This window comes from Coloeus monedula (genome assembly GCF_965178545.1).
Source record: "Coloeus monedula genome assembly, chromosome: 4".
NCBI lineage: Eukaryota > Metazoa > Chordata > Aves > Passeriformes > Corvidae > Coloeus > Coloeus monedula.
Window position 1 is genome coordinate 1,310,849 of NC_138784.1, and position 71,630 is coordinate 1,382,478.

Here is a 71,630-nt window from a genome sequence, read left to right on the forward strand (position 1 = left end):
CGGCCCGGCGCGTCGGGCCCGGCTCGGGATCCCGGGGCTGCCCGGGCGCCGGCACAGCCCCGGCTCCCCGCGGAGAGCCGGCCGGAGCAGGAGCGGCAGCGCCGGGCTCGGCCCCAGCGCCCGTCCCGGAGCGGCTCCTGCCGGTGCCGATCCCAGCCCCGATCCCGCCGGGGGAGAGGCGGCACCGCCCGGGACCCGCAGCGGCCGCCGGCACGACCCGGAGCCCCGGTCCCGGGAGCGGCCCCGGTGCGGCCCCGGTGCGCGGGGCGGGCCCGGCCCGGGAGAGAGGGGCGGGGCCCCGAGCGATGGAGCCGCCCCCGGGCCGGGCAGGGCGGGCCCCGGAGCCGGGCGGGGCCGGGGCTCTGGGGCGGGGCCGAGCGGGGCCGAGCGGGGCCGGGCCCGGCTCAGGTGCGCGGGGCGGGGTCCGCACAGGTGCGCGGGGTCCCAGGGCGGCTGCGCAGGGCGGGGCCGAGGTGATTTAAGCCCCCGAAATCGCCCCCGCCGCCATTTGCTCCCTCAGAGCTCGGGGAGGCTGCGGCCGGGCCGGGCTCCCCCGGCGTGGCCCGGGAGAGGCCCCCGCTCCCCCTCTTTCTTCCCCCTGTTTCTCCTGCCCTTATCCTCCTCCTTCTTCCCCCGCTTATCACCTCTTTCCTACCCCCCCCCAGTTTCTTTCTCTCTCCCCCACACCCTCCCTGTCTCTCCCAGCCCCCTGCCTGCCCTCTCCCCAGCGCCCCCCCACCCTCTCTCCCTGCTCCCCTGTGCATCCCCGACCCCCCCCGCCTCCTTTCTCCCCCACCCCTCCTTTCTCCCCTCTCCGTACCCCGCTCCCCAACCCGACTCCCCTCTCTTCCCCCTCCTCTGACCATCATCCCTCCCCCTCACCCGACCTTTCCCTTCCCCCCTCGTTCTCCCCAACCCACCCCGACTCCTCTCCCTACCCCATCTCATCCCTCCCCGTTCCCTCTTTCCCCCGCAGCCGCGGGGCACAGGGCGCCGGAGAATAAAGCCCAGAGGGCCGGAGCCCGGCGCCCCTGCCCTCGCTGGAGCCTCGCACAGGGGACCCGCTCGGCGGGTCCCCCGTGCAGTACAAAAACAGCGCCGGGGCTCCGGCTTTCCACACATCACACTGGGGATCCCCTCCTCAGGAGGGGTTCCCGGGGGGGGTGGTGGGTTTTGGGGAGGGGGGTGGGTTGGGGTTGGGGTGGGCCCCCTCCTTAGGAGGGGGTCCCGGGGGGGGTGGGTGGGATGGGCCCCCTCCGGAGGAGGGGGTCCCGGGAGGGGGTCTGGGTGGGCCCCCTCCGGAGGAGGGGGTCCGGGGGAGGGGGGTGGGGCGGAGGGGGGACTTTCCCCCCCTCCAGTCCCCGCCCCCTCTCCCGGACCCCCTCCTCCGGACGGGGCTCACCCCGGCCCCCTCCCGGGACCCCCTCCTCCGGACCGGGGCCCCGGGGGGAGGGAGGGGTGGGGTGGGGGGGGTCCGGGCGGGAGGGGCTGTTGGTTTGGCCTGTGGTCTCTATGTCTGTTCATGCCACAGAGTGACGTGACCCCCCTCTGCTTCCCCCCCCACCCCCCTCCCCGAGGCCCCGGTCCGGAGGAGGGGGTCCCGGGGAGGGGGCTGGGGTGAGCCCCGTCCGGAGGAGGGGGTCCGGGAGAGGGGGCGGGGACTGGAGGGGGGGAAAGTCCCCCCTCCGCCCCACCCCCCTCCCCCCGACCCCCTCCTCCGGAGGGGGCCCACCCTGACCCCCTCCCAGGACCCCCTCCTCCGGAGGGGGCCCACCCCAACCCACCACCCTCCCTGAAACCCACCCACCCCCCCGGGAACCCCTCCTGAGGAGGGGGCCCACCCCAACCCACCACCCTCCCCGAAACCCACCACCCCCCCCGGGAACCCCTCCTGAGGAGGGGATCCCCAGTGTGATGTGTGGAAAGCCGGAGCCCCGGCGCTGTTTTTGTACTGCACGGGGGACCCGCCGAGCGGGCCCGGCCCGTGTGGGGCTCCAGCGAGGGCAGGGGCGCCGGGCTCCGGCCCTCTGGGCTTTATTCTCCGGCGCCCCGAGCCCCGCGGCTGCGGGGGAAAGACGGGACAGAGGATGGGAATAAGGGAGCAGAGGGGGTCAAAGAAGGAGCGCAGGTGGGGGGTTCGGGGTGTGCAGGGAGAGGTGGGATGGGGGGACAAGAAAGGAGGCGGGGGGAAGACGAGGACGGAGCACAAGTGGGGGGTCAAGGTGCAGAGGGGAAACGAGGGAAGAGGAACAGGGGGAGGTGGAGGGGGAAGGAAAGGTGGGAGACGGAGGGGGAGGATTGAGGGCAGGTGGGGGGAACTGGGAGGGGAAGGGGAGCAGGGTGAGGGGGCAGGGAGGACCCGGGATGGGGGCGAAGGAACGGTGGAGAAGGGGAGAGAGGGTGGAGGGGTAGGGCAGGGTTGGGGTGTGTAGGGGGACAGGGAGGGGGGATGGGGGGGACCGGGCCGGGGGGGGAGGGAGGGGAGGGCTAGGGGGGAGAGGGGGGGGGGGTGGGGGGGGGGGTGTAGGGGGTAGGGGAGGGGAGGCAGAGGGGGGAGAACGGAGAAGGGTTAGAAGAAGACAAACTAACACAAATATAAAGGAAAAGAACTACAGAGACATAGAAATATGGAAATACAGAGATCTAGAGCCCGGTCCGGCCACAACCGTTCCCACCGAGCGCCGAGGGAGCAAATGGCGGCGGCGCCGATTCCCGAGGCTTAAATCCCCTCGGCCCCGCCCCGCGCAGCCGCTCTGGGGCCCCGCGCACCTGTGCGGACCCCGCCCTTCACACCTGTGCCGGGCCCGCCCCGCCCCGCCCGCGCCCGTAAATGCCGGCGGATCCGCGCCCGCTCCGCTTTGTGCGGTGGATGCTCATCCTGCTCCTCCCGGGCTGTGGCGGGACCGTCGTTCGGAGCGCTGTGCGGAGCCCGGCACCGGGGGCTGCTCCCGGCGCTGCGCCGAGCCCGAGGCGCTGAGGTGGGAACGGGACCCGGGCCCTGGGATTCGGGGCTGGGTCCTGTCGGTGTCTGCTGGGGGTCCCGGGCCGAGCCGCTTGTCTCTCGGCGGGCGGGGTGCGGCTGGCGGGCTCGGAGAACTGAGGTGGGATGGGGGATGGCATTAGGCATCGGGATCGCCGCGGCTGGCAAGTGCCGCTCCGGGATTGGCGCTGGCGCCGAGCCCGGCGCTGCCGCTCCGGCTGCGGCCAGCGCGGGGCTGGGCTCCCGCCGGAGCTCCGGCTACGCTCCTGCTGCGGCCGCGGGGAGCCGGGGCCGTGCCGGTGCCGGGCCCGCCGGGAGGGCGGCGCTTCCCCGCAGCAGGCGCTGGATCGCGCCTGGAAGCGGCCGGGCCGCGGGGACCGCCCGTGCCCGCCCCGGCACCCCCCGAGGCCGCCGCTCCCTCAGCGCCGCCCGCCCTGTGGGGCGCCCCCTGGCGCAACCGGAGCGCCGGCGCTCCCGGCCCGGCCCCGCCCGCAGCCCCCGCGGGGACGCGGAGCTCCCCCAGCCCCGGCACTGCCGAGGCCGCCGCTCCCCCTGCGCACGGCAGCGCCCGCCTCCCCCTGCCCCGGGCCGCTCCCCCGGGGGCCTCCCGCCCGCCGCGCCCCCGCCCAACCAGCGCGCCTGCAGCGGGACGAGCCGCTCCCCCGGCCCGGCCGCTGGCGCCGAGGCCGCTGCTGCCGCTCCTGCTCTGACTGCGCCCGCTGCGGGACCGGGGCCTCGCCGGGGCTCGCTGCTGCTTGAGCCGCTCATCCCACAACTGCCGTTTGAGACCTGATGCTCTCCTTCCTCCCCCCCGCTTTCTCTGCGGCTTGCACGCTCCACTGCAAAAACCTCTGGCTTTAAAAGGCCAGGGAAAAATGTTTCTTCTTTATTTCCAGAGCACAGGAGATCCTGAGTGGCAATGGCTACACAAGGACCACCAAGTCGAACCCTTATGTGAATGGCTCCTCTGGCCACTGAACCCACACCTGGGCACTCTCAGCACCCTGCTCCAGCCAAGCCAATCTCAGCTCCTGGCAATGTCCTCCCTGGGATAGGAATGCCAAGTGCCAGCAAGGTCATTCCTATGCAAATACAGCTCCTTCTTTTATGCTAATGCTGCTTGCCACACCAGCCCCTGTAATTGCCATAGGGCAGAGCTCCATGGCCAGCACCTGATCATGCAACAACACAGGTGAGCAGTTGTGTGACAGCACTGAACTCTTCCCATAACCCTGATTTCCTGCCCTTTCCAGGATTTACCCAACAGCTGTAAAGGTGCTTGTTCCATGGCCCTTTCCAGGGAGAAATGAGCAAGGCAAGTCCTGAGGGTTCGCTTGCTCCACAGCCAAAGCTCTTCTGGAGAGGGTCAGGGCTGCTCCTGCCTGCAGAGGGGCCTTTCCCACAGGTGAGTGTTCACAGCCCAAAATCCCAGGGGCTGCTGAGGCCGGGCCAGCTTTTGTGGCCCAGAGCTGCACAGAGCTCTCAGCAACTCCTGCTCACTGCCAGGAGTGTTCCTTGGTGCTCCTTCTGTGTGTCCCAGCTGGCAGGGAATGGGGGGAAGGAGAAGGCCAGGAGGCCCAGGAAGGGAAGCAGCAGCTCTTGTGCTTTGGATTTGCAGAGAGGAGCTGTGCCTGCAGTGTCCTGCCCGTGGCACGCAGTGTGCCAAACACACATCCCCGGAACGGGCACTGGGCTGCCCGGGCAGCGCTGGGATGGACATGGATAAAGGGCTGCCCGCGGCCCCTCGGCCAGGGGCTGCTCTGAACAGGCACCCAGAGATGCTTCAGTCCCGACAGACCCCACTGACACCCCAAAAATGCCCCAAGGAACAGCTGGCACTGGGCAATGTCAGAATGGGCTGTTTGCAGAGGGGCTCAGACAGCAATTCCCAGTGCTGACCTCCCACACACCTGCCAGCTATGTCCCAGCCACCCAAAATGCCTTCCCTTCCAGCCTGAGGCCATCATCCCTCAGCAGTGTTAAAGCCAAGGCAAGCTTCGCCCACAGCAATGAAATGCCAAGCAATGCCCTCAGAGATGCCTTCAAATGAAAGGTCAGAGTCAGAGAAATCTCTTTGGATTGAGTTGGGAGTTTTTGGGGAGCCAGCTGGAACTGCACAACTGATGGAAAGCTTTCCCAGGTGGCTCCCACTGCAGGTGCCCTGAAGGCAGGGATGTGCATCCCTTTCCTGAGGGAAAAGAACTTGCAGAGGCCACTCCTGAGGCTCTGGAATGAAATCAGCTCCTGCAGGGAGAGAAGTCCTCCCGTGGGCACAGGGGCTGCCTCAGCAGGGGCTGGGAGCGTGTCCAGCCAGCGCCTGTTCCTGCTTTCAAATATCACCTGGAGCCCCAGCTCGGGGGGTGCAGGCAGCTGAATTCCAGGGAACTCTGTCAGGTGCCCCCAGGGACATTGGGGGGGGGGGCTGGGGGATGAGGGTTACAAACAGCAAATTCTATGGAACATGAAGCTGTCCTTGCCCTGACCCTGCTGAGCTTCCCTGGAAGCTCTGCTGGGTCCTGCCACAGCTGGTGTTAAATAGGCAGCTCTGCATGGGAATATCCATGCTCCAGGAGGTGCTGGGAGGCTATGCCAGTGGCAATTCAGCAGGGAATTCAGGGCTTTGGGTAGAATTCATCTGAACTAGCAAAGCCAACCCCCAAATCTGCCCACCACCCAGGGAACAATCTTTGTGCTGCCCTGGCAGCCAAAGCCCCTGGGCTGGGAAATGTCAGCAGGCAAATGGATGGAATGATCTAAATGCCAGCATCCCCCAAAGGGACAATGCCATCACCTCCCTTTGCTCCCCAAGTGTCCACTGTGTTCCCCACAGGTGCCCTGGGGATGCCAGGGAGGTGCCTTTGCCCACAGTGCCTTTCTCCTGCCCCTCTCCAGCCTGAGGCCTCTTCTCCCTTCCCTGCCAGCTGATGCCAAGGAAGGAAGACACAGTGAGTGCTGAGTTGACCTCCAAATAGTCCTTCCCTCACCTTGAGATGACCTGAGATTTTACCCCCAAAATGTCCCCTTCTGCCTCCTTCTGAGTTCCTCATTTTTTACAAGGAAGCATTCTTTCTCTGCTCTGGAGATTACCACAAGATTTGCCCCCAAAACTTTCCCCACCTGTCCACTACCTCTTTCCTCATTCCCACCTCAATCTTTTCATTCTTTGCCCTACAGATGCTTTCAATTTTTACCCCTCTGAACTTCCCTACCTGTCCATAAGTGATTACCTCAGTTTACCCCATCAAGTGCATGCTCTCTGCTACAGATCACCTCAGATTTTACCTCCAACATTTTCTGTACATCTCCACCATTGAGTACTTTATTTTTACCTCCAAATACTCATCTTCTACCATGGAGATTCCCTCAAGTTTTACCTGCCAGATTTACCCACCTGTCCACAGCAATTCCCTCAGTTTACCTCAGGATGCTCCTGCTCTCTCCTAGAGATGACCTCACATTTTACCCCCTCAGTTTTCCCTACCTGCCCAGTTCTGATCACCTCCTTTTTACCTCAAAACATGAGTTCTTTCTTCTACTGATGAACTCGGATTTTATTACCAAAATGTCTATTTTGTCCCCTGTGCACTGACTAGATTTTAAAACCCAAACCACGCAGGTTATGTCTGTCTTACCCCCAAAATGTTCATTCTGTCCCCTACAAATTAGGTCAGATTTTTTTCTCAAAACCACTTATGGTTCCTACATAATTACCTCAGGGTTTGCCCCCCACATTCTACCTCATCTTGACTACTGATCACCTCATTGCTTCCTTAATATGTTCATTCTTTGCCCTACAGATCTTCCCAAGTTTTACACCCCAAATTTCCTTGCCTAGCCCCAGTGATTGCCTCAGTTCATGTCAGTGGTCACACTCTCCCTAGAGATTACCTCAAGTTTAACCCCCAAAATTTTCCTTAACTGTCCACAACTTATTACCTCATTTTTACCAAAAAAGATTCATTCTCAACCTTTAGATCATTTCAAGTTTGACCCCCCAAAATTCCCCTACCTGTCCACTACTGATTCCCTCATTCTTCCTTCAATATTTATTTCCTTTCTACCATGTAGCTTCTATCAAGATTTACCCCCAAAGTTTTCCATCTGTCTACTACTGCTTACCTCATTTTTACCTCAAAATGTTCTTTCTACAGCTTATTTAATATTATTTTTACACAAGTTTCCCTATCTGCCCACAACTGATTCCCTCATGTTACCTCAGTGTGTTCATGCTCTCCCCTAGAGATTAGCTCAGATTTAGCCCCCAAATTTTCCCCACATGCTCAGTATTCATCACCTCCTTTTTCCCTCCAAGCGTTCATTCTCTGCTCTTGAGACTTTGTCAAGTTTGGCCTCCAAAATTTTCCTTCTTTGTCTATTACTGAGTACCTCATTTTTGCTCCAAAATATTCATTCTGTCCCCTACAGATTACATCAAGTTTTACCCCCCAGTTTTTCCTTCCTGTACAATATTAACTCTTTTCTGCCCCAAAAATGTGCATTCTTTCCCCTAAACATCACCTCAGCTTTTCCCTCAAAAATGCCACCTTGCTCTGCTTGACATCCCCTCCCATTTTCCTACACAAACAATTCTTGTGTCCCCTCTCAGTCACCCCAGGTTTTCAGCTGAAAATGTCTCCTCTGTCCCCTCAAAGTCATCCCAGGTTTTCCCAGTGAGGAGCTGCAAGGAATTCAGGCAGGGCCAATGACACCAGGGAACAGCTGTAAATTCAGAGGCAGAGAGAGAAGATCTACCAGGAAAGGGGAAAGGTTCAGAAAACATTTCTGCAATTAATTAATAATTATTTCCAGTTCCCCACTGAGAAGAACACAACCTCACAGCTGTTAAGGCCTGACAGTTCCCTGCAGGGAGAGCTCAGCCCATGTGCCCAGAGGCAATCCCAGCATCTGCAAGAAAGAAAGAAGCAGTAAAAGGTGATTGCTTCTCTTTCACAGTTATTTCAAGTGCTCACACCCAAACCCACCTTTGCTCTTGATTCTGGCCGGGTGCATGGTGAGCAGTGGGCACAGGTCATGTCATCCATGCTGGTGTGAGTGATGCTTTCTGGGGGAAAGCAGCTGATCTCCAAAGTTCCCTTCCTGCCCCGTGCCTGATCTGCACAGGAGAAAACCTCTTCCAGGAAGGGATTGTGCTCCCTCTAATGCCATTTGCCCAGTCTGTTCCATGGGGATATTGCCAGCCTGGGGCAGCAGAGGCACACGCAGCTCTCAGCACTCTCTGCTCCAAGCACAGCTCTGGGCTCCTTTGCACACTGCCTCTGCCATGGGGGTTTTCTCCAGGAGAAGCCAAGGAATTGCTCCTGGAAGGGTGCAGATTAAGTTATCCCAAAGGGAAGCAAAGAGTAAGTACTCCAGGAAGAGCCCTTGGGATCTGCTGGGCTGAGGTGGGAAGGGGACATTCATTCCCTGCAGGGCCAATACACAACAACCTCCAAGCCAAAGCACAGACTGGCAGGTGGGGTCTGACAGCAGCACTCTGACAAACCTCCTTGTCATTCTTCCCTGCAGTGACTTTTGCAAGCAAACTCTGAAGCTGACAAGCCCAGAAGCTCCATCCAGCCACTCTGGAAGGAAAGGATACTCCCAGGGATGAGGCACATTCCCAGCAAACTCTCCCAACACAGCCTGGAGGCAGCGCTGGAGCTCGGGTGTGGGGCTGGGAAGGGCTGCCAGGAGCACGCAGCCCCCAGGTGGGGTGGCAGCGGCAGCAGCAAATTCCCACAGGCTGATGGCACAGCAGAGAGACAAAGGCCAGCAGTGCCCACAGGAGGTGCAGGGTTAATTCTGCTCCCTGCCCTGCCCCATCCCTGCAGGAAATCTCCAAGGGGGAGAGAAACTCTCAGGGTGCCCAAAATGCAGCATCTGTCACCCTGATCCAGCTTCAACTCAGCATGGGGGGCCAAACTCCCCCCACAGGTAAACACTGAGCTGAGCTGGTCAGTCTCAAACACAGCCCCAGTTCTCACCTCCAGCCTGCTCCTGGGGCTGCTGCCACATTCCTGACAAGGAGCCCCTTTGGACAGGGCTCTCTCTGTGTCTCAGGTGCTGGGCACTGCAGGGACCAGGGCAGCCCCCTCTGGGGACAATTGGGGATTCATCCCACACCATGGGCAGGACCAGGGGCCCTCCAGTACAGGCTGGTGGGGCCAGAGCCCCTTGGGTTTGGCTGCTCAAACACCAAAGCTTTTGGCAAAGATGGGACAAGTTAAGTGGGTTTTCCTGGCCTGAGAGAGAGAAGAAATTGTTGAAATTAAGCATGGCAATTAAGTCCACTGTGGAAGTCAAAGGCTCCTGGCTTTCCCACTCCTGTTCTGATTGCTCACTAGAGGGTTTTATCCATAAAACAATGAGAGGTGGCACCAAATAAAAGAGCTCTTTTTCAACATTTTTCCCCTACTTACTTTCATACCTAAAAAGGATGTCCATTTTTTCTTAGTGCATTCTTTGCCTAATTTTAACAGAACTGTTTTCCTTCCAGGCCCCACTTGTGGGTTCTTCACTCCTTTGCCATTGGACTTTGGACAAAGGAAGAGAAGCATCTGCTCCAAACGGGTGTCATCCTATGGGGAACACCCCCTGTACCAGCCCCAGCCTGGGCCAAGCACGCTGCCTCACTCTCCCCATTCTGGATGCTGGCTCCAATCCAGTCTGAGTTTTCCCCTGTTTTCCATGTCTAAGGACAGGAACTTGTCCTGGTCAGGGTGTAAGGCCTTAAACTGCACCTTGATCTGGGGGGCTGGGACTGGGATTCCAGCAGGGAATTCATTGTTTTACAAATAAAAGTTATTCCAGGGAGCTGCTGCTTCACCACACAGTGTCAGCAAAAGAGAGAGAACACCAAAGGTGTATCCAAAACCAAGGATGGAATGATTCCTCCTGCTTTGAGTGGGATCAGGGCTTATGCTGCCCTGGAATGACAAAGAACTTCTCCCTCAGCCCCCTAGAGAGCCCTCAAAAAGCCAAAGTGCAGCAGGGAAGGAAGGAAAGGCACCTGCTGGGGACAGCACAGCTCCAGCTGCTCATGGGGACTGGGACTGAGTCTGGAGCCAAAAGCCCCTTCCCAGGCTGGAGGGGCTTGCCTAAAGCACCACCTCTGGGAAGCAAAGGGCTATGGAAGAAATGGAGTGGGAATTTACAATAATAATCATAATGGATCGGGAAAGAGCAACAACAGAAGCAACAATCATTCCAAGGGAGCAGGAGGGATGCTGAGCTTTAAACAAGGTTTGAGTGAGGCAGCAGCTCCTGGCAGTTCTAACCCACAGCTCCAGCTCTGCGATTCCAGGAGCACTGCAAGCTCCTCCTGCCCAGTCCCTGGCTTTGCCTCCTGCCAGTACTCGGCACCTCGGGCACGGGTGGCTGCGAGTGCTCCAGTGCTGCTGCCCCGAGGGAGCGGGAAAATGGCCACTAAACCCCTTCCCACTGGGCTGGCTCCGAGCTCTGCCTGGGGAAAACATTTGGCACCCCTGGCATTTCAATGCAATCAGTTTCCATCACTTTGAAGATGCACTGAATAAACCCAGGGCACATAAGTAAACCTCTCCCCATAAGGAGAGCCCCAGGGAATACACAATTCTTCCTATGCCTGGCCAAAGAAACCAGGAGCCAGGTTTTGGGGAAGAGACTCCAGACTCTTATCTCCTTCCCTGGCTGTAAACCACTTGCAGAGGCTTTGGAGTTCATACAAGCTTGTCAGGATTTGGCTACTTCATTTAAATTCTATTCAGATACTGGAATGGAAGTGTCCTAAAGGCACCTCACTCAGACTTTAAGCCCTCTACCACCAAAGAATTTAGATGCTCTTTTCTTAGGAACACCCCACCTCTGCTTCTTTAGGTGTCTCCATGTGGGACATCAATTAAATGCGGACAAATTTTAGAATGCAGCTTCCAAGTCAAGTTACCTGCTAGGAAATTACTCCAGCTCTCTGGCACCTTGGGCTGTTTTAAACACAGCCTGGCCCTTCATGGCTGAGGCTCTGAGCTACACAACTTGTGAGCTGGCAAGTAACAGCAGCTGAGGTCTCATCCCAGCTGTACACAAAAACAGGGAGTGGGGGCTGCACTTGGATACATGCAGGCAGGGTTGGGCCCCTTCTGAAAGCTTCAATCCCTGTTTTTCAGAGACTCAATCAGGGATAATGACATTTTCACAAAGCTCTCTTAAGGCACGTGAAAACCCGAGCAAGAAAATGGAATCAAAGCCTTTGTTCCACTGGCCTCACGCCCCAAATTCCAACGGGACAGACAAGTCCCTCTCCTCGCAAGGCAACGTCTCCTACCTGGATCTGTGCCTTCCCCAGCCTTTGGTGGCCGTTGTCTCCATCCTCCCACACCTCCTCATCTTCCTCCTCAGCAGGCCTGGCTTCCTCATCCTGCAGAGCAAGCACAGGGACACTCAGCAGCCTGCTCATCCCAAACCTGGGCAGCAGGGATGGACTGCTGGGACCCCCTGGACAGTCACCCCTCTGCTGGGCACCATCCCTGCTCTGCAGTCCATTCCCGTTCCTGGCCTGGCATCTCCTTTGAACGGGATGTTAAACCACAACCACTTGCTCTGCTGGGTTTTGGGACATCAGAGACTCCTCCAAGGCAGTGGACAAAGCTCCTGTTCCCACAGCCTCTGCCTCCCAAAGCCCTGCTAGGGCCAGGCAGAGCAAGGGAAACCCCTCAGTTCCTGCTGGAAATTTCCTCTTGTGCCCGTAAACCCAGGGAAATCGTGGCTGCCCCATCCCTGGAAGTGTTCAAGGCCAGGCTGGCCGCAGCTTGGAGCACCCTGGGGATGGAATGAGGTGATCCTTAAGGTCCCTTCCCACCCAAATTATTCCGCCATTCCAGGATGATTCTGTGATCTCTCCCTGCATTTATTTTGCATCGTTTCCTCTCTAATCTGAATTCCCAAATCGAAATGATTTTTTAAAGAAATCATTTAAAATTATCCCAGGAATAAAAAGGGGTGCATCAAACATACAAGAATCATTCCTACCTCCATCAAATCATTGTTAATTGGAAGCCTATTTCCTCATCTCTGTCCTTAGTTTTCCTTTCCTAGGAAACCTTATGATCCCACAGTTTCTCCAAGAGATTTACTGGGATTGCAGAAAGGTTTGCTTTGTCAGGGAGGCAAGGGGGTTTACAACACTTGTTCCTCTGCATCTTTATCCTTTCACCAGCTTTCCCCTGGAACGGTGCTGCAAGAGAAGTTCAGAATTACTAGAATTGGATCAGGTTCACCTTTTTTCCTCATTCTTTTCCAACGACTTCCAAATTCTTGGAATTATCCTCAAATGAGGCCTAGCAAGCTACTGTGAAAATATCAATCAGAGGAACATCTTGACAAGAGAAAACCACATCCAGCAGCAGCCAAAACAATGCCACTGCTATTCTTACCTGGTCTCCAGGTGCTCCAGCCAGAGCTCCCAACACCCACTGCCATTCCATGGGGGTGAGGAGGCCGTTTTGGACGTGTTCTTTGCCACGGGATGGGATAACAGAGCCCAGAGGGTCTTTGTGTCCCTTCCAAGCCACCCCATGATTCCATGATACCATCAGCACCTATACCAATTCCATTCTGGAAAGCCCAATTCCATTCCTCCCATCAACTCAGAATTTCTCCCTTCCTCTCTCTGCTCCACATCAGGCATGTGTTGCCACAGGCATGGGATGCCTCAGCATTGCCTGGGAATGCCACTCAAGGCTGCCCTGGTGGCCTCAGTGCTCCAAAATGCCCAGCTGGCTCCCGTTCCAGTCAGGAATGTCCCAAACAGCAGCGTGGGGTGTGCCCTCTGCCATCCCACCATTGGGGCAGCTCCCATAGAATGTGACCGACTTACTGGGTTTGGAATTCCTGGCTTAAAAGTCAGGTGGTGGAATATCCTCTCCTGGGAATATCCAGAAGACCAGAAGGCTCCCTGGAAGCCACAGGTCAGGGACAGAGTCAGATGAACGATCCTGAACTGGTTTTCAGGGGATGCATCCCCAGCCTGTGGCTGCAAAAACTCCAGAGCTGTTCCTTCCCCTTGGGACAGCCAGGGAAAACGTCCCCAGCATGGATTTCTGACAGGAAAAACCTCACTGCTCCAGGCTACTTGGCTCCTCCCAAATCCAGGCCAGCACTCCAACAGGCTCTAAGGACAAAACAACAGCAAAGACCATCTCAGGGCACACGCCACGAGCTGGGCGTCACATTCCTCACTGGAACTGGGCTGTTCCCACATCCCTGGGACAGTCGGGAGCATCCCCCGTTCCTCACTCTTCCATTCAGGACAAAGAGACAACAGAGCTGTCAAACAGCCAGTGTGTAACCCCAACAATCCAGGGAAAACCACCTTGCTCTGGGGAGAAACATCATGCCCAGTTATGGAAAAAGCCAAAGAGCAGTACTGGAAACACTCCTGGGCATGGAGGCTCCCAGCTCCGGAAATGCAGCTCACAGGCTTCTTCCCATGGGAACCCCAATCTTGCCCGGGACTGGGCTCAGGGAGAAAGTCCTGCCCATTCCACCACTCTGGCACAGACACCCCAGGAAGGTGTCCCTGACCATGGCAAGGGGCTGAACAGGATGGTCTGTAAAGTTCTTGCCAGCACAGACCATTCCAGGAGTTTAAGGTGGATTTGAGCAGCTCCTGGGGACATGAACACCACCCACACCTCCCACCTGGCTCAGCCCAGAGTCCATCCAGCACTCACAGAGAGCTGCTGGGAGCTGAAATTCTCCCTGCTCCCCCTGCCTGGGAAACCCTGCCTCCAGCTCCTGGGAAAGAGGAGCTGCATCCTGCTGGGTGCCCCTGGCTCTGGGCAGCTGCCGCCTTCAGGCGGGGGGATGGCTCGGGCAGCTCCGGTGACTGTTCCACCTCGATGATTTTGTGTTTTCCTGCATTTCCCTGGGCTGGAGGGGAGCAGGGGGTGCGGTGGGAGTGCGGGAAGGCAGCGGCGGGGAGGGCAAGGAGTGGGGCCGGGCACCGCACGGCGCAGGGGGGCTTCTGCTGGCACTGGAGGGGCGCGACCGTACGGAGGCGTCCCCGCCGCTGCCGGCCACTGCCCACGGGGCTCCTGCCCGCCCCCGGCGCCACTGACCCCACACCCCGTGTCCCCACACTGGGAACCACCACGGAAAATCATGCTGGAACCTCTAATCCTGAGCCCGAGCCTTGACCTTTTATCCCCTGACCTTTGACCCCTTGACCCATTCCTTGACAACCCGACCTTTGATCCCTTACCTTTGACCATCCAGCAAGTGGCCAAGATGCCCGCGGGCGGCTACGCCAGCGAGTAGGTGAAATGGAGACCGTGGCGATCGTGCCAGACCCGAAGGCGAGCTCCTCGGGCAAAAAGATCCACGATGATGTCGAGACTCAAAGGCCGATGACAGAGATGGGTGGGAACTGCCCTGCCCAGCAAAGGCTCGGGTGATGCTGAGGAGAAACCCTCTCCTTTTACTTCCAAGGGGCCCTCCCACAACAGCCCTCTCCTCTAAGCTAACTTCCAATTGCCTCCTGGAACTCCAAAGGCCTTTCCCTTCTCCCAACCACCGCTCCCAACACTTAGCTTTCTGAAGACAAACGGACAAAATCCATCCTTGGCAGAAAAAATGCATCAGCACCTCAGATGTCAACACGTTCCCCACGGTCCACTTTGGCAGCTGTGAAAGATGGAGAACAAGGAGAAAATTCAGCCTCTGACAACACACGCCAAAAGAGACCCCTTCCGCAAGGCCCCCTCCCTCGAAACTGCCGAGGCTCAGCGCTTACCTGCTCTCTCCAAACTTCAGCTCCACACCTGCTCACGGTACCTAAGACAACAAAACAGAAAACGTCACTGTTGCCCTCCAGAAGAGCATCCCCGGGCTACTCCACACCACTGCCCCGGCTCACCTCAAATCCTGATCTGACTCTGGAGGTGGCCAGGACAAACCTGCACAATGAAAAGGGACACGCTCAGCACGCTGCCATAGACCGCTGGCCTATCAGCCACCCCACCTAAATGCCAACTCACCTGCTCGCCTCTGGCCCTTGGCACGCCCAGGGCAGCAGCAGCACCTGCAGAGAAGCAAAGCAAAAACACACAAAACATGCTGAGAGACTGTGAAACCACAGCCTCCCTGCTCCGACTGAAGTACACCACACCTATACCTTAGGCTTGCACCCTCCAGCATCCAGGGCCAGGACATCCTGCAAGTGGACCACCTAAAACACACAAACAACAACGGATGCTTAGAGCTGCTCCAAAAATTGAGACCGAGGCCGTAACAACTCATTCTGTCCACCGGTCACTGCTCACCTCGCTCCATCGCCCCTGACTGCCAATATCCGGCATTACTTCCAAAAAAGAAAAAAGACATGGAACAATGCTGTAACATAGTAGCATGACATAGGCCAGCAGGACTGCAGAGAGGGGCAGAGAGGGAAAGCTGGCCAGGATCTCGTTCCCAGCCCCGAGCAGGGGCTTTACTGGCCTGACTGTCCTGTACTACCCGAGCTCTGGGGACAATGAACCAGGCTCAGTCCCTGCCTCACCACTGGCACCCTGAAATTCTGGCACTGCAAGAGTCAGGGGAGGTTTCAGCAGTGATTTCAGCAAGGTCAGAGCTGCTCCCAGCAAAAGCTGTTCTTAGACTACTCCTGGCAGAAGAACCCAGAGTACCTGCCACTGCAGGATGCTTGTGACTTCCAGGTGGAGGAGAAGGGTGGAAACAATCCAAGATGAAGACAGAATGATGAACACAGCAAAGAGGATTTCTGTATGCTCTGCACTGTTTTGTCACGTTCAGCCCTTCCTGGGCTGTTCTCTGCTTGTTGTTCTCAAGATCAACATCTCCGACTAAGGGCGGGTGATGTGAATTCCAAGGAAGTACAATTCAATTCTCCCCTAGATCTTTCCCTAAAGTACAAGATACTGATTCACCTCCCTTCCCACCAGAGTCAATCAAAGACTATCCAAAAACGTAAATGATGATAATGCGGAATCTGGTCTCCATTAGAAAAATTAATGTAGTATTTTTTATCAGAGCTTTGGTTAAATGTAACAACGCAGGAAGTGCCTGTGCTCAGGTTATTGGAGAGTGCGAGGTTTTCTCATCGCATCAGCCCTGTCAGCTGACAAATGTGGCTGTGCACTAAGGCACAAAGCACCGACGTTTGCACACTACAGCTGGAATCTGCTATCTCCGTGTGCAGACACAACCACTGCTCATCACAGATAAACCCACAAGGGCTGCTCCAGCACTGACTTACCTGGGGAAAAACCAGCACTAAGAGGAGCAAAATAAAAAGCATGGGAGTAGTAGTTTCACCCTGAGCAGCTCCGTGAGATGGGCAGGAATCAGAGAATCCCCTGAGTAACTCTGAACTTGCTTTTCCTGATCACCTTTCACAGAATCCATAGCAGCAACCCATGGACATCCCGTGTGTAGGTTTATTCCAAAACCCACTCCCAGAAACATCAGGATATTGTACCTAAAGCTGCCTCTGCCAGAGGGAAGCAAGAGCTGGGGCTGGGAGAGGAAACAGGCAGGAACTTGCTCTCAGGAGAGGCAGCACGTGGGCTGCTGGCACTGCCAGCAGGAGGACGCAGGTGGGAGCAGGTAAAATTCCAATACAAAATGCAACTGGGGAATGTGACGGTGCAGAGGCTGTAGGTTGGCAGTCTAAGACTTTGGGGTTTATCACAGCTCTGCAAAAGCACCGAATTTCGCCAGCAGGTACCACTCATCCTCCTCAGGACAAGCTTCCAAGAGTTCATCTCTCAATTTGTGCCCCAGTGTGGGCCAAGTGCTGGTGGAGCCTGGGCTGGCACCCCGAGCTCTCACCCCAGCTGGCACCCCCAGGCCTTTCCAATGTGCCACTGCCACCCAAGCCACAATGGTGGGGCCTGAGGAAAGGAAGGAATGAGGAGGGACTTAGGACACAATCCTGCCCTTCAGACAGGCAGATTTACCTGTGCTCCAGTCTCAAGGGGGCTCTCAGTGGATAACTCAAGCATCCCGCGTGGGACACTGGGGCCAAGGAGCAGCTGGAGGCAGCTCTGTCACCTGGGCTACCTGTGTGTAGCCATATTTAGCAATAACTGAATTGATTGAAATAAAGGGTAAAAGCTTGACTCAGCCTGTAACTTTCACCTTTCTTTCAAGTGCAAAAAGAAGCAGAAAAATCCATTCATATTGATGCTTTCCAGCTATGTCTCTTTCAGATTCCCAGGTATTCATCCCCTCACAGAGTTTTAGCGGTGACACAGAAGAAAGTTCTTTGCGTGCTGCCAGAAAAACGAGATTTCTCCCATTTTTTATTTTCACACCTAAAGTATGAAAACATTATCATCACACAGAATAGTTCTGCACACTCTCCTCTGGGCAAGGGGAGGATTCCCTGATAGGCAGATTCCAACCCCTCCTGTCCATATTTACATCCCTAAGGCCTCAGACCCTCTGTAGGTAACCACGGGGTTCCCAGGTGAGAGGAGTCACTGTGAGAACAGAATTAAACCCCAAAGCACCTCTGAGGAGACAGCGCCTGACTCTGGGAGTGCCTCCCTCTCGCGTGGAAGGTGTGGCTTACTCAGGAGTTACTCCAGGAGTTCCTACTCTGCCCAGGCCAGGCCTGCTCCGGACACTCCCCGTGCCCTCAGAGCCACAAACCCAGCTCAGGGCTGGGCTCAGAGCTCCAACACCACCAGGAATGAGCACTCCCTGAGCCCCCTGCCCTCCCAGCCCTGCTCTAGGCTGGGCAGGCACTGAGGGGCTCACTGACACCTCCAGGGTGGCTCTTTAAAGGTGGTGGCACAGGTGCTCCACAGCAGACCTGTGCCAGACCCAACTTCTCCACGGGCAAGGAAGAACCTCCCAAAGCAGGTGACACAAAAAGCTCTGGTGTGGCCCAGGGACTGCTCAAGGTCACAACCAAAATTAGTTCTGAGCTCAGGGTGGTGTCACTTCAGTTCCCTGCCACTGCTGCCACTTCCTGCCACCTTCAGCTTTTGCTCCAGGCACCAAAATATGATTTTTTCAAGGCCAGCCCATCTAAACTATCTGAAATTGCAGCCTGGCCGATCTCGGGAGCTCCCAGACTCACTCATGAGGATGAAGTGACAGACCAGCAGTGAGCACTTCTCCCTCTTCCAGCCAAGCTGTGAATTGCTCCTCCCTCAGCTTCAGCAACCACTTTTCGTGCCAGTTCCTGAAGAGAATCTCGTGCTGAATATCCATCACTTTTTCAGTGCAGAGCATTTGGCTTCATCCTCAAGCCCTAGAAACACTCAGCTAAACCAGCACTAAAACCTGATTAAACTCGCATCCTGCACAGCACAATGAACTTGGACTTGGGCAGGAATCAGAATATCTGGGAATGAAGAGAATCCAAGAGCTTGGAGAGGTTTGCTTTGCCCTTGTCCTGCCTTGGGCTACTGGCTCTGCCACAGCAGTTACAAGAAGCAGAGCAGCGACCTCCCCTCCCCTCCTCATCAACACAAACCCCCAAAAGCAGAGTTTGTCTCTCTCAGACCCACCTTGAGCTGTGTCCGCAGCAACAACGAGGCTGTTGAAAGCAGCAACCCCACGGCTCGGCGTCTGCAGGGCTGCACCCTCTCCATCCTACAGCCTCTCCATCTCCCCACAGCTTGGAGTGATCTGTTCTCCCAGTTTAGAGAAGGTGACACCAACCTCACTTTGGTTTGGGTACAAACTCTGAGGCAGACACTGAAGGCAAAGGAAGACGAGGCCTTGGTGGGAAGGGACCTTAAAGCCCATCCAGTGCCACCCCTGCCAAGGGCAGGGACACCTTCCACTGTCCCAGGCTGCTCCAAGTCCCAGTGTCCAGCCTGGCCTTGGACACTGCCAGGGATCCAGGGGCAGCCCCAGCTGCTCTGGGCACCCTGTGCCAGGGCCTGCCCACCCTCACACGGAAAGATTTCTTCTGCGTATCTACTCTGAACTGAAGTTTAAGTATCTAAGCTCAAGTTTAGTTAGTGCTGAGCCTCTGCTGAAGATAACTGAGACACCATAGTAGGAGAGAAAGGAAACAGGCCTGTAGAACAAACCACAGGCGAGTAACAAACCAAAATGATGTGGCCAAGAACAATTATTGCCACAGAAAAGAAACCTCAGTCACCAAAAACTCCAGTCTATTCCTACATCCTCACCCAGGGGGACTCCAAACACGACACTGCAACTCATGCTCCTCCCAGCTCCACACACACATTGCTGGGACCTCTTGCAAGCTGCTCGAGCTCTCTCCACGTGCCAAATCTGCCCATGGCAGAGGTGCTGCTTTCCTGGCTCAGCTCCCAAGACTCAACTCTCAGTATTTCCGCCCTCAATACTGTAAATTTCTGGTGATCTGGAGCAAAGATTTCTGGCTTGCTGTGTGGCTTCTCACACAGAACCTGACCCCAGGGGCTCAGTCTCACTCTCTCCGTGTTTGACACAAGTCATAAAGCAAGAACTGCAAAGACATTTCGAGGCAGTATCAGGGGCCTGAGACAGCTTTTGAGATCAAAGTTGAAATCTACTGTTTTCTTTCCTTGCTGTTAAACTGTACTGGAGTCCTGGGGGCACTTTTGGGCGCCACAGTATACAAAAGATACAAAGCTGACAGCATCCAAAGAAGGGACATGGGGATGGGGAAGGGTGTGGAAGGACCATGAAAGAGCTGCTGAGGGCACTGGGTTTGTTCTGGTAGAGAAGTGTGAGGTCAGAACACATCGGGGGCTACAGCTCTGATCTCCGCTCCCTGGGACACAGACAGGACCCAGGGAGCAGCTGGAGCTGGGCCAGGGCAGGCTCACGCTGAGATCAGGGAAAGGCTCTTCCCCCAGAGGCTGCTGGGCACTGCCCAGGCTCCCCAGGGAATGGGCACGGCCCCGAGGCTGCCAGAGCTCCAGGAGCGTTTGGACAGCGCTGCCAGGGATGCCCAGGCTGGGGCTGTTGGGGGCTCTGGGCAGGGACGGGGGTGGGACTGGGTGATCCCTGTGGGCCCCTTCCAGCTCAGGATATTCCAGGATTGTCTCACTCCCCAACAGGGGAGAGTCTGCTCTCACACAGAGCTGCAAACACACTGTGCAGGAGGCAGCAAATGACAACAATTGACATTGATACATTAATAAAGCCAAGATATTAAGCAAGCCAAAAGATAAATTTTCCCTTTTGTTCCTGACCAACAAGACCTGTCCCAGTCCCAGTCCAGCCACTAAGCAACTCCAGTGTGACACAGGGACTGTCTCACACCTCGAGGCCGACACACAACAGCAGCACAGCACCGGGAGTTTAATCACGTTTCCCTCATTAGAGGAGACAATTAATGACCGCTCAGGTGCACAACCACTCCTGCAGAGCGCTTCACTAGACCCCGTTTTGCAAGAACTCCCCCAGGCTGCAAAGCCCCATTTGCCAGGGACCTGAGAGAAGAATTCGGTAGTTTTAAAGGAATGTCAGGAACCAGGAATACACCTGAGTGTAGGAACCGAGAGTGCCGAGAATATTTCTCGGTTTCCATCTCGCCCGATCCATCTGTTACGGCGCAAGGCAGAGGCAGGTCCCTACCTCCCGAGCCTGGGCTCCTCCCATCAGATGAGCCATGCGCGCGGCCAGGGGCGGTCCCGGAGCTTCCATCGGGCCCTCCCGCTATCCCCACGCGGCCCGGGTTCGCGGCCGCTTCCGCGTTTGAACGGCGGCGCCTGCTGCTGACGTCATCACTCCCGCCGCTTCCATCCCGGCCTTACTTCCGCCTTCGGGAGCCCTCGCTTCCACGCCTGCGCGGCGCGGCATCGGCCGCCCCTCCTCAGTGCCGGTTACCCCGGCAACGCCGCTCGCGGCTCGAGCCGCTCCTGGCCCGGCCCCGGCCCTGCCCGGGACGTCAGCCCCGGCCCCGCTGCCAGCGCAGCCCCGCTCCCGCTTCCAGCCCCGGCCCCGCTGCCAGCCCCGCCCCCGCTTCCAGCCCAGCCCCGGCCCCGCTTCCAGCCCCGCCCCCGCTTCCAGCCCAGCCCCGGCCCCGCTTCCAGCCCCGGCCCCGCTGCCAGCCCAGCCCCGGCCCCGCTTCCAGCCCCGCCCCGGCCCCGCTTCCAGCCCCGCCCCCGCTTCCAGCCCCGCCCCGGCCCCGCTGCCAGCCCAGCCCCGGCCCCGCTGCCAGCCCAGCCCCGGCCCCGCTTCCAGCCCCGCCCCCGCTTCCAGCCCAGCCCCGGCCCCGCTTCCAGCCCCGCCCCGCTCCCGCTTCCAGCCCCGGCCCCGCTTCCAGCCCAGCCCCGGCCCCGCTTCCAGCCCCGCCCCGCTCCCGCTGCCAGCCCCGCCCCCGCTTCCAGCCCAGCCACGGCCCCGCTGCCCGGCACCAGCGCTTCCCAGGCCAGCCCGGTCCCGCCCACGGTCCCGGCCGCCCGCCCGGCACCTCCAGCCACACACGGACGCTTCAGCTGCCACGCCGATACGACCGATAAGCACAGCACCTCCAGCCAGCAGTGCAATTCGTTCGGCTACTGCAGTTCCATCCTAGGAGCTTTCGGCAGCTACACCTCCTACCAGCTCTGTGTCCACACAGCCCCCGTCTGCACCGCAGCCACAGCCGTGGACACACAGCAGAGACATTTCAACAGCTGCCGTGTCACCACGGCATGTACCCCCTATCATCACTCTGATAACACCACTCAGAGGATTATCACAACAATCACACGATGCTGAACCATGTTTCCCGTGCCATTTCAGCGAAACAAATACGATTTTATCTCCAGAACAGAAAGAGGACTTTCTCAACTATACGTGGACACCTCTTCCATCACAACAGGACCAAGCACGTGTTATTAATAGTGACGTCTCGCATCGAGACATTCCATTTCATGCACATTCTTCTCGAACTTCTCAGGGACATTCAGCTGATTTTATGGGACTTTTTCATCCTCAAATGCCTGCTCAACACTTCAGTGAGAAGGATATAGTGACCAGCACAGCTTCAGAAAGCATTCCTCTATCTTCCCAAGCTTCATCTCCTTTTTTTACAACAACCAATACAACTCCAACTTCTCATATGCCTTCTTCACAGCTTCGAAATCCACAACAGGCATCTGATCCCTCATTTTTCCACCGTCGCTTTCAGCGTTCGGATGACTTTGTTCGTCACCTTTATTTCCGACTCAGAGAACGTGCAGATTATCTGCCTCCAGAGGTTGCAGCACTGGGTCCCCACCCCTCACCCATCCCGCATGCTGGCAGTACCCTACCCAGATCCACTGCACCCTCTCCTCCAGTGGCCAGATCACAGCCACCTGCGATGGCAGGTTCAGCCACTCCTCGTTTATTTCCTTACAGTGCACAGCCGCAAATACCGACCCCTATTCCTCATCCAGGAGGGGGAGAAGAACATGGAATAATAATAAAATAAGAATTTTAAAGTTGTTTATTTTATATTAATTTTTTTTAATTTTATGAGAGAACTACATACCCCATGACATTTGAGTTTCAATTATTAATTCAGTTAAGGTTCTCTTTAAAGTTTGTTTCATCCTCTCTACCCGTCCTGAACTCTGTGGGTGCCATGGGATATGTAGTTCTCTCATAAAATTTAAAAAAAAAAAAAAAAAAAAAAAAATCAACAACTTTAAAATTCTTATCCCTTAGACCCTATGTTTCCCACCCAGCATGAAGCATACTTGCTTTCTTCTGTGTTAATGAGTTCTTTTGAATTTATAAATACTTGTATTAGCGGTGATGGCGCCCGCCCGCGGAGTGATCCGCCGGAGGGACTATTTGTGATGCGCTCCTGCCCGCGGAGGGATCAGCGCTGATGCCGCCCCGCCCGCCCAGCTGCTCTCGCTGCCTTTTCCCGCTCTCCCCTCTGCTCCCAGCGCTTCTCCTGCAAAGGGCGCGGCTTTTCCTGGGCTCTTTTCCTGCCGGGCTGCAGCGAGCGCTCCCCTCAAGGAGCAGGGGCAGCTTTGCTCGCGGCGGCAGCGATTCAACAGAGCAGGCCCGGAACAATTCCTGCTTAGCCGGGCTTTGAGCACATTCCTGAGCCAGCACGGCAGCAGCGAGTGAGGCAGCGGCACATGAAGGAGGCTGCGGCTCTGGCCAGGCTGGGGAGGGGTTCCTCTGTAAAAGAAGAACATGGAGAGACAAACCAGAAAGGGCAGGAAAAAAAGAAAAAGCCAAGACAAACTAAACTTTTTAAAAAAAATAATCTGGATCCAGAGGGACTTCTGGCTGGAGAACTTCCTGGGGAGCAATCCTGCCCCTCTGGGAGGCAATGCCAGGGCAACTCCAGCTGAAACCTGCACACAAACACCACAAAGATTTCAGATATTTGCAGGAAGCATCCACTTAGCAACTGCTGCTTAATAATTTATTCCCTTTCCCATTAAATGGTACATTCAGTCCACAAGACTTCAACACCTTTCTGGTAGTTTTATTTACAGTCTGCAGCGTGTTCTGTAAAACACAGGAGTGCACACAGACACACACGCACAAACATTTAAAGAAGTACAGTTTATTCCAAAGGAAGTCTACGCACTACTTTTTCCATAAAAATTATAAAAAATACTTTAGTTACTGTATTCTACCTAAACCAAGATACTTGAGAATTCTTCCACAAGTGATGCCCCCTCCCCACAAAGGGCACTCCGACAAGAAGAAATTCAGGAGACTGCATCACCAAATAAAATCCTAATGGCAACTGCTTCAATGCACCAGAAGAACAACGAATTCCCACTCTGCATCCAGCAATCCCTGCTCTGCAGCCTGTCTGCATCTGCTTTTGTAGGGCTTGTGGGGCTTTTGCATTCACTTCCTTCTCCAGGGCAGTTCCCACAAACAAAGAATGACTGAATTTCTGCAGACTGTCACTCGGCAATCCTGCATTTCACACATGCAAAGGGAAACACTTTCCTTTGAGCCCTTTATTTCAAGGAGTCTCTTTTTTACTGAGCATCCAGTGAGAACAGTGCCCAGTTGTGGCTGTTATTATTTCTCTGCTTTTGCTGCGTGGCAATATTGTGCTGGAGCTCTGCAGAACACCCACTGCAGCCCTTGTCTCACTGGGGCACACCGAATTGACAAAAAAAAAGGCACAAAGATGAAACTCCTAAAGCAGCAGCAGCCCCAAGTCACTGAGCTGCTGCTTCCCACCACCAACACTCTGTGTCTCAGCAAACACTTCCAACGCACGAGCCAAGGCCACAGGGGAGTGAAAAGCCCAGAGCCTGCGGGCAGGACAAGCACTCCATTGATCAGTAACAAACCAACACAGCTCAGCTGGATGGTGCACTTAAGACTGGACCTGGAAGCATCAGGAAAAGCCATTGGAACACAAGCTCAGCAGCACAGAATCCATTTGGCACCAGCTGATGAGATGGGAGGCTCTGTGTGGGACACGTGCATTCAGCTTCAACAATGCCACAGCTCCACAGCAGCGCTGAAAAACTTCTGCTTTTAACAGTTGGAGAGGATTTTCTCAATGGAAGTGAAGCTGTCATTAACAGAGGAACAGCACACGATGCACAACATAACCTGCAATAAAAAGCTTTTGCTTTCCAGCATGTAAGCATCCAGGTTACTGGACTTCAGCTCATGGAAACGAATCTGATGATAGATTTTTTTTTTAATTTTTCTTGGAACTAAAAAAGTAAAATCTTCCATAAAAGGATAAAGCACAAAAATACTCTCTCAGTACGTCTCAGGAAGCCATTTAATACCTTCCATGTCCTAGGAACAACTAGGCAAAACACTTGGAAAGTGTGAGCAGTAGAAATGTTGACCATTGAATGTTTGGCAGCCGTGTGCTCCAGCCCCTGGGAGGGGCTTGTCCCCCACTCCACACCAGTCCTGCAGCTCCCCAGCTATTTCTTCTTCTTCTTCTTTGGGGGCTCATCCTCAGAGCTGCTGCTGCTGCTGCTGCTGCTGGAGGAGCTCGGATCCGAGTCGAAGTCGGAGGAGGAGGAAGAGCTGCTGGAGGAGGAGGAGGGGGAGGAGGAGGAGTGTTGGGTGGAGTCGCGGGAGACAAGCACTCAAGGCATCATGTTCAGCAAGTCTCGATTTATTTTTCAAAACTACACTTACTTATAGTACCTTTAATTAGCTCATACATATTGCAAAAGTCGAGCTCCTCATTGGTGGGAGCTATTCCGTGGGATCTGCAAACACGGTGGTCTTATCTTCCTCTTCCGTATGGTTTCTGTCTTCTTACTTATCTGAATGCACATTCTGTTATCTATGCAACCTCTTGCTCAAGGACTCAGTGTCTGCATCTTTACTAAGCCTGCTGTGTTATCATGACCTTTGCTTTTTAGCCATTCTTCAGAAAGACTCTCAACAGAGGAGGAGCTGTCCTCACTGTCACTGTCCTCGGAGGAGGTAGAGGAGTCCTGGCTGTCAGAGGAGTCGCTGGCTGAGCTGTCACTGCTGCTGCTGCTGCTGCTGGAACTGGTCACACTTTTGGACCTGGGAGAGAACAAAGAGCTGAGCACAGCCCTGCCAGAGCCCATGGCACCGTGTTCTCTGCTCTGCTGTAATTATCCAAAGATCAATTTGTTGCCTTGAAAATTTCCAGGCCTCACCACCGAAGATGAATTCCTGTGCCCTCCCTCCCTTTCCCACTCCTGGATGAGTGGATTTTGGCCATTTGAGCAACGGCAGAGTGGCCCCAGGGCATGACATAGGCCAGCAGGACTGCAGAGAGGGGCAGAGAGGGAAAGCTGGCCAGGATCTCGTTCCCAGCCCTGAGCAGGGGCTTTACTGGCCTGACTGTCCTGTACTACCTGAGCTCTGGGGACAGTGAACCAGGCTCAGTCCCTGCCTCACCACTGCAGCAGGAATTCTGTCAGTTGTGACCAAACTTGTCCAGCGAACACATCCTACAAGCTCCTTCCTGGGCAGTTATTAATAAGGAAAACCAAGAGACTGTAAACAACCTTAAAGCAGGATACCAAGCTCCAGCCTTTTCTTTGAGAAGCAAATATGGCTAATTTGTGCCTGCTCAGGATCAGAAGGAGCAGCTGATCTCCTGGCAAGAGCCCAGGGTGGAGCACGCAGCAGAGCTGGGACACTGTGGTGGGGTCCTGCCACGTTCCTCACCATGGGGCTGCCGAGTCCCTGGGAAGTGCCCGTTCATTGGGTCACCCTGCTGCCAGCAGTTGTTTCGCACTTCCCACTCCACATTAATGTTTCATCTCCGGCATTTCAAATGCTTTGCATTTCGGTAGGAGCGGGGAGCCTGTCTCCCATGGCAACAGTGCCAGGAGTCCAGGACAGGAGAAGGAGCTGAATGGGAGCACAAACTGGAGAGGTTTCTCACCACAGCTCAGCTGATTGCTGTTACTGAAACCCAGTTCTTGCAGTAAATCAATCCCAAGTGTTTGCTCCTCCATTCTGCCACAGCTCACCTCAAATACCACTGGATTTGGAGCCTTTCAGTGGCCAGGGCAGCTCCGGGTGCCCCAGGCAAGACCTTGGTGGAGACTTTCCCTTGTCAGCAGTTTGCCAGGGGACCCTCAGAACACCTATCCTGTTGTTTTCATCCATGGAACTAGTGGGATTCTCAACCCTGCAAGAGGCAGAAGCACCAGCAATCCTGGCCCTTCCTCACTAGGACTTTCAAAATAAGCCAAGGTCTTCTGTGTCTGTTCAAATTAGCTTTAAAGGCACTGATTTAACAGAGAGGGTATTCCCCCCCTCCTGAAATTCATTGGGAATTAGAAATGGACACAAAATAAAAATGAATGATTCCTACTCCTCCATCCCTTACTCTTCTCATCAGTCCACAACACTCGCCCCATGTGACAGAAAAGAGAAGGCACACTCAGGTTAGGGTTAAACTGTGTTTACGTTCTCTTTTCAGGCCAAACTAAGGAAGCACATCCAAAACCCCCGTGCTTCAGAGTTGGTGCATTTCCTCTTCGGGCCGCTGGAACTGGTAAATCTTATTCCCAGGTCTCACTGGGAACTCCTTTTATTTCTAGTTCACACTTACAAGTAGATAGATTGTGCAACAGGGTTGGAAAACTGCTCATACCTGGCCACAGCTTTCTCAGGAACTTCCAGAAGCGATGCCGGTTGTTCCTGGCCTCTGATCCGGTTTGAAGCTTGAAGTAAATACAGGAATCCCAGCAAATATGAATCCTTCCACCGGGTCAATAAGGCATTACTGTGAACAAAAGGGGCAGCCAGCTGGAATCCCCCCTGGGAATCTGTCTGGTCTCACCTTCAGGCAAATACGGCTCGGTATTTGCACTGAAAATGCTTGGAAGCAGAAATCCCAACTTGGAAAAGGAGCCACAAAGGAATAGCAAGATACTTTCCATTTTTTGAAGTGTCAGCTTCTGACACTTCACTCGTCTGTAACAACAGCTCATTTGTAGATCAGCTCTTCCTTTGACTCCAATCCAAAAAAATCTCATGTTCCCTTGAACTGTCCAGTCTCCTTCAAAGACTTAGGTTGATGTTTCTTGCAGTGACTGTGCTGATCCAAGGATCAGCTTTGTCTTCGATTCCTGCTCATCTGTGTGTCCCTGGTTTGACATTTTGACCGTTTCCTGCAAGTTCTCTCCTCTTTGTGTGGTTTGTGTGTGACCCAGATCATCAACAGCTGCGGTGGCCCCGAGCTGGCCCCGTCTGTCCTCAGCCCACTGCTTTCTAAAGACACCACCCATTTCCTGAGAGGACACCTGACACCCAAAGAGATAAACCTCTGGGATTCCCTGGGGGAGACATGGACCAGATCCAGGTAAGGACAGAGCTGCCATCTCCCCAGGCTCCCCACGCAGACGGGATGCTTGGATTCCCTGATGCTCCTGCTTCTTCTTTCAGGGGATGCCCTGAAAGACACATTCTTCGTGAATGTCACCTCATATTCCCACTTTCTGTCCTAGAGCCGAGTGGCCCCGAGACACGAATGTCCCCACCTACATCCCCAAATTCCACAACGGCTGGGAACCGCCCACAGAAATCTTCCGTGGAGCTCCCTGGGAAACAGACATTGGACACTTGCAAGAGGAAGGTTAGTCCTGTGTCCCTGTCTCTTCACTCTCCCTCCCCCTTTTCTGGAGAAATGGAGCTGCAGGGGTAGTGGTGGCATGCAACAAGTAGTTGGCTCAAAACTCAGTTGGATCTGGTTGCCCCAGTTAAATACAGAAAGCAAATGAGGCTGGAAAAGGGCAGCAATAATGAGCCTCTCCCAATCCAAGGCAACAGCACCCTACAGCGTAACTGAGCTCCAGGGACACAGGCTTCCCTGGAGAACACCTTGACCAAAATCTGCCAGACCATGACTCATCTACCACTATCCCTCTCCTTTTCTCCGATCAGCTTTCCCCTTTCCTGGTAACACTGACTCCATGTCTGCCTTTCCAGCTCTCCTCAGCCAATGGATATCCTTACTGGAACTCCTCACTCAAGCGTGGCCAGACGGCTGAGCAGACACAGGTCGGGGATGCCTTCAAACAGAACATCACTCCACATGGAAATAGGTGATGGATCCGCACGCCCGGAGCTTTGGCTCCCGCCTCGGAACCTCATGAACGCACACGGACACGTACAGTGACACTGGGACGTTTGGGCATCCTGGAGACAACTCCCTGCCACTGTTAATAACCATCAAGGGAAGACAAAGATCAGCTGAGGGGTTATTCCCATAAGCACTGTCTGCTGTTTAACCCCCAGCAGCTCTGCAAGGAAAGGAATCGCAGGTGTTTTCCACCGCAGGAGGCAAAAATATTGACTGACTTCATCAGTCCATCCATAGGTCTTGTTTCCCAACATCAGCCCAGCAAAGTGACCTTAAGGATCAGGTGCCAAAGATGCTGCACTGCGCTTTGGCTCTCCATGTGTGTAGAGATGCTGGAATCATGGAATCACAGAAGGGATTGGGTGGGAAGGGACCTTAAAGATTATCCCGTTCCAACCCCCTGCCATGGCCAGAGACACCTTTCACTATCCCAGGTTGCTTCAAGCTCTGTCCAGCCTGGCCTTGGACACTGCCAGGGATCCAGGGGCAGCCACAGCTTCTCTGGGCAACCTGTGCCAGGGCCTCAGCACCTTCACAGGGAAGGATTTCTTCCCAATATCCCATCTAAACCCACCCTCTGGCAGCGGGAAGCCATTCCTCCTTGTCCTTTCACGCCAGGCTCTTCAAGTCCCTCTCCAGCTCTCTTGGGGCACCTTTAGGCACTGGAAAAGGCTCTAAGGGCTCTCCAGAGCCTTCTCTTCTCCAGGCTGAACATTCCCAGCCCTCCCAGCCCGTCTGTGTAATGCTCTAGCTCTTGGAGCACTTCCTGGCCCTTCCTGGCCTCCTCTGGACTCCCTTGAGGATCTCTCCATCCATCCCAAAGTCACCCCAGCTTGCACAGACAGAAGCTGCCTACAGGAGGAATCTGCCTACAGGAGGAATCTGCCCTAAGGGAAGGGCACACACAAACCTCACCCTGTTGGAAACACAGGGCCAGGGAAGAGCAGCCCGACCTCCCAGCACTGCTGGAAAACATTTTAGCTGAGGAAGGAGCTTTGTTTCACTGGAGACAGCAGCTCCCCCTTGGCTTTAGACAAAACCAAAGGCAAACCCACTGTTTAGGGGCTGAATAGAACAGTGTATTTCAATCCTGCCCACCTCTCCCGCAGGGAACCGACAGGGCGCTGGGTTCAGACAACTCTTCTTAATGAGACAGAATTCTAGAAAATGGGGGAAAACCCGTCCCCTTTCTTCAGAAGTCTTGGGAAGGTCACTTCCAAAGCCAGAACAAACAAGGCCACCCCTTTGCCTTCGGTTTTTCCCCAAGGGAAAGATGGCTCTTCCACCTTCTAACAGCCCTGACACTCATTTCCCATCACCGGTTACTCCGTGGTACAAAACCTTCATCAAAGTACTTTTAGTTCAGAGTTTAGAAGCCCCATCTGCTTCCTTGTTTACATGAGCTCACACCTTGGAAACTGTCACATCTCGGAGCGCAACCAAACTCTTCTCAAACTCCACGCGAATCCTCTGCCGTGATTTGACACATCACTTTACAGGGATTTGACTCAAAGTTTTCAGCTGACCATCCACTTTGCTGATGCCAGTTCGAGTCTGGGAAAAAACCCTCAAGCCAGACTGTTTTTCCATGCTTTTCAGTTCTAATCTAAAGGATTTATAAGCTTTACTACAAGAGTTCAAATCCACAGGCAAGTACCTTAAATCAAATTATATCAGCAAAATAACTCTTCTTCTCATTCACCCCATCACTGATTCTGGTAGGAACATCAGGTGGTAGAGATGCAGTGTGGAGCAGGGAAAGAATTAGGAGCACTTTCAAAGATCTGTCTATTGACTGACAAAAGATCACACATAACCAACTTATGCTTTGCAAAGCAGGATAAAAATACTCAGGCCCATCCAAACTACTTCTTACGCTAGATGTGGCTGATCAATAGCCCGGCTGAAAAATGGACAAGCCACTGTAACAAGAAATACAAGTTTGGAAAAGGAAAAAGAAAAGTCCTGAAACCACAGAACTCCTGAAGCTTGGCTCGCTCCACTCTAATGTGCTCCTCCTGACACTTGCAGCAACTGGCTTCTCTCTTGCCGTTCCGAGAGGAACTCTATTTTGTATAGGGATGTAGACGTGTCTGCATTTAGACACCATCCTCAATACAAACCTCCTCCATTGCTTTTTTCTGACTGGAGATCCTTGCTACTGGATACGATGGTGCTGTTTATTGGGAAGGGTTGCTCTGATGCCGATCACAGCACAGCACAGCAGGAGCTCCCTTTTTGCTCCCTTGGGCTACTCCAATTCCTCTTGGGTGATCTCTGAAATACTCTTTATCAGCTGAGGGCTGACAAAACACACAATGTCTGATTAATCACCCTTCTCTTCTCCAGCCATGACACAAGAGCTGGGTGCACTCAGAAAACAGTTTTCTGAACCATCCTATATAATAACAATCAATGCCTTGTAATTTCTGCCATCTAGATGAGGTCGCTATTGAACAGCTCCGTGTCCCAAGTGCTACCCAGCAGGGAGGGAAGAAGAGGAAGACAGGATCACAGCAGCCACTGATCAGTCATTCACAGGCATCATCACAAAGAAAGAGGAGAGAGTCAGGAATTTCACAGGCTACTCTGTTTCAGCAGCGCATCTCATCCTCCTCTTTTTAGATCTCTACTGATCACTACCTTCCAGTCCCTTCACAGTGCTCTCCTAATCCACATGAGTAACTAAGATGCAGAATAAGAGGGGAAATTTCTTCTGACCTCCAGTCACCTGAGAATCAAGCAGATAAGAGAAAACCTCCACCCTACTCTAAGGAAGGTGTTTCATAAACTCACCTGTAGCTAAAGCTATTCAGAAAGCCCACACTACCAGATGCAGAGTAGTAAAGAGCCTCTTAATTTGCTAACCCTGGAGAAAAGGCAGCTTTAAACAAACTCTGCTACTCCCACTCTCTCTCCTTAGAACTTCAGGTTGAGATGCCTAGGACCAACTAAAGAAAAAAGTCATTTCATTCATGCCCTGGTCAAGCATTTCACACCCCCTTGTCCCTCCCAATCTACCAGCCAGTCAAACACAGAAAAAGCAAGAGACCCGTGGTAGGCTTCCAGTGGAAATACTGGCAAAATCTTCTTGGACTGCATTATTTGAAGGACCTGAGGTCAACTCACTGACTGGGAAAGACTTTTACTGCTCCACTTAGCCTACCAGCTCAGCTCAGCTCAGCAGCCTCCCAGCTACCTTTAGCTGCATAAGCACATGACCTGCAACCAGAAAGGTGTGAATCTTCCTTAGGAAGGAAACAGACACGGGGAATGAAGAGTGGAGATTAGTCCACACTCTTAGGAACAGGCAACACCAACCAAACACTCTGTGGCAATAGCTTGTGTCTAGAAGCTCTCTACCTTCCAGTCCACCTCAAGGCTTTGGGACTTGTGCTGACTTGCACAAAGGAACCCACTCCACCCTGCAGCAGTGGGCTCCTTCTTTCCAGCCTGGATGGAGACATGTCCTGTATTTTGCAAGCATGTCCAGGTGTTCAGAATGGAACATGCTGATCATGATTAGCACCTTAAGGCACACAGCTCTTCCTTTCTCAAAGTATGCTTTGTGAAATTATAGGCAGTGCTATCCCCACCTTTCCAAACAAATTACCCTCCTTCTAATTGCACTTGCCTTCAAAATACTGCCACTTCTTCATTTCAGACTATGCTTCCCTCAGAAGGATGCACAAAAGGTTAGAGTAGCTGCAAGCACCTGCACCTGCAATTTTCAAGTAACTGCATCTTCAGAAAGGCTTCTGACAACAGGCCATTCTCTGGACATGAACACGGCAACGCTGAGGCAAGATAAATGACTTCGCTACATCTTACAGCCCAGATGTTTAAGGCCAGAGAAGACACCACCAGCTTGTCCTGATACTTCTGCTCATCCTCTCTGGTAGGGGCTGTACAGAGAAGAACACAGTTTTAAATTCTAACTCAGTTTGTGCTTCACTGATGAAGGAAGCAGGAAGAAAGGGAAAGGGACTTCGCTTTGGAGCAAATGGGAATTTTCTTGTGGATTTCAGTGTCCAGGATGTAAACCAGTAAGGGATTTTCTTTAGTAAATCCAAAGGACAATTGGCTACAGAAACTCGTATCTTGACACTATTGATAAGCGCTGACAGTTCTCTGGCTGTGACTTATTTTATTCAAACCTGCTTTCTCCGAATGCACATCTGACAGCAGGACTTGCTCCGTTCAGCCTGCAGCAGTTCCACAGGAAAGATGTTGTGAAATTGGCCACACATCTTCGCAACGCTTCCACTTCAACATTTTTCCCACTATGTTCAAATGTATTTGTCAGCTTCCTAAGGAGTGCAGTGTCCATAACATAGGAGACGAGACTTTCATGCAAAAATTGAAAGACCTTGAACTGCAGTGGCAGGAGGAACTCTGGTGTAATACCAGTGCCAGATGGCATGGGTGTGAAAAGCACATTCACATCGATACTGACAGGCTTAGGAGAGACACAGAGCAGAGTGAGCTATTCCCAAAGAAGGTGAATTGACAGTGCAAAGGAGAGTTAATACCAACCAGCTGCTCAGTTACTTTATCAGAGCTGCCCCTGTTTTCAAGGCCTGAAAGAACAGCTCAGTGCCAGAAAGACATCCAGATCATTTGGCTATGCTTGCTCTTATGGAGCACTGTTTTCAATTTCCATCCTAGTGGGGTTGCATACTACTGACCAGTTAAAATCAGCACCTGAGCTGCACAGCAGTATTTCAGTGGCAACACTGGACAGCTGTAGGTTCTGCCCTTCCCCTCTCCCAGCATGCTCCTCAGACACACAGCACACTTGCACCAAAACTCACAGCCACACCCACAGTTTAACCACCTGCAATAGTTTTGGCCCTGGCCAATCTAGCCCTGGGTGCATTGTGCAGCAAGAAGCCATGGGGGCCGTGCTTCTCCCTGACTCCAAGCATCGCTCCAGAGGCCACACAAGCTGTGCGGTCAGGCCGTAAGGCTCAATGGCACACAGAGATCAAGTCCTACCCACTGAGAGCACATGTCCTTGTGGAAGGGGCTGATGAGCGCTGGAGCAAGGGAAAGGGCAGGTCTCTGCAGCTGGGGGCAGAGGAGAGGGGAACAAAGTGGGTGTGTGTGTTTGGGGAGAAGGGAGCAGGGAGGGTGTTCTCCTCCTTCCACAAGCTGGGCCAAAGGGGCTGTGGTGGGAGCAGTGCCTGCCCAGCAGAGGAAGCAAAAGGCAGGGACCCCAGCGAGCACAGTTCCCTCTCAGTGGAACAGCGAGTTCTGCTGTTGGCAGCGATCCTCCTCTGGGAGGTTCCTGCCTGCTCTCCTCACATGGAGCTGCTTGTTCCTGTCCCCTCAGAGGCCTTCCCTCTCTGACGTGGGCCACAGCAGCTTTCTTTCCCATGCTCTGAATGAGGAGGGGCAGGTTTGAAGCAGCACTGGGAGGATTAATTAATATTTTAGCTGTTTCAACCATCATGACTTCTGGTTGCATTCATGAGACAAAATTAATCCCCTGCTCTAGTGAGTTGCAGAAGTGCAATACCGAGATGTGACTGCTGGACACAATCACCGCTTGAGTCACTCTGTCATTTTTTCAGGTAGCTGCAATGGATGGACGTTCTCTAAGAACCATTGGATTAAATATAAAGAAGGACACTTTTCAGGCAATTTGAGAAACTTCTCTCCTTTTATTGTTTTTCCTAACATAGATATCTGGATATTACTGAAAAGCAGCCAAGCAACTACAGCAGTGTAGTTTAATTGCCTAAACTAAGGGTAAGTTTACAGAATAGTTTACCCACTGACAATACTAAAGGGCCTCTTGAAGCATGGATAATATATCCAGTTCCCATTATGAAAACTTGGACTACCTATTCTTCCATGGTAGAGTGAATTAAAACTACCTGTTGTACTTTCATATACTAAGAAAAACTACATCCTTAAAAAACTACAATAAGTACACCTTACTGAAGAATTACATTAAGTCCCTAACAGGCTCGTTTTTTGGACTTGGAGGTATGCCAAGCAACCTCTCTCAGTTCATAGTCTTCTGTAAGGATGTGCAGGTGGAGCCAGTTTCTGCCTCGTAGACGCAGGAACATTGCAACAGCACCGTGGTAAACTGAAAGGTGAAGGGCAAGGCCACGCAGAGATGTGTGTCTGCACAATGAATTAATGTGCCGCAGCATCTTCCTTCCGCAGGAACAGGAAAGCAGCTTCAGGATTGCCAGTGAAAAAAGCAAGAATTATGCAGTGCTCACGTGGCTGCCATCGGGTGGGAGCCCCCCCAGCACAGCTCTGTGCAGGGAATTCCTCTCAGTGGTTGGAGAGCAGCATCCAGAGGCGGAATCGCAGCTGACCATAAGCTCGCATCGCCTCTGCGTGGGCGGCCGGATCTCGGGCCAGGTGCTCAAAGAGGTTGAGCGGCTCGACCGTTCGCATTGCCGGCGGCAAGCTGATCTCCGCAGGAAGCCTCTGGTTGCCCAGGACAAAGTGCTCCAGGCGTTTCAACTGCAGGCAGCGGCGCAGGTATGCCATGATGTCCCACAGCCGCCGCGCAAATTCCCTCCTGCGCCACTGGGACAGCGGTACGGTGGTCAGCACGTGCATGACCACAGTCTTCCAGGTCGAGCTGGAAAACCCTGTGCCCCTCAGGATGCAGGTGAAGAGCTGCAGGCATTTCAGGTGCAAGCTCTCACACGGCACCTGCCTGGCGACGTGCTGGAAGAATTTTGCCTCTGCCACAGCGTACGTCTCAGGCCACGCTGTGCTTGCGATGGAGTCGGCCTCGGCGGGCTGGCTGCTCACAAAGATGCTGGAGCCGCCTTTCTGGGCCTCTGTGGGCTGGCTGACCACAAAGATGTCGGAGTCCCCGTGGCGCACCCCAAACAGCATCTCCACCATCAGGCTCTTCTTGCCTTTGCTCAGCCGGAATTGGCAGGACCGGCTGCAGGGCTGAAACACCAAGTGCCATGAGTACGACTGAGGCAAATGCAGCCACGAGCATCTCACCAGCTGGTAGAACCAGTGGGAGGTTTTCTCCACGTTCAGGTAGGAGCCGGTGCAGAGTGTCTCTAGGAGGCTGGGCTTCTGCTTCCGCCGCAGCTCCTCCTGCGAGTGGTGCAGGAAGCACAACAGCTTCTCGCCCAGCTGCTCCCTCTCGCACGTGCACACCAGCTCCACACGGACGCAGAAGGTCCTTGCTGCCATCTGCCCTGCACTGTTCAGCTCCAGGTGGAAGGCGTGTCCCGGTGGGGGATTCAGTGGGACCAGCACGCGGTACACCACATCCTGCTCACGGGGACTCCAACCCTCAAAGGCACTGCCCACCCCGATGGCTTCTTGAGGCACCGGGTAGAAACTATTGCTCACGCTGTCAATAAAGACACGCGTGAAGCTCTCCATCAGCTCAGCTGCCACTGAGCGACCTCTCTCCACGTCCTCGACAGGACACTGTATGCGATCCACTAAAAGGATCCCTCGCTTATTCCCAACGTCACAGGCGTCTTCTTCCTCTTCAATTCCACCACTGCTGCCTTTGTCCTTGCCAGCAGCACCACTGCCTTCTTTTTCACTGGCAGCCACATTTCCACCTTCTTCTTCTTTTCCATCTTCATTCTTCTCGCCTTTCACATTCGCATCCCTGTTTTCCTGATCCTTCCCATTCCAATCAGTGGCTCTGTGTTCACTGGAATGACTGTCTTCCTCCAGCTTCATATTGCTGCTTTCTCCTTCATTTATCTTATCAACACCTTCTTCAGTTGAAGCAACATTGCCATGTTCCTCTCCATTTCCATTTTCATTCTTTTCTCCCTTCCTATCGGCAGCACTGGCTTTCTCATCTTTGTCTCCAAGATTGCTTTCTTCATTTCCAATGTCCTTCTTTTCTTCCTCAGTTGCAGCAAAACCACAATGGTCTACTGCATTCTCACCATCACGGCTGTCTTCTTGTCCTGTCCAATCACTGCTTCTTTGTTCACTGGCATCACTGCTTTCCTGCACTTTCACATCCGCTTTTTCTTCCTTTCCATCTTCACCTTCACGTACGTCATCGTTGCCTGCTTTCATATACGCATCATCGGTTTTTTCTTCATTTCCATCTCCTTCTTCTTCCTTTCCAGCATCCTTGTCTGGCTCCACCTTCACATCCTTGTTTTCTCCTTCATTTGCTTCATCTAGGTCTTCCACACCTCCAGTAACATTGCCAGGTTCTTCTTCATTTCCTTCAGCAGTATTGTCTCCTGGCATATTCCCATCACTCCAGCCTTCATCTTTCCTTGCATCATGGCCATCATCACTTTTAACATCACTGTCTTTCTTCAACTTCACATCTTCATCTCGTTCATTGGCATCATTGTCGTCTCCTTCATTTGCAGCCACAGGACTGCCTTCTCCTTCATTTCCGCTGCCACTGTCATCTGCCTCCACAGTCACATCAATGTTTTCTCCATCTCTCTCGGAATCCAAACTGTCTTCTTCCTTTTCTTTTTCCTTCTCCTCTCCCAAGGTCTTGCAGGAGGTCTGGTCCTTGCCGCTGCTGTTGGTTTTGCTGGCTTCAGGACTCCTCCTGCAGCTAAACCACAGGCCCAAGAGGAGCAGGAGTCCAGCAAGAGCCCAGAATGGCCACTGCTGCAGGGCACCAAAGAGCAGGGCTCCCCAGCCCTCGTCCTGCTGCTCCGGGGGCCCTTGCTCCAGCTCCTGCAGCAGCCGAGCCATCTCGCGGTCGAGCAGCTCCTCACGCTCCTGCATTCGCCGGTGCGTGGCCTCATCCAGCCCATCCCCAGCTGGCTGGGGGTACTGGATCAGGCTTTGCATGAGCATGAAGAGCAATGACAATAAAGCCATGGTCTGCAAGAGGACACACAGAAGGGGTTCAGTAGGGCCGGAATGGAGGCAGCCAGTGCAGGGCAGGAGCCACGGGGATGTGGCAGCAGGAAGGAGAGGCCCCGGCAGCTGGCAGGAGGCAAGGCCTGCACCGCTGCCCCAGCAAGCACCGAGCCTGAGCAAGGCGCTCCCGCCAGGGGCTGGGCCCTGGACGCAGGGACAGAACACACGCCCCGGGTGCCAGCGCTTCTGCCCCAGCCCTCCCCCAGCCCTGCCTCCCCACCGCCTGTGGGCACTCACCGCTTGCCCAGGCTCTACTGGGGGCAGCGTCAACCAATGGGGCCTTTTATAGCTGCCCCCATTGTGACACGGCCCCTGTGCTGTCACAGGCCCCAGAGCGCATCACAGGCCAGCCCCACCCGCCATCCCCAGCCCGGGAACTGCTCATGGCCCTGGGCACCCAGAGCCTCAACAGACACAAAGTGCAGACCCATCAGTCGTGAACCTGGGAACCCCAGAGCTTCCCTGTACAAAGCAGGCACAAGTGCCCTCCCACACAAACCCTTGTCAAATATAAATTTGTGTGACATGATCCGTGGATGCTCTTGGTATATAGGTGTAAGCTTTTATTTAATCTTGGAGGGGGACATTTTTTACTAATAATATTTATATTTATTACTTTTGGGGCAGGATATCATACAGGCTAATGTTTTGTTACAGATTTAGTGAGAAATCTTTCTGAAAGAAATCCAGGCTGCTTGAATGATGCACAGGAAGACGTAACACCCTCCTTAAAGAGGCCCAGTAAGTTAATTACAAAATTTTGGTGTCTTCAACAACCTCTCAGCTCTTAAAACTCTATGGTTCAACACAGTGCAAAATTCTGGGATAGCCAGGATTTTGTTCAGAAAGTAGAATGTCTCATTTTTCAAATTTGTAGCAAAGATGTACATCTGTCACTCCCACCATCTTCAAAATTGTCTGCCTTAAACAGAGTTAACCAATCTCTCTGACTTGTCTGATATTGCACTGGTTTATTAAAGGAAATTCTGACTCTTTCTGCTATCTCTGTGTATTTATCTCCAAAGGACTGTGAGTACGGAAGAGTCATCCCTTATGTTCCTCAGCTCTTCTTTGGGGAACTCACCTACAAATGGAACTGCAGAAATGGGGAGGGAGGAAAAGGAAACAGGATATGAATCGAGCACCTGCATAGTGACCACAGATGTCCACTGCTAGACAGACACTGATGTCAGGCAGATCATGCCCTCCAAATAGTGCTCAGAAAGAGAACAAGTTTGGGATTCCTGAAACTGCTCTGAATTGGATTTGCTTAAACAGATGTCATTAGTAAAAGCAATCAAAGAAAGAGTTTTGATCCCTCTTCCAAGCTGATGCCACTTATCATGTATCTTCCCTGCATTCTTCTAGGGAAGCTGTTTTTGATGTTGTCCTGTCCTTCTTTTTATAAGGGAGCAAAAATACTTTGTTAAGTATTACTCTTTCAGTTTTGTTTCCTCTCATCTTCTGAGATACAGTAAAGTGAACATTCAGCAGAATAGTTTTGTATTTTTTGAACACAATTCTTCTTTTATCCAACTGAGGCCCTTCTGTGATCATGAAAAAACAGAAACTGTTGTGAACTACAGTTTACACTCATAAGAGGTTGACATGGGTCAGTTCTCCAAGGTTATTCTTAGTTCAACTGCTGTGTAAACTGTTGATGTCACTGACTGGAGGCTGCTCTTCAGGACATTATAGATATGATAATTATATGACAGAAAATGCAACATATAGTTGAATCTGACCTTCAAGTTCACTAGCTTAAAAAAGGAAAAAAATGTCTGTTAAGAAATTTGCTGCTTTTCCCATTACTAAGATGTAATAGATGCCTTCAAGTTTATACTCAGTCGACAGCATATACACATGGACAGCAGTGCCCATCCATCTTTAAGCTAGGGTACATTTTAAGTCTCAATGATCACTGCCTCCAGAAAGCATTTTTGAGACAAAACAGGCAAAGTCTTTTGCATATCTAGACAATCATCCAATACTAGGATCTTCACTCTCACATAAACACTTCATGTTTTTCCACAGAGGAATCTGAGATAGATTTTTCTGAGAAATAACAAACCACCAAAAATTAATTAAATGACAAACAAGGGAAAAGCACCACTTCCTCACTCAGCACATTTTCCTTGATTTTCATTAAGCATTCAGATTTACAGATGCTGATATTGCCACAAGAGCAGTTTTTTTCTGGTTTAACTTCCTCTTCCAGTAGAGCAAGCACAGCTGCAAAATGCAAGCTCACTTCTAGGCTCTCTTACACATCACCAGTTTACCACATTCCAACCAGTCACAGCTGTGCAACACCCCGTCAGGGTACTGGGATTACTGCAGTGCCACAGACAGTTTAAGTGAGGCTCATGGAGCTGTACAATTTTAACTATGTTTTATATGTATAATTAAATGATGCATGACATGGAAATAAGCCAGCTGTACTGAAACTGAACAAACTAACTGCTCTGATGCAACAGTTAAGCATCTCATCAGTTCTAAAATGAAACAGGTTTAAAGCAAAAACAATATAGAGAACAGAATGCTTGACACTGTTAAATAGCATGGTCAAAGGATAATTTTTGAACATTAAGGAAATGCACTCACCCAGTCAAATTTTCAAAAGAATTCCTGGCACCAAAATGTTCTCTGTTTGCTTTTTCACCATGTTTTAAGAATAGATCACTCTGGGGGAAGAAAATCCTGTGTGCAAAACACTGCGTGAAACTAAACAATCCTTAAACATGGCTAATTTCCATGTGGAGCTGATGATTTAGCACTGTCATCCTTCAGCAGAGGAGAAAGAACTACCTGTCTTTAGTTTACTTAGGTAAGATGAAAAAAGTGAGGAGCGTGAATTTGATCTTGCTTCAATTTACTTCAGTGGAAAAACTCTTGCCATGACTTCAGTGAGAATGAGACTGCATCTTAATTCATTCTATATGGAGAAAAACAAATCAGCTGAGAATAATGCTTTTGTTTATTAGATGTAAATTACTACCACAGTCGTTTTTAACAGTGCTAAGTAAATCCTGCTTTAAAAGCCAAACGTTGCCTTCAGTCCTGCTTATTCCTCTGTACTGTGTCACAATGCAGGATTCCTGGTCCTCTGACCAAGTCACCGCTGTCACAGTAAGCATGGCTTGCTCTGGGGAATGGCCACTTTCCCACACGGGAATGATAGATGTTTGTGGATGTCACTGGTGACAATGTCCAAATCTGGGCTAGGGCATGCCCCCCAGCCAAGAAACTAGGGTGCACACTTTTGTAATATAAATGCATTCACTGAGAACACAGACTGCACTTACTAAAATGTCCATGAAAAGCAGCCAAGTAAATCAAATCAATAGGGTTAAATTTGCAATTAGGATTCTCTCTTTCGGCAGGAAAATTTTAGGATAGCCACAAATTGAGAAAAATTTGCTTTTTTTTCTTCTTTTTCTCAGAAGGCAATCAACCTTCTGGTCTGGCTATTCTTTACTTTTCCCTATGAAGTAAAATCTAAAAAGACACACACACGATATTTATGGAAGGACCTCCCAATGAATTAGGAAAAATTATTACTCAGAAGATCAAACAGAAACAAGACTGTCTACACTGTATGAATTAAACATACATGAATTAGGACACTGAGCCTTCCATTCTTTAGTAACAGAACTGATGCTGTCCTGAAAATGACATTAATGAATTAGACTGGTATATGAAAACCTTCTGCATCTGCTCTAGAGGTTGGAATGAGGATGTTAAATGAGGCAGCAGACAACAAGGACGTGCTGCTTAGGGAAGCTGAATATCACTTCTGTGCTTGTGGAGTTCTGCAGTTTGGATGAAGGTCACAGGTTATCTCCAGCTACATGAAAATGAGTGATAAATACACACTGTTGGTCTTAGACTGAAAGCAGTACTAGGCAAAGAGAGTCAAAATATGGAATATTACTCAAAATCATCCCCTGGTTTTCTAAAGATCATAATCTTCTATTAGAAGACAGTTTGTTACCTTCTCCTAATATTAAAGCTGTAATAGTAAAAGCACCTCAATCTTGTAGAAGTATCTAAGATACACAGAATAAGTAAGGTATATGCAGTGAGAGCACCCTAAAAACATCACAAGAGGAGTGACAATTTCTGGGATAGTAATGACATAAACGAGTATCTAAACGTTAAGTCTGAGTGAATAAGAGAATTTTTCAACTAATGGATCAGGGAAAATGTGAAAGGATGAGATATGTGATTAAAGATCATAGTGTATTCGGTTAACACAGGTGGAAAATATATGACTTTGATTCTGTACTACAACATATTTTAATTGATTTGTGTGTAGTTTTAGTTTTATACATGCACAATTTTTTAGAACACATCTTTAGACTGGGACAAACAATAAAGGAAATCCATTGTATGACTTTACATTGATCCCAACATCACTCACTGGAATATCTTAACATTTCCTGCACAGATTCCCATTCGTTAAGATGACAACCTTGAGAAGAAGGAAACCTATAACTGCCATTCAGAGAAGGTCTAAAATTTCAATTGCTGTTTGAACACAAAGGAGCTTTGACATGCTGTGGTTTATTGAAGCACTCCTGCAGTTATAGACACATCTTTAACCACCCTACCCCTCTCCCTCTTCCTCCATCCACCACTGATTGATGCAACTGGAAGCTTCAGTAACTGCAGAGCAAAGTCCCGCTTACTTCCAGCTCTCCTGCCCCAGCAAATGCTCAGCTCTTCTGGGAAGATGGAGCTATGCCATAAGCACATTGCACCTGAAAGGAGATGAAACCTTCCCTTCAAAGACACATGTGACCAGGTTTTTGGAACTGCCTGATGTGGCCAGTTCTCATCTGTTTTCCATAAAGAAGGAAAAGAGCCCTGTATTCTCCTCTTCATGAGAGTTCAAGTATGAATTCCAAAGAACAGAGATGCCAGGACTTGTCAGTGACATGACTAACAATTTTATGAGAACTGGCAAAAAACCAGTTCATTTCTCCTACATCTTATTCTCAGAAACCTTGGAATTGTTTTGTCTGAAAGATTTGGGGGGAGGAAGGTGGACTTAATTCTCACAACTATATTAAATATTCAGTACATCTGATATTCTGTTGTCAACACGCAAAATATAGTTTAATTATGATAAGCCATACTGGAATCATTTACAATACATAAATGTGAAAAAACAGCATTAAATTATTTCTTGTTCCATGTGGAAAAATATACACCTTCCAACCCCCCAAGAAAGTAAGACAAGGCACAATAAATTCTGGTAATTCTCTTTCTTCTGACTTTTCAGTTCCATCACAGCTCTCAAAACTAAGATTTATGTGCTGTTTTGCATCTGTATCTGTTGTTGATTTTCCCCCCCTACAGGGATATAGGTGAATAAGTTTGGACAGGAAACGGTATCCCTCAAGCCAAACTGAAAGGTTTATAAAGTTGCTAATAAAAGTTTGGGTCAGGGCCTAAATATCAATCATCTGCTCACTGTCTTTTTAAACAAGCTCAGGCATTTTCCCAACTGTTCCCAGCAGGTCTCTGCCACTATTTTAAACTAAGATTTCAGCCATTTTTTTTCCCCTGTGTTGACCTCACTAATTTTTCTTTCTCCCCCTCTTTACCTGCCAAAGGCATCCATCAGGATTTTGCCAAAGGCTATCTGCTTTTGAAGTTGAGAGGAATTCACTAATCGTGAGTGTCAAATCCACAGTAAATGCCATGGCCATATGGTATATGCTGCTTTTGGGAATTAGCTCAAAAGGCCTAGCTGTGAGAAGGCCGGCTGTATGTCAGGAGGGTTTTACTGCTAACTTTCATAACTCATGTCAGCTCTTTCAGTTTCTGTATGCATTGGCTTCAGGGAGTGCAACTGTTCCCTGAATTTATAAAAATGTTGTCAAGATCCCTTGATCTTGCTTCCTCTGTCTCTCTCGCACAAACACATCCAAACACATTTATATACACAGTGGAATAGCATGCACAGTGGCATGCAAATCTAGCAAAAGAGAAGCTTGTAAATAAATAGCATGTCATTCTGCTTACTCAATACATTTCTCTGGGTGTTAAACTCATGATAAACATATCATAAGCCCCGATGAAGGCTCTACAGCCTGTCCCATCACACCATCCTGAGTGTAACTCTGCAATGCATAGGAAGACATAAGTTTGAAAAACAGAGCAGAAATAGCTCCCCTAAGGGCAAGGTGCTGACATAGCTGAAACATAACTAACTGGAGAGCATTTGTTTTCACTAAAGAAGGAAGTGTCAGTGACACATCTCTGTGCCTGTGGAGGTGTACTGTACATGCAAAGCAAAAAGAAATCCACCTTCTTTAAAAAATTGGCCATTAATACATAAATATGTCTGTGTTGAAATCCCTCAGACGGTACCATTCTTAACAAGAACTACACACAAGACTAAGAAATTCTGCAGAGAATCACGCTTTTGTGATCCAAAGAGGCAAGGAGAAAGAAAACCACATATGAAGAGTTTAACATATCCACTTAGTGATAGAAAAAGAATTATTACAAAAATAAATGTCAGTCCCCTTGAAACACTTGAGTCAGCGCTCTCAACTTTCTCTGATGCTGTAGGAAGGTGTGAATGTCCTCCATGTGTCACATCATCCGCACCAGCCACACAGGAATGTCTCCAATGCACCTCAGAGCCTTTCAAGGACCACTCCCCTCTAATTTATGTAGAGTCTGTTAACATCCTCTTGGAGCAAACAGAAATAATACTTTTAAAAGACATTTCTACTTCAGAAACATGTGCCCTGACACAACAAAAAACCCAGATTTTAATACTGCCCCGAGGCAGAATTCATCCATCTTTAAGGCTTCTATTATGTATTTCCTGGTTAGTAATACAAAAAGAACTGCTGGCAGTATCACATCGAAACGAAAGTGCCAGAATCAGAAAAACTACTGAAAAGTTTACCTTTATAGGAAAGCTTCAGTCTTGGGATATTTTGTTTTGACGTTCCAGTGACTGGAAGGAACAGCATCGCTAAAGACAGCAGGCTGCAGGCATGTGGCACTTGAAAAGCTCTCATTCTGCTCTCCTCTTCTGTATCTTCTTTTGTACTATGGTGAAATATCTCCCCACTTTTCAAACAATCCAAGTTTTATCTGGAAGAAAAAAAGAAAACATCTGTAGATCTGCTTTACTGCATAAGCAACAATTCTGTAAGCAAGCCAGACCTATTTCTAAAGAGCACCTCAGTTAATTTCTTTGCTACGAAAGTATTTTTCCTCTAGTACAAGTAAATAGTTTTGTTTCTTTAATACTAAATTTACACATTTTGACATTGGAAAAATATGTACTTTTCAGACACCAATGTCTAGCCTAGCTAACGTTTAAGCACAAATTAAATTAATGCAGTATCCATAAAAAGAACATTTGACATTCAAAAGTGACCATGCAACTTGATAGTTAATACCAGTCCATTGGATATCTTACATGTTTTATAACTCTTTTTGTCTCAGTACAACAGCTATTGTGTGTTTATGCTATGACTAGAATGAACTGTAATGTCTCAGATGCCATGGGGGTACAAGCTGAGTTAACAGTGAGTACTTACCCATCAAAAACTAAACTAAGAAAACTGGAAAGAGCAAGCAGTTGTGTTTAGTTTTAATAGAGAAAAATGTCAAAGCGGATGATGGATTTAAAAGTGCTTTCAGTATGATATTTCCAGCAGAACAACTGCCTCAACTCATCCACCAAAATGTCCTATAAACTTTAATGAGTGTTTCAGGCTGGGGTCAATAGGCTGATACGGGATTTTGTTAGCACAGTGTGCAACTAAGCCAGCTTTGCAACACTTTTCACTTAGTAAGAATCATTCATATTCCATAAATCTTGAAGTGTTTTACAACTGAAAGCAATTATCACTGCCCTTATTTTCCCTATGCAAAAACGGAACCATAAAGCTGCAGTGAACCTATTTCCTCAAGGTCACACAGCAAGCACAGTAGTTGAAAAGAAAACAGCAACAGCAGTCCTGCTGTCCTTTGTGCCCAGCTATCAAGGATCCCTTTTGCCCAATAACTCGACTTTTGCACATGAAATTATTTGAAATGGCATCTTGAGTTCTGAAGGCAAAACTTCATGGTTAATAAATCACAGAGATCAGAGTATGAAAATATTTGTGAGACCAGATCCTTCCCCCTGCAAGTGCCTGATGCTAGAGGTCAAGGGAGATGGCTGGTGAAATGACAAATGTCAGTGTTTGAGTAATGCTGTAAAACCAAGGAGTAAGGAAATGTTATGGTTAGTCAAGAGATAAATGGCTCATGATGTGCCATGAAAATTCTTTTCTGAAAGGTACTGGAGCTGCCTGATTAAAAGAGCAATCCTAGTGCCCACATCAGCCAGCACTTGCACAGACACCAAAGGAGAGGTTCCTTGCAAGTCCATGAGAGATGCAGCACAGCTTGTGGCCCCTGAGCCTTTCCACCGGTCTGTTATTTGAACTCCTGCAGCACTGGGTCTTGCAATTCTGTGAGCTACAGCAGCACCCAGAACCAATTCGGCACCTCCTGATACAGGCAGTTCATCCTTCCTGGCATGAAAGGATGGAAACAGAATCCCTTCCGTTCTCTCTGACACAGGAAATCTTTCTCAGATGAAACTTGGGCTTTCTGAGCCTCCAGACTTTCGCTCAATAGCAAAAGACAAGGAAGTGTGCAAGAAGAGCATGATGGTGAAAAAGAGGGAAACAATTCGTAAAATCCCCAAAGCATAATTCCTATTGCAGAACACTAAGCTTCTTCCTTCTCAGTCCCCTCTTCAACACTCATATTCAGTGTCTGAATGCACTACTCTTGGCCAAGTGTGAGTACATGTTCACGAAATGACATGGAGAGAAAACAGACAAACATGAAATGCCTGTTTCATCTTTCTCTTCCCTTTATTACAGTATCAGATCCTAAGAGAACACCCTTACTTCTTCTGTGCCAACACATCTATCTGAGGGTGGACCACGAAGGACTAAAGTGGATTAGACTATCCCAGGGTTAAATCGCCTTGAAGAAATTTATTTAGAGGTGAAAAAGGGGAAAAGAAGGAGAGGGGACGAGGGGGAAGAATATATGAAGATGAGACACCAGCCCTGTTCATCTTCAGCAGGATGATAGTGACAAACCATACTTCAAAAAGAAGCAATTAAGAGGGAGCCAGTCTCACTGCAAGTATGTTTAGAAGTCACGGCCTGAAGGTCTGGGCCTCAGCCAACAGGGAACTCACCAAAGGATATGGGGCTCATTTTCTTGAGGCAAATTACTGTGAAGAATCAGGACTAAATTTGACTAAAAAAACAGTTGCATCAATGCACTGTCATTTGCTGAATTGATTGAGAATCAGCACCAAACTCGGCCCTTCGGCCATAGCTCACAACCTCACTTTTTCATGTAGGCTTTTTTTGCTAATGGGAACCTTCCTTTTTTCTTGGTTGGGTTTTTTTTCCCCTTTCCCCTTTTATTTGAATAATGTCTGTGAAAAACCATTTGCTTTCACGAGGCGGTTAGTTTACACTGGAGGCAGCAGCTCTGTGAGCTCGAGCCAACCCTGTCCTGTCTTTAGATTCATTGCAATCTGGCCACATTGTCACATATATTTTTAGTTTATGATGATCCTCTAATACAATTCCAGCTTCCACACAGAGTCCTTCCAACAGTCTAGCTCAGGTTAATGAACTTCAGGACACTTCTCTTCTGCAGGAATTTCGAGGCCCAGGGGGTGGCTGTGCCCAAGAGATTTGCCAAAATCCGCTACGATTTCACCGCGCGAAACGCCAGTGAGCTCTCGGTGCTGAAGGATGAAATCCTGGAGGTACGTGACCGTTCCTGGAAAAGGTGTGTCCCCCAGGGGCAGGAGAGAGCTCGGGATAGCAACAAGCACCAACTCCATTTTCCCTGGTGGTATCTCAGCAGTGACACAAAGCTTTGCTCAAACCCAAAGCTGGAGCAGGCTGCCTGTGCTGTGTTGTGTCATTTCCTCAGCTCAAAGACATCGGTCCCATTTTAACCACAGTGAGGAGGGAGGACAACAACTCGCTCTAGAGCCCTGCTCATCCCCCGCTGGGTCGGTTCCTTATCACCACTTCCTCCTCCACGAGGATTTGTTTTCTCTGAAAAGCACCTTTCTCATAACCTTTCTCTTACTGCAGCACTGTTGGCAGCTGGACAAGGTGGGACGTGACTTGGGCTGACACTGATCTGTGACCTGAGGAAAAGGTTTCTCTGCAAAATGTGGCTTTTTATTTATTTAATTATTTATTTTAATGCAAAAAGACATCAGAAACTCAGTCATTAGGAAAAAAAGGTCTGGAGAAACAGGGACATTATGTAGGAACTATGAGTTCTTCAGCACGCAGAGGTGCTCTCCTGTTCATCCTTACGATACATTCTGATGCTTTCCAGGAAAAGTTTCAGTCCTGGATTGCATCTGAGAGCAACAGATCTGATTAGAGCTCCTGGCCTCAGTGATGTCCTTCTGGCAACTTCACCTTTTGGATGGTTCGGCCCCGCTATATCCTGGTTGTTTATGCCTGAAATCCCATTTTCCCACAGCAGATTTATTTTTGTCCCTCTCTCAGGTGTTGGAAGATAATAAGCAGTGGTGGAAGTTGCTCAACCGGAGTGGGCAGGCCGGTTATGTTCCGTACAATATCCTGGATGTGGTGAAACTGGAAGAGCTCAAACAGGTCTGTAGTCAGGTAATACCTGACTGGTATCAGCTGCAGGGCACAATCTGCCTCTGGGAATAATGTTGGCATTAGACCTCCCTGATTTCTTAGGATACTATGCACCAATCAGGACAGACCTTCAGAAGCAGACAAAGCCAGGAGATTCCTGAGTCTCCTATGATAAAATTCACATTTTGCTACGATCGTCTTCCCAAATAAGGCCTATCCTTCCTATTTGTGCACCAGCCTCCTGCTTTCCATATTTTTCCACATCAAGATTTTTCTTGGGGGTTAAATTAAAGATGGACACTTCCCTCAGCCAGTTCAGTTCAGCACCAGGAACACGTTACTGGAGTGGAGGCAGATGGAAACACCATCTAAGTGAGAATTAACTGAATACTGCAACTTGCACTGCAGAAATGTGGAGCTGGAGTGTTCTAAACACCCTAGGGAAGCATGGAATTGCTTCCCCATTTTGGTATTGCAGCGTTTGGGCAAAGCCTAAGGCGGCCCAGCAGGCTTCTGGATAAATCCCTGCTAGTTTAATCAAAACGTCAAAAAACTTTCCAGTCCGCTCCAGGCCCTTGGCAGTGGTCCCGCTTCACATCCCAGCTACGGAGCAGTGAGGCTCTGCCTTCCAATGAGATCGAACACGTTTGGCACAACTAGGAATTCCCTTGCGCAAACTTCAGACTTTGCTTTGGGTTCTTCATTCCCAGAAATTAACTTCTTCCATGCAGCTCCACCTGAGGTCTCCCCAGCCCCACATCAGCACAAGGAGAACACGGCAGTTTGTCCCTCCGTGGGTGTGAGGCAGAAAGCTTAAGAAAATTAAAAACGACCAAAAAAAATTCTTACTTTTCTTTCCCTTTCTAACCAGTCTAACCAGAGGTACAAAGGAGACCTGAGCCCCAGGGGCCATGGCCCATCCAGCCCAACCCACAAGCTGCCTGCCAGCTACGCCGGGGATAAGTGGGGCACTGAGATGTTGTCGCGCCACTCTGCACAGGACGCCAAAGAACGCACGTGTGTGTCCCACTCTGGGCTCCCCTGGGTTTGGGCGCTCGGGGGACCAGACCTGCCCAAGGGGCTCCCCTGCACCTTTTACTGATCACAGCAATGGAGCAGCACTGTGTCTGGAGGCCATTCCAGGCAGGACAAGAGCCAAGAGAGCAGCCCTGGGGCTTGTGACACCGCCGGGGCTCTCGGGCGGCCCAGGCCGAGCAGGGCAATAAGTGATCACCCCATGCCTCCTTCCTCCAGTTCTAACTTCCTCCTCCTCCTCCCAAGGAGAGAGTTTCCTTTCTCTTCCAAAATGTTTAAGTGTGTCTAAGGAACAGCTCAGGTCAATCCCTTTCTCTCACTTCCTTTTGCTCATCTCCCGGCACACACACAGTGCCCGCCTGGCCGCTTCCTTCATGTGGTTCCACAGAATTCCCGGCCAAACAGGAGATCCGCATCACTCCCTCACCCTGCACGTGCTGTGGGGCTCACAGAGCAGGAGAGAGATCAGGGGCCCTGCTCACCTCACCCCTTATCCCACCCTGTCCACTCCTGGAAGCAGGAGCCCTTCTGGGACGACAGGAAGCCCCACCATACAAGGACACAAATCTGTTCGTATCACTGAGTTATTCTCCACAGTCTTCAGGAGTTTCATGGGGAAAGCGATACTGGATGAAGAGTCACTGGAGTTTTCACAGAAGCACAGGATGCCCTGGGCTGGAAGGGACCTTCAAGCTCATCCCATCATGAGTGTGTTGCTCATTCCCAGTTTGTGCTTCCTGCCGCTTCCGTTCTGTTGCGGAGCAAAACCTGGAGCTCTGCGATCAGCAAATTAGTGACTAGAAGCAGCAGAGAGGACTGAAAAGGTCTCAATTGCAAACCTCCAATTGTAGATTCTCACAGAACTGTGCTTCCACATCAGGCAACAGCCAAGGGGTGATGGGAGCAAAATAAATGGCAACACAGGGGCACAGGAAAATGGGAATCACTTTTCTGGGCTGAATTTAAATAAGAATGTTGAGCCACATCCCCATCTGCCTTACAGTTTCCCCACAAACATTTAATGGCATTTTTGACTGAAGACTTGCTTTCATTCCCTACTTGTTTCTACAGAACTTATTCACCAAACGGATGAGCTGAACGACGAGCTGCTAAAGAAGATCACAAACAATAAAATTCAGCCTCCCCACAGGAATTTCAAAGTGGAAAAGCCTCAGCAAGTTTTCGTGCCCCTCACCTTTGAATCCAGCACTGAAGAAGTCAAAGCCTGGCTGGAGGCCAAGTCATTCAGCAAAGAGTAAGATTTGCCCTATTGCCACGTGCAATGCTCGTCCTTCCCTGGAGAAGGAGCGGGGGAGGCCACCGGCACCATCTCACCTGGGACAAGCCACTTGGATTTACTTACAGAGCCTGTGTTGCAAATTAGATTTCAACCCTGTTCAATCCAGGCTCTATAACCAGAATGTTCAGAGCCCAAAGTCACTCCCTTTCTCTGGTATAAATATTTTCTTGGAGATAAACAGTTAACTAACTAAATCCAAGGCCTGAAATGCTACTGGAATTGCAGCTGCCACCTTGGAACAGCCCCAGGGCCCCGTGATATGGTCCCACTGCAGCTCCTGGCCTCCCATCTCCAACTCCTCACCTCTGGCACGAGGCCACGTGCAGCACAATCGTCACCTCCCTACTTTGTGTCTCCCCAGGACCGTGGAACACCTGGGCATCCTCACCGGAGCTCAGCTCTTCTCCCTCAACAGAGAGGAGCTGAAGAAGGTGTGTGGTGATGAGGGAAACAGAGTCTACAGCAAGATCACAGTGGAGAAAAACCAGCTGGAGGTAAGCATTTTTCTGGATAATTCCTGCTGGAATGGGGGCTGTACCAGCAGCGTCAGATAGCTCATTAAACAGGCATTTTAAAAAATACAATTGTGGGGAAAAAAAATGCAACCAAACCTACACCAGCAATAAAACACACGTAAAAATTCCGAAGTGTCTTTTGAGCAAATCTGTAAGATCCCCCTGTTTCCACTAATTAATCTGCTTTTTACTGATATCACTTATCTCTTTGAAACTAGCTCTACTTTTACAGCATTAATTAAATACTGTCACTTAACTGCAGCTTGAAGTTCAAATCCAAACTGCCTGTTTTGTTTCCATTCCAGAAAAGCAGAGGGGAGTCGGAGCTCCAAGAAATCACGAAGCGCCGCCAGGAAAGGATTGATTCTGCAAATTAAAGTCTCTCTGCTTTATTTCAGCTCTTAGCCCTAAGTAGTGCAGAAAAAAAGGGAATGAAAGCAATGATTCCTGGCCCAGGCCAGATGCAGCAGAGCTCCCCTTGGGGTCCAGCTGCCATCAGAGTGACAATTCCTTGAACACTGTTGGGAAGGGTTGACAATAAGACCATGTCCCACTGGGAAAGGTGTTTTAATTTTGCATGAAGTATTTTTTTTATAACTATATATTTTATACTGAAATTTTCCGTGCATGCGATCAGAGCAGGATTCACACGGGGCTGGATGTACAAGGGCTGGCTTCAAGCAAAAAAAGACCCCCAAAGCTTTTCTCCGAGGGCTGTCCCCTGCTCCCCACTCTCCCCTGGCAGAGCAGGCGTGGCACACAGCACAAGAGAGGCCAGCCTCAAGGCTTGGAGCCTGGACCAGAGGAATAAGGCTTTAGAACCCTGCAATGGTTTGGGTTTAAGGAAAGGACATTAAAGCTCATCCCATTCCACCCCCCTGCCATGGGCAGGAATGCCTGTCACAAGCCCAAGTTGTTCCAAATCTTGTCCAACCTGGCCTCGGACACTTCCAGGAATGGTGAGTCATGACCTCTCTGGGCAACCTAACCCTTTCTATTTCCATTTCCATTTCCTCCTCAGTGCAGGTGTCCCCTGCAGCCCACGAGCACAGGGCCGGTGACAACTGCCTGTCCTTGTCCTGTCCCCCTGTGCCCCCTCGTTGGACAAGGCTAGAATGGCAACACACATTCCCGAAGTCTGGCTGCTTCCTTAAATCCATGGACCAGCTAGTGCTATCTCTGAACAGCTGAAATGAGCTTTCAGTGCCTAGAAATGAGCAGGAGTGACAAACAAAGGGATTTGAATCTGGAAATAGGTGAGTTCCACCCGCCCACCGCTGCTGATGCAGAGGCTGGGGCTCGGGGCAGCTGTGCAGCCCTTCCCTGGGGCACGGATCCTGCACTGGAATGTTGTGGTGGTGTTGCCAAACCGGGCCTCAAACCAGGAGAAGATAAGCCCTGACTGTTTGCTCCCGACCCAGGCACACCCACAGCCCTTCCCAGGGTGTTGGTCACTTGTCCCCATCTTCACATTTTCACTGCAAAAAGTCAGCTGAAATGATTCCCAAATAGCTGAAACCCCAAAGCACACTGGGAAAGGCAGGTTTAACGCAAATTAAATGGCCACAAGAAAAAAACCCCTCTAATTTAGCACAGGGTGTTGCTCTTTACTTCCCGTTTTCCTTCATAAAGTTATGTGCATTTGTATATAGCAATCTGTAAATAGGGGTGAGGAAAATCCCTCTCCCTAGAAGCAGAATTAAGTGATTATGCTTCCAAAATTTACTCACCATTTCAAAACTCAAGCAAGCAGCGTAGTTCCTGTCCACAGCAAGTTTGGCACATTGCATTTCTAGCTCTGTTTGACTGACAGACCAATCTGATTGCAAAGCAGTGAAGCACACAGAGCTCCAGAGCTGCCCACAGCCCAGGGACAGCTGGGTTTTCTCTCTCAGCACATGCTGAGTCTTCGTCCAAATTTGTGCCTGTCATTGCACATTTAATGGAAAAAGCTTTAAAACAGCATCTGGGGAGCTCATGTCTAAAACTGAGAACACCAGTGCACCTTAGTTTTGGCTTCATTCTTAAGCGTCTCCAATGGATAATCTGTTTTCTTCATTTGAAACAGGACACTGCTCTCACCAGCAGAATTAGGGTGCAGGCAGGGGAGGATCCTGGGTTTAGTCACAGCCCTGCTAGGATCTGAGAAGGGCACTCACCTTGTCAGGGAGGGATGAAGAGGACAATCCTCCTGAGAAGCCCTGGCTCCGGATTAGGGTGGAGATGGGAGGCAGGATGGCAAGCACGGGAGGCGAAAAAGTTTCTAAAATGAAAATAAAAACGAATGTTGAGCTAGGAAACACACCATCTTCTAGTCCTGGGGTGTAGAGGAAAGCAAATCACAGGGAATTACAGTTATCTGGGATTTTAACAGGAGTGTACATGACAGCTCTGTAAAGCCGGGAGCCACAGGAGCACTTCCTAAAACAAATAGCTCAGTAGACCTTATTGCAGAGGCCACTTTTACAAATTTCCACGCGACTGAGCTGTGCATCTGTTCTGTTTGTACTGCCTGCAGACACTGCTATAAAGTACTGTACATTGATGTAACTGAGCGAAGGAGACAATGATATAACCATGCACTGTACAAGATTTATTAAAATAGTTAAGTTATAACTCCATCTCCGTCTCTTTCACTGGGTTTTCATAATGCTTTGTCACTGAGAGTCTCAGAAACTCAGCAGAATGTCTGAAACCACACATTTCCTTTTGGGTTTGGGGACTGACATTCAACAGGAAGGATGTTACGGCCTGGATAGCTGTGTCTTAAGAATAGGGGCAAAGCATGAGAAGGCTGCACAAAAGCACATTCTTGCCTCTCTGGAAGGGGAACGACTGTGGCAGCTGTCCCAAGTGGAACCATACAGAAAGAGGGAACAGCATAACCCCATGACTAGGAGCCTGTTACACGGATTCTCCAACATTTCCAGCCAAGAGCCATCCTGTTTCCAGAAGCAAAAGTTTGTCTTCTCTTTTCCTTAACAATTAAATTACCCAGCTGAAATAACTGGTAATTCCTTCTGTAGATGTTTTGGAGAGTACAATTTCCAAGTGGGCCCACACTAACAAGATCACCTCTTTTACAGCCTAAATAAAGTTCAGGCGAACCACGAGCCCAAAACACCTGCCTTACTGGGCCGAGGGCTCTCTCAGCGCCTGGAGCTGCACTCGATAAACCATTTCGAACCTTGCCACAACGGCGGGGAAGGGAGCCCAGAGCGCTCAGCTCCTGCAGCGGGGCACCACCGACGCGGCCCCGAGCCTTCCCTCACGGCCGCCTCCCTCAGGGGCTGCCCGCCGCCACCTTGCGGCACCGGCCGCGCCCGGGCCCCGCGCGGCCACGAGGGACGGGTGGCTCAGGGGCGGGTCGGGCGCCGTACCGGCCGCGGGGAAGACTGCCGGGGGTTCTGGCGACACGGAGACTCCGGGGACAGGAGGTTCCGGGCCCGAGAGATCTCGGGGCCAGGAGACTCCCCCGATACGCTCCGTCGGGGACGATGGCGGCGTCACGGTCGCCAAGGCGAACCCCCGCCCGGCCCTCACGAACCAGCCAATCAGAATCGCTCTCCCTCCCGCTGCCCCGCCTCGGCTCCTCCCGCGGCCTCGTCCGTCTCCTGTCCGCGCTCCTGATTGGCCGCTGCCGCCCAGCCAGGCTGGGATTGGCGGCGGGCGGCGGGAGCGCGCGGGCCGGTGCCCTTCGGGCACGTACCGTCCCTCCTGGGCGCGCGAGTCCCCCGGAGCCGCGGACGTGTCGGTGTCCCCCGTGAAGCGGCAGAAGGTGGAGTCGGCGCTGGACCAGCTCAAGCACCACACCACGGTGGTGGCCGACACCGGGGACTTCAACGGTGAGAAGCGGCATGAGGGGATCCTGTCTCCGCAGCTTCTGCTTAGCCCCCTCTCCCGCCCCTCTTCACGGAGAGTGGGCGAGCCCGGCCGAAGGGGCGCGCGCTGCGGGGACCGACCCACCCTGGGGCCGGAGGGGGGGCGAGCGGGACGGCGCTGGGTCTCCATCCCAGGGCAGACCCCGCCGTGATTTCTCCCAGTTTGCCCTCGAGTGTGCCCTGACCACTCCGTTCAGCTCTGTGTGCTGTCAAGGAGAAGTGCCAGACTGAAGCCAGGCTCTGCTGCTCTAATTAATTTTGGGTTTTCTTCCAGTGGGCTGTCTAGATCTGGGACTTGTCTGGGGTTTTTCAGACTCACGCTTGGACGGGGCTTGGAGCAGCCTGGCCCAGTGGAAGCGAGTGGAACTGGATGAGCTTCAAGACTCCTTCCAACCCAAACCATTCCAGGATTCCATGATATGCTTAAAAACTGATTTGGGGTTGGAGAGAAAGAAGGGAAATGATGCTTTTTATTTGTTTCACTTGAGCTGTACATTGATCTTTTCCCTTTTTGCATTTCCAGGATGCAGAAAGTGAGAAGGAACTTGAGGAGATGTGCTCGGTCCAAGAGAAATAATTTTGAAAAAACTCATCTCACTGGATACTGCAGCAACAGTAAAATCCCAAATGGATTTCATGATCCTGACAATTCTGAGTGCACTTCAGGGATAAGGCACAAGATCTTACAGAAAAACAGACGCAGCAGCACAGATCCAGGAAAACATCTTGGAATTAATGGCATAAAATCATGGTTTATTTTCCTGCATCTGTTTGATTTTAGGATCCCTAAAAATGTTACATTCCTAGCATCAGGGGTCAGGGGGTAATTTAGAGGTAGTTGGTGATAAATAGTTTTGGTTATATGTAGGGCAGATATTTATGCCTTACATAACTCTGTAATATAAATATGTATTATATATTAGGGCATATAGCTATCTATTTATATATAACCTATTTTTTATGTGTGCACAGATATAGTTTATATCAGACACTGTGCCTGTCTGAGGGCCTTGCTACTGAGCTCCTAACTCATTCCTGGGGAAAACATCAGGCAAAAGCTGTTAGGTTTAACTGGTTCCTCTTTTCCTTAATAATTATTTTACTCAGTTGGAATAACTGAGAACAGCTGTTAGAGATGTGCAGTTCCCAGTGGGACCAAGGCACTTTTTTGCACAACGCAGAGTGGCGTTTAAGGTAGTCAGTAGTCAGAGAAGTGAGGATTAGGATTTTGAATGCTCTTGGGCAACAAGGCTGGCCAGAGATCCCTCCTAACTCACTGTGGGACAGCAAAAACCCCACAGCCAAGGGTAACCAGGGATTGTGGGGATGGAGAATTTAATGGCATCAGGTGGCAGCAGTGCCAGTTCAACTGATAAAAAAGTAAATCCACGCCTGCTCTAGAGGAGTATTGTTCCTGGATGTGTGTAAATACAGGGACACCTCTTTACTCTCAAGTGAGGGAGGTTTGTGGTTGTGGTGCCAGTTCACCCTTGAGAGTTCCAGGCTTTATTTCAGCTCCCCTGGCCGGGCCTGATGTGCAGCAGTGGTGCGAGGGCCGGAGCCGTTCGCTGGCTCTGGGAACGCAGATGCCATCATGGCCCAGTGGGGGGGGGGGAGCTTAGGCTGTGGTGGCAACCTCAGAAAGGGATCAGATGGCTCCTGGAACTGCCCAGAGTGCAGGAAGGGAGGGGGAACTGAACTGCTCCCACAGACCCCTGCTGGGCTATTGTTCTGGGCCAGGCCCATCAGAAAAGTGGCAGCATCAGTGGCACCTCAGTTGTTACTGTCCTTGGAGCTCTCAGGATCAGGATGAAATCATGTTCATGCACTACTGGGAAAGCAGGGAGCAGGATCAGTGCTCTAACTCTCTACACTCTCTCTCCAGGAGTGCCTTGGGTCACAGCAATTTCATGTGTGGAATAGTTTCCTGTGTCTGCCTGGGCAGCTGCAGTTATTGCACAGGCATTCAGGGCTGACAGTTCCCTGCAGGGAGAGCTCAGCACATGTGCCCAGAGGCAATCCCAGCATCTGCAAGAAAGAAAGAAGCAGCAAAAGGTGATTGCTTCTCTTTCAAAGTTCTTTCAAGTGCTCACCCCCAAACCAACCTTTGCTCTTGATTCTGGCCAGGTGCATGGTGAGCAGTGGGCACAGGTCATGTCATCCATGCTGGTGTGAGTGATGCTTTCTGGGGGAAAGCAGCTGATCTCCAAAGTTCCCTTCCTGCCCTGTGCCTGATCTGCACAGGAGAAAACCTCTTCCAGGAAGGGATTGTGCTTCCTCTAATCCCATTTGCCCAGTCTGTTCCATGGGGATATTGCCAGCCTGGGGCAGCAGAGGCACACGCAGCTCTCGGCACTCTCTGCTCCAAGCACAGCTCGGGGCTCCTTTGCACACTGCCTCTGCCATGGGGGTTTTCTCCAGGAGAAGCCAAGGAATTGCTCATGGAAGGGTGCAGATTAAGTTATCCCAAAGGGAAGCAAAGAATAAATATCTCATTTTTCCATCAAAATGCTCATGCTCTTTCCTACAGATTATTTCAAGTTTTTCCCACAAGCTTTGCACTACCCATCATCCCATTTTTACCCCCAAAAGTAATTTTCTCTGTCCTCCAGAATGTCTCAGTGTCTATCCCCAAAATTTTCACTGTGTCTCTGCAAGTGACTACCTCAGTTTACCTCATGCTGTTCATTCTCTTCCCTGGGGATTGCTTCAGATTTTCCCTCCAAGCTGTCCCTGTCTGTGCACTTCTGATTTCTTCTTTTTTACAAGAAAGTATTCATTCACTACTCTGGAGATTAGCTCCAGTTTTACCCCCCCAAAATTGCCCTAACATTCACTAGTCATTGCCTGATTTTTACCTCACTATGTTCATTCTCTCCCCCTAGAGATAACCTCAGGTTTTACCCCCAGTATTTTCCCTACCTGCCCACTAACTATTTACTCTTTTTGACCTATAAATATTCTCTTTCTATCCTGGAGATTTCATCAAGTTTTACCCTGAAATATTTCACTATCTTTCCAGTACTGTCTCACTTTACCTCAGGATGTACGCTCTCCCTGCCACACATCACCCCAGCTTTCACCTCCAAAATTATTGCTACTTGTCCACTACTTATTACCTGATATTCACCTCAGTATGTCCATTCTCTGCCCAACAGGTCATTTTAATTTCTACCCCCCAAAACTTGTCCAACCTGTCACCTAGTGACTGCCTCAGTTTACCTCAAAAATGTTGTCTCCCCTAGAGATTACCTCAGACTTGACCCCCACATTTTTTCCCTGTCTGCAAGTTACTACCTCCATTTAACTTCAGTATGTTCATTCTCTGGACTACAGACTCAAGTTTACTCTCAATCTCCCTGCCTCTCCAACACTGATTACTTCCTTTTTACCTCAAAAGATTGATTTATTTTCTACCATGGAGGTTACATCAAGTTTCACCCCCAGAATTTACTAATACTTCCACAACTGATTCACTCAGTTTACCTCAAAAAGTGTTCATTCCCTCACCTAGAGGTGACCTTGTATTTTACCCCCAAAGGTTTCCCTACCTGTGCACAACTGATTGCTATAGTTTACTTCAAAATCTTCATGCTCTCCATTACAGGTCACCTCAAGTTCACTTCAAAAGTTTTCCCTACCATTTCCATTAGTGATAATCTCAATTTTTACCTCCAATAAGTCATTCTCTACCTACAGACACTGGATAGTAAATCATACAAAGATCTAAAACACTGCACAAGAAACAGCAGAAAGTTTTCCATGAATAACACAAGTTCCTTTTTTCCCCTCCTCCGCCTAGGACTGCTACCAGGAGACAGGAGAGCTGCTATCAACACTCAAACCTCCCAAGCGTTGTTATTGCTCAGAGAGCTGCGCTGGCACTGAGCTACTCCCATGCGCCTGCAGGGCTCTGGGGAGGGGGAAGACGACCTCCCACTCCTGCCTGGAGAAATTTCAACACCCTAAAAAGTCATTTCCCTTCTCTCTCTCTGACCCACGGCCAAAGCAGCTGTGTAGAACAACATGGACTACTCATGGAAGGGATGATTCAGTTGTGGGAAAAACGCTAAAGAAGGCCTATCACCCCAAATTTCAGGGTGAAAACACACTGCTTGTTAACAGGAGCACACAAACTCATTTAAACCAGAGAGGAAACTGCACACCAGGAAAAGAGCTGAAAGATAGGCCCTGCCTTGATTGATAATTCCAAAGGAAATTCCCCACAGATCATAGGCAATTACCTATAATTTTACCTCCCTAATCACTGGATTTCTGACTTGGGTTGCTGTGGAAGTGTTTCACAGATGCCTTGAGGGGTCAGGGGCTTGGCTGGATTCTTTGTGGTTAGTCCTGACAGGCCCAGGCCAAACCCACCCACCTGCATTGCTGCTCCACCCCAAATTTGCATGAAATACTGAGAACAGTTTATAAATACTCCCCTTCTCTGTCCTTCCTGACACATCCATGGAGCAAATGTACTCTATCCATTGTTCCCAAGAGCACCTCTCCAGCCCAAATCCCAGTTTTCACCAGCACAAACCAAACAGACCTAAGACAATTATTCCATCAGTGCCTGCAATTCTCAGCTCCCTGTTCCCTGCCACTCACACAGCAATCTCACCTCAGCCCAGAGACTCCCTGTCCCCAAAGGGAAACACAACCTGATAGGGCACAGCTCTGGCACCACATTTCCCCTTGCTCCTGGAAAGCCCAAGTAAATCCAGTCCCTCAGACCTTGCATCCCTGAACACCAGGAGAGCTGGAGTTTTACCCAGATCCCAGTGCCCTGCACGGCTGCGCTGACACGAGCACAGGCCGATCGCTCTGCCCAGCACCATCCCTCATTCTCCTCCCCCGGCTCCCCAAGTGTCCCCAAAGCACCCCAGCGTGTCTGTGCCAGGGCCAGGGCCTGCCCCGATCAGAGGCTGTCACCCAGCCTTGCACCTGCTCCCACCCCTGGGAGAGCTGGGAATGCACTGAGAGCTCGGCTCCCCAGTCCTCAGACACACAAATAATGCCCAACCTGCCCCTCTGGGCACAGCCAAACACCACAACTCCATCATCCCCAAGGAACTCTGGCAGTCGCCTCTTCACCTCTGCCCTTTTCCAAAGGACACAGGTAGGACTGGGCTGTCAGAAATGGTATTCCCTAGGCAGTTCATCCCAGCACAAAGGAGAAGAGGAACCCTGTGTCCCTCTGACTGACCCCACAGCATGGGCAGGACCAGCTGGGTTCTTCATATTCTAAATTTTAAAATGAATTGAAGAACCTGAAAGGCAAAAAACAACACACATATAAGGTTAGAGCCAGTCAACACACACAGACACACTCTCAGACACCCCTTCTTCAGTTTACACGCTGACTGCAGCCCTTACTAGAAACACTCCCCCCTAAAGAAGATGCTTTAACATCTTCTTCCATCTGCTGCTCCTTGATGCGGAACAGTAGATCCTGGGAAAATTGGTAGCATCAGTGACCATAGGGATCAAAATTTGCCTCAGGGACCTGCAAGACAGCATGAGGCAGTCTGCAAGTAGCTGACAGCTAGGAGTTATCCCCACACCAGCCCCATAAACTTTCTACCCAAAAGCCCATAGACAGGAGAGTTCTAAAACTGTTCAAACTAGCCAGGACTGAATGTGCCAGGGCAGGGCAGCTCCAAGCATAAGTGGCACATGGACACACAGTGCATCAAATATAAGCAAAGATGACATGAAGACTTGAGATAACGCTTCAGAAGATAAATTTTTGAGACCAGGATGCTTTGAGGCGACGGAAGCTACAAAACTACTGCAGTGAGGAGGGTCTAGTATACTTCATACAGAAGTCCAAGGGAACGGCACATGAAAAAAAAGATACTACCAAAACTGAGAAGGAAGATGGATAGGAACACCTTGTGTACTTCTTCTGGTCTCAAAAAGCAAAACCATAAAGACGCCAGAATAAGCCCGATCCAGGAAAGTATGCAAGTGCTCCTGCTGCCGATATGGCCCATAACGATGCCTGTAAAGCACTGAGACATCACAAAGCCCTATGACACTGAAGACAACAGACACAGACCACATCACATAGACACAAACTGAAACTGCCCAGCAGTTTTACCTGATGGACCCAAGATTGCTAGTGCAAGATGAGCCAGAGGCTGATGACGCCGAAGGAAAGAAGGCTCTACGGCAGTAGTACGTGACAGCGAAAGGTAAACTCCTTATGAGAAGTTAGTGCCAAAGCTGGTAAGAGGATGCTCAAGAAGTGCAGTAGGCCTAGAGAAGGAGGCAACGACTGCCAGCTGATACAAAGGGATCCCTAGAGAAGGATTCTGCTGCCAAAGGCTGAAGTGACATCACAAAACATGACCGACCCACAAATGGCCAAGATGCAAGATGTCCACGTGCTTGCTATGCTCAAAAGTGCTCAAAAGCGTGGCTACACTAAAGAGTAGGCAAACTTTAGACCGTGGCAATCGTGCCAGACCCGAAGGCAGGCTCCTCAGGTGAAAAGATGGACAATGACATCGAGACTCAAAATCCAATGATGCAAAGCTCACGAGAACATGGAGATGGGTTGGAACTGCCCGGCCCGGCAAAGGCTCAAGTGATGCTGAAGAGAAACCCTTTCTCCCTTAACCTCCAAGGGGCCTGGCCCACTACAGCCCTCTCCTCTAAGCTAACTTCAAATTGCCTCCTGTGATTCCAAAGGTTTTTGCCTTCTCCCAACCAAAAGTCCCCACACTTAGCTCTCTGAAGACCAGCAGACAAAATCTATCCTTGACAGAAAAGAACGCTTCAGCACCGTGGATGTCAATACATGGCCCACAGCCCACTTGGGCGGCTGCAAAAGATGGAGAATAATAACAAAATTCAGACTGTGATGACACGTCCCAGAAGTGACCCCTTGCACAATGCCTCTCTCCCTCATAACTGCTGAGGCTCATCGCTCACCGGCCGTTTCCAAACTCAGGCTCTGCACCTACTTGTAGTACCTAAGACAACAAAACAGAAACTGCAACTATTGCCCTCCAGAAGAATAAATGCACGGGCTGGGCTCCCTCTGCACCACTGGCCCAGGCTCACCTCAAATCTCCATCCGACTCCGGAGCTGGCCCGGACGATACCCGCAAAGCGAAAAGGGACACGCTTCGCATGCTGCCACGTACCTCTCACCTATCAGTCGCCCCACCTAAATGCCAACTCACCTGCTCCCCTCTGTCCCTTGGCATGCCCAGGGCAGCAGCAGCACCTGCAGAGAAGCAAAGCAAAAAAACATGCTGAGAGACTGAAACCACAGCCTCCCCACTCCAACTCAAGTACACCACACCTATAGCTTAAGCTTGCACCCACCTGGCCTCCAGCATCCCAGGGCCGGGACACCTTCCCAGTGGACCACCTAAAATGCACAAACAAAAACGGATGCTTAGAGCTGCACCAGAAACTGATACCCAAGCAGTAACAACTCATTCTGGCCACCAGTCACCACTCACCTCGCTCCATCGACCTTGACCACTGATCTTCAGCATTACTTCCTACAAATAAAGATGAAGAACAAAGCTGTAACACAGTCACCATTTACACTTGCCCTGCAAAGACAAACAGTGACTGACCTTCCTGTGGGAACCACCTCACCTGGTATGGGGCACTCTGCCACAGATTCAATCCATCTGCATCTGAAAGAAAGTGATGACAAAAGTCAAAGTACTGCATCATAACTTAGCAGCTCCAAACATTTTGTGTTAATCTAGAAATACCATCTTGAGTCCAACTAATCCCTACATTACAAATGTCAAGTCCCTAGGACTTATCCTATTACACGTACACCCAGACTGTGTAGCAGGGCAAAGCAGCCCCAGGCCAAACACACAGACACCTGTGACACAGGAGATGACAAACAAGGGGATGCAACAAGGAGAGGAAAGTCTCAGCAAGAAGAATTACCAATGACATGACCTAGATGAGGCTCAAAGAACTCTGGCAGAAAAAGACCCTAACAGAAGGACTTATGCCAAGAACCGCAAAGATGGACGCCCGAGAATCGTACGGTTGGAATCCTCTACCTATCCTCACATTCTCCCAAGTCCTAATCTGTTATAAGGGACCGTTGCGGTGCACAGCTGTCAATACAGCTCAGAACAAGACTGTAAAAGGTGTCTGACTCAATAGTGCTAAAGAGAGATGCAATTCCGATGCATGTCCGAGCTTGCAAGTCAAAGGTTCAAGGGTACCAGCGTCGGGCCAAGGAACGCAAAGGAGCTGCTGAGGATGATGCCCAGCATTTCTGATAAGCCCCTCAAAGGGGTAAGGCAAAAGACATGTGACACAAGATGCCCACAATAGAGACACAGAACACACAATAGACAAGTGACACAACACGCACCAGGACTGCTCTGTCCTGCACACCTCAGCATTGCGATCAACAGCGAGACTTTGCCTTTACGTGGCCTAAGGGGCCCTCTCGTGGACATCCCCATCTCCAAAGCTAATTCAAAGATCCCTCCCACCAAGTCCTGACCCAGCACCCCACTCTCATCCCCCTCCCTGAGGTGTAGCCCTCGACTTAGCTCTCAGATATCCAGGGATGCAAATCCTCATCAGGTGCAAAACAAGGCCACCTCATCATCTGGGAGGTTCCTGCCCTCAGAGGGCTGTTCTCTCTCAGTCTACTACAATAAAGAAAACCCAACATCAGTGCCTGAACTCAGCAGCACATCAGCCAAAACCCAACAATTCCACTACTCACCGGCTCCTGAGAACGCCCCGGTCCTTGGCTCATACTCTGTGGCCACACTCCGACGCCGACGTCGCAGGGTATCCCTGGGTTAAGGGGAGACAAGGTGATGTGGCATTGCTGAAACTTGAGGGGACCCTCGCTCCTCCCTCCCTGACTCGCCGCAACTCCTCAGCCATTGCCAAAGGCTGCCCAGATGGCACCTTCAAACAGAAAAGGTACAGGCTTCATTGCAGAGCCCTGTAATACTTCTGGAAGGCTCACAGGGGCAGGCAGCTCAAGGGTGATAAACTGGCTCCATCAGCTGGTCCATGAGGGGGTTCAGCCCCTGTAGGCATAATACAAGTGGGCCACCTAAAACACACAAATGGATGCTCAGACAATGCATGCTTTGAGCTGCCCCAGAATTTGGCACCCGAGCAATAACTGGTTGCGTCCACTGGTCACTGCTTACCTCACTCACTTGACCTTGACTGCTGATATCCAGGTTTACTTCCTAAAAACAAAGACAAAGAACAGCCCTGCAACATAACCAAAATGAAACACCACCCCTGAAAAGCTGAATGATGACCAACCTTCCCAGGGGAGAAGGGGCAAAACAAAATGGAAAGGCACATGCCCATGTAGTGTCCAAAAGGGTTGCATTGCCAAGGTAGGTTCCACCTGAAAGTGCTTGACTGTGACCTCTTTCTGCAAGGGTGTCTGTCACGTTGGAGTAGTGATTTCAATGCTGCAGACCACCTGTAAAACACAAAAAAAAAAAAAAAATCAAAGGCTACTTATAGTTTCATCACTAATACAACAACTCCAGTAGCATCCAGTTCTGTGCTGGAATCAATACTCATCCAGCTCATGGTCCCCCCAGTGCCAATAACCTGCTGTGTCAAGTGCTTCGCATCTTCAAAATGAAAATCCCAACAGTGAGGTAAACATAGAGCCCAAAGTCAGGCCGTAGCTTGGACTTCAGGCACTGACCCACCTCGCTGCTGTGCTCCTCTGGTCTCCTCCATTCATATCAGGTTTACATGCTCTCCCTCTGCAAAAGAATTATTTGTCAAAGTTACCCAGACAGACAGGGAAAGCTTAGCCTTTCCCAAGTTCTCATTCCTCAAAGCAAACTGCCTAGGATCCCACAACAGTGAGCCTTAGGAGAAACTACTATGAAATTGCAAGACACCACTGCACCACTCCCACATCTCCACTGAACACCACACAGACTGGCCACAGTCACTCCATCCGAGGCATGGCTCAGGTGGCTGAGCAAAGCAAAAGGCTCCCTGTAAAGTCTCCTTTCTTCTCCACCTAACCCCCCACCAGGACTACTCTACAGAGCAGAGCAATTCCAGGCTAGACACAAACTCAAACAACACATTATACTACAAGCAGTGTGACATGAGGATGATAAAAAAAGCTCTCAGCAAGAACGATAGCAAGGACAGGGACGACGCCAAAAGAGACAACTGATGGTATGGCAATGGTGGATGAAAGAGGCTCTAAGGAGCAGAAGAAAAGACTGGAACAGTGACCTGTTCTAAGAACTGTCAGTCACAATGATCAAGATGGCTGTGAGAGACAAGGCCACATTTAGAATGCTCCCATATCCTGACAATCTTACAAGCCCCAGGACATTACAGCTCACGGCTGGAAAGGATGGATGGCAGTACAGCCGGGAACAAGGCCTCCAAAGAGATCCGACTCAATGCTTTCAAGATGTGATTCCAAGATGTGGCCAAGCCCACTGGTAAAAGAACAAGTGATATTGGCATCCTACCAAGAAGTACAAAAGTTCAAGAAGCTAGAGATGATGGCCAATGCTTATGATGAGCCCCTTAAGGGTAAAAGGCAGAGAGATCTGATCCAAGGGAAGCCAAAGACACAGAACACACACCAGACAAGACAACACACACTGGAACTGCTCTGCGCTGCACACCCTACAGCTGCAGTCAAAAGTAGGGCTACTCCCTTTAGCTTACCTAAGAAGCCCCTTGGAGAGCATCCCTTTCCCCTACACTACTTTTTAAATCTCTCCCAGCAATTTCCAACCCACTATCCTGCTATCATCCCTTCTCTGGGCCCCGGCCCCCAACTTAGCTTTCAGATGACCGGTGATGTGAATCCACACTGGATGCAAAGGAGTCCACCTCAGCCATCTCCAAAGGCACTGGGATCACCAGGTTGGCCTCTTAGTCAGCTATGACAAAGAAAACCAAAATCAATCCACCAGTGTAGTGGCATACAAGCCAAATCCCAACAAGTCAGCTACTAACTGGGACCCTGCTCCCGCTCCCACTCATACTTACAGTCCTTAACTTACCTATCAGAAGCCTCCATCTCCAATGTCATCTCTGACCCAGGGTAGCTCCCTCTTATAGCACAATGAATCTGCTGAACAAATGTGAAGTATCATACTTGACACAATCTGGAATTTCAGCAAGTTGCAACGCTTCTAAGAAAAACAAGGGAAAAAAAGAATTACAAAAAGCACCAAGCACCTTATCAACCCTGAACACTCGATGCAAAAATCATGAACTATGCACTCAATGCTATCTTCTTCACAGTGTCTTCAAAGCCTCTATTGCTTTAGATGCCAAAAGCACCTGCCGAAAGAAAGCTGAAAAAACCTTAATGACCCCCCCCTTCATGGAAATAAAAAGACACCCTCACCTCAACTAACCCCACAGAAAGAATAGGCCTCTTTTACCCAGGGCTGGGGTTAATATACCCCTGGCCGGGCCCGCCTCTCGTTCCCACAATGCCCGGGAAAAGGGAGGAGGCAATTTTACCAGAAGGGATAAAAGCACTGGGAGGAGCTGCAGCTGTTTGGCTGCTCTGCCTTAAATTCCAGGTGACTAAAGGGCTCTGTAGATGCCTTCTGTTTTACTACAGCTGCATCCACTGAAAGGGTAAAAAAGCTTCTTGTTTTGGCAGCGTAGACACATGAGTTGCATGATTCCTTGTTAAGTTCTGTAATTGTTCATCAGTGACTGTTGAGTAGTACTCTATACAGGACAATGGAGAGTGGAGAAGGATAGTAATAATATACATGGTGTAACTCTCGTTGGGGTCTCTAATTAGGGCTGTATTCATTATAAATAAAAAAATAAGGGGCTCTCTGGCAGCAGGAGGGTTTTGTCAGTGCTGGGCTTGCTCCCTTGTGAGAGATTGGGTGCCAGTACCCAGCTAGAAGTGCCCTGAAGTACAGATTTAAATTCTTAAAATGCTGAAAAAGGGGGAGCTTCCTTCAATTGAACCCCTTAAAATGAGAGACTAGGGAGTGTTTGTCTCTACTTAAATAGATGCCATAGCAATAAATGGGTTCTCTCCTCTGAATCCCCTAAAATACTGGAAAAAGAGGGGTTTTCCTTACTTCAGGTCTCTCCAGTGATGGAAAAAGGGGGATTTCTCCCTCAATTCAAACCCTTATAAAGGAGGGACAACCGGGCTTTCCCCTCAATTTAAACCTTGGGATGATGAAAATGGGGGAGTTATGCTCAATTCCAACCAATAAAATAGCATTGTCAAGGTTTTCCCCTTCTATTTAAACTGGAGAATAATGGAAAATGGGGATTCCCTGTCAAGTGATACCCCTAAGAGCATGGAAAAGGCAGGGTTTTCTTCAACTGATGCCCTTAAAATTGCAGAGGAAGGGGATTCCCCCTCAATTTAAACACAGACATTTATGGAAAAGGAAGTTTTTTCCCCTCTGTTTAAATCCCTTTTCTCCTCATAATGCCCCTTTTTTTCTGGGGGCACTGGGGAAGGGCTGCCAAGATGAAAGGGGAAAGTGGAATGTTTCCCTGGGACCCCACATGCTGCCCTGCCTGCTCAGGTGCTGCCCCTTGGCATGAGGGGTTTTCCCTGGGCATTTTCTGGGAGCAGTGCTCTGTGCCCAGGTGCCTCCGGCTGCTCCCCAGCTGCTGCCGGATGCTCCGACCATTGTCCCTGGAGGGACACTCGGGATGCCCCCATTGCCCCTCTGGACCAGCAGCTCCCTGCACAGCTGTGCCCGGGGAACCCTCGGAGAGCGGCCTCTGGCAGGAGCCGCCCCCTCCTCATCCTGGCCGCTCACACCTGGGGCTGCTGCGCCTTGGAGCAGGGGCTGAGGAGGAGAAAGGTCCTGCTGCTCCTTCCCTGCCCTGCACAGCCCTTGGTGTGCCCCTGAAACACCGGGGTGCCGGGCTTTCCTTGCTGTGGGGGACTGGGTGGTTCTTTGATCCCAGACTCTGCTCTTCCCCGGGCACGGCACATGGACAGGGGGCAGAGATGGGCCCTCAGAGGAGCGGGGGCTGCTCCTCGCTCTCGGGGCGCCGTGGGCGCTGTGCAGCCTTCCCCTTTTACTTCCAAATTCCTCATTTTGTGCCTCCTTTTCCCTTGGGGATGTGCCCGGGCCGCATTCCAGCAGCCGCCACGGCAACAGCACCTGCGGGCGGTGGGGTGGGCGGGGTTTTATCCACTGTAAACACACATTGTCATTAAAATCTGTTTCCTATCTAATACACAAAAATCACTTTCCTAGAAGGAATTTCCATGCATTCACCTCCTCCTGGAAGTCTTTTGATGGTCCTGCAGATTCATTAAGAGGGGTCCCTGCTGGTCATATTCACTGAATGCTTCAGTATTAAAGGTGACCTTGCCTTGAGCTATTTTTCTGGGCGTGCACTGTTGCTTCTTGTGACAGAACTGCCCCAGAACCACTGCAGGCCTCCTGATCTGTTCCAGCACCGGCTCCAGCCTCATTTCTAGCCCTGTGTGCACACATTTAAATCATTTAATCTTTTTCACTACTTGATCTTTCAGCAACATCAGGGAGCTGAAAATGTTTGTTCTCTATGTTATTTATCAATCCCCTGCTGAACAGCCCAACCCTCCCTCCTCCCTCTCCCACCCCACCATTCCCACCACCCTGCTCCCCTGCTCATCTCACTTCTCTCCACCAAACCCTTCCCGCTGCAGGGAGCTGCTGAGGAGCCGCTTGGTCCATCCCTGGATTCTCCAAGCACTGACTGCCCATCCACTCTGACCACAGCCAGGGCCACATCCCACCGCCTGCCCAGCATCCATCCATGGTGGTGAGCTCCGTGTCCCCACCTTCTGCCTCACCCACCGAAGGAGCCGATCTGTGTGAGACAGATGTCACCGACGTGGCCATACACAGGGTGACACTGCCCATCTGCCTCTGTGGGCTGGCCGGGAACGGGGCTCTTCTGCCTCCTCAGATGGAAAGGGCGTACTGCCGGCATCTTTAGCCTGGCTGTCACTGACTTCATCTTCCTCCTCATTGCGGTCCCCTCTGCCCTGCTCTTCCTGCTCGAAGATGTGTCCTGCTCTCCTGTCATGCCCCTGATGTACGTGAGATTCCTTTACCTGGTGTCAGCGTTCTCCTGCTACTGGGCGCTCTTCTGGATGACAGCCATCGGCGCCAAAAAGGACATGGAAAAGCTCTGCAAGCTCTGCTGCCGCTGTGACCTTCCCAATCCCATGATGTGGGTGCTGTGGGGTGCTCAATGCTTGACCTTCCTCGCTCCCATCATTCTCATTCCCACAGTGGCTTCCCTGTGCCTGTCACACGAGCAGGAGCACTGCCGGGTGGCTCTCATCTCCATGTTCTCCGTTACCCTGCTCCTCTTTGCTGCACCCGTGGTCATTACCCGCATAATAATCAACATGTCCCGGTGTATCCCGGTGTTTCCCGGTCTGTCCCGCGGGGAGGCGGGGCCTGACCCGCGCCACGCCCCCTACGCGCGCGCTCCGCCGGGGTCACGTGGTTCCCCGCGCGTCACGTGATCGGGGCGGCGGCGGCGTGCGGGGGCCGCCGGGAAGCGCCAGGCGGGACCGGGCCGGGATCGGGATCGGGCCCAGCGCAGCCCCGGCCAAGCCGCGGCCCTGCCCGAGCCCTGCGAGCCGCCAGCCCGGCGCCGGCCCGCCATGGACCGCTGTGACCCCTCCGGATCGGCCGCCCGCTTGGCAGCCGCCCTCCCCTCCCTCCCCCGGGCCGGGCCCGCCCCGCCCCGCGCCCCCCGGCGGCTCCTCGGCTCCTCCATCGTTCGCCGGTGGCGGCAGCCAAGAGACGGTCCGGGCCTAGCGGAGCGGCCAGCGCAGGTGAGCGCGGCCGGGCCTGGCCTCCCGCCGGCACCGGGGCAGCGCCGGGGCCGCGCCGTCCCCGCCCCGGGCACTCCCGGGACATCCCGGCCGCCCCCTGGGCGGCACCGGCGGGCCCGAGGGTGGCATCGGCCGCTGCAGGCACAGCTCCCGCCGGGACCCGCGGCTCTCCCCGCGCTCGCGCCCCGCGGTGGGGGACACCCCGGGAGGGCGGGGGTCCCTCCCCGGGCAGCGCAACCCGGGGCATTCCCTGGAACGGGGACTCGGGGCGGGCTCGGGGCCGGTGGGGCCGCTGCGCTGCCCTCCCTGCTGATGGATTGAATCCTGTTCCGGTCATTGGCTTGGTCAGGGCTTTGTTGCTTCCCCTTTGCTCTCCCGGTTTGGCACCGGCACGGGCTGCGGGGCTCTGCGGGCGGCCGGCGGCTCTGGGCGGCTTCGCGGGGCTGCCGTGCTCGGGGAATTGGCTTCGGGCGGCTGCTGCCGAAGGTGAGGGAGGGAAGAGTCGCGGGTCCGGACACAATCCCGTCCCGGAGTGAGCGGGTGGCTGTTCCTAAAGCCTCATCCTTGGGGGGGTTGTGTTGGACTTTGTAAAAGTCGCTTAAACGTTCCTGGGCTCTGGGCTGACTTTTTTCCTTTTTTGCCATTTTTCAATGAGCAAAACAAAGCGAGAAAGCGTTGAGAGGTGTGACCCGGGTATGGGTGCATTCAGTGCTGTGCCTGTGATTCTCTTCGGGAGATGAGCAAGTGGTTCAGTGGATTTTGGGGGAGAACTGAGTGCTTGTGCCAAAGCTCGCTCACAGCCTGGGCAGATGCTGTACAGTAGAAAGACAAAAGGGGCAGGTGTGGGATCCACTGCCCCCCCCAGCTCATCTCTCGCCTTATTACGGCCTTGTTTGGTCATTCTCTCAGGAGTGCTGGTGCTTTGGAGCATTCCCGTGTTCCCAGTGCTGGCAGGCAGGCAGGCGCCCACCTGCCCCTGTGGGACTGCCCAGGCCCTTCCTCAGTGCCACTCTTTGGAATGAGCTGGTTCTGCTGGGGCCTGTGTGTTCATTTGTCACCTGGGCTCCCTCCCAGCTACTGAACTCCTCTCAGGTGTATTCCTAGTTCCTGACGTTCCTTTAAAGCTACCGAATTCTTCTCTCAGGTCCCTGGCAAATGGGGCTTTGCAGCCTGGGGGAGTTCTTGCAAAACGGGGTCTAGTGAAGCGCTCTGCAGGAGTGGTTGTGCACCTGAGCGGTCATTAATTGTCTCCTCTAATGAGGGAAACGTGATTAAACTCCCGGTGCTGTGCTGCTGTTGTGTGTCAGCCTCGAGGTGTGAGACAGTCCCTGTATCACACTGGAGTTGCTTAGTGGCTGGACTGGGACTGGGACAGGTCTTGTTGGTCAGGAACAAAAGGGAAAATTTATCTTTTGGCTTGCTTAATATCTTGGCTTTATTAATGTATCAATGTCAATTGTTGTCATTTGCTGCCTCCTGCACAGTGTGTTTGCAGCTCTGTGTGAGAGCAGACTCTCCCCTGTTGGGGAGTGAGACAATCCTGGAATATCCTGAGCTGGAAGGGGCCCACAGGGATCACCCAGTCCCACCCCTGTCCCTGCCCAGACCCCCCAACAGCCCCAGCCTGGGCATCCCTGGCAGCGCTGTCCAAACGCTCCTGGAGCTCTGGCAGCCTCGGGGCCGTGCCCATTCCCTGGGGAGCCTGAGCAGTGCCCAGCAGCCTCTGGGGGAAGAGCCTTTCCCTGATCTCAGCGTGAGCCTGCCCTGGCCCAGCTCCAGCTGCTCCCTGGGTCCTGTCTGTGTCCCAGGGAGCGGAGATCAGAGCTGTAGGCCCCGATGTGTTCTGGCCTCACACTTCTCTACCAGAACAAACCCAGTGCCCTCAGCAGCTCTTTCATGGTCCTTCCACACCCTTCCCCATCCCCATGTCCCTTCTTTGGATGCTGTCAGCTTTTTATCTTTTTTATATTGTGGCGCCCAAAAGTGCCCCCAGGACTCCAGTACAGTTTAACAGCAATGAAAGGAAACAGTGGATTTCAACTTTGATCTCAAAAGCTGTCTC

At 51.4% G+C, this 71,630-nt stretch overlaps 1 protein-coding gene across 1 annotated transcript; it reads right to left on the reverse strand.

Annotated features, from left to right (window-relative positions):
- Window positions 1-34,754: 34,754 nt before the first annotated feature.
- LOC309572618 (inositol 1,4,5-trisphosphate receptor-interacting protein-like 1) lies at window positions 34,755-37,283 on the reverse strand (the record flags this gene model as incomplete). Its single annotated transcript, XM_082280993.1, has 3 exons — window positions 34,755-36,049; window positions 36,404-36,496; window positions 37,001-37,283. The coding sequence occupies 3 exons, from the start codon at window positions 37,281-37,283 to the stop codon at window positions 34,755-34,757; spliced, it is 1,671 nt and encodes a 556-aa protein (XP_082137119.1).
- Between the last annotated feature and the right edge of the window lie 34,347 nt (window positions 37,284-71,630).